The sequence below is a fragment of the Polyodon spathula genome, chromosome 1 (assembly GCF_017654505.1).
Source record: "Polyodon spathula isolate WHYD16114869_AA chromosome 1, ASM1765450v1, whole genome shotgun sequence".
In the NCBI taxonomy this organism is placed as follows: domain Eukaryota; kingdom Metazoa; phylum Chordata; class Actinopteri; order Acipenseriformes; family Polyodontidae; genus Polyodon; species Polyodon spathula.
In genome coordinates, this window is record NC_054534.1 from 74,728,452 (window position 1) to 74,800,540 (window position 72,089).

The 72,089-nt window shown below is 36.9% G+C and overlaps 2 protein-coding genes across 2 annotated transcripts; both read left to right on the top strand.

Moving 5' to 3' along the window:
- The first annotated feature begins 25,020 nt into the window (after positions 1 to 25,020).
- LOC121299412 (5,6-dihydroxyindole-2-carboxylic acid oxidase-like) lies at positions 25,021 to 38,424 on the top strand. The gene is made up of 8 exons (XM_041227139.1): positions 25,021 to 25,074; positions 25,311 to 25,675; positions 26,028 to 26,350; positions 26,851 to 27,055; positions 28,644 to 28,811; positions 29,295 to 29,474; positions 37,645 to 37,788; positions 38,126 to 38,424. The coding sequence occupies exons 2-8, from the start codon at positions 25,315 to 25,317 to the stop codon at positions 38,338 to 38,340; spliced, it is 1,596 nt and encodes a 531-aa protein (XP_041083073.1). The 5' UTR covers positions 25,021 to 25,074; positions 25,311 to 25,314; the 3' UTR covers positions 38,341 to 38,424.
- Positions 38,425 to 48,497: 10,073 nt separating this feature from the next.
- LOC121322263 (leucine rich adaptor protein 1-like) lies at positions 48,498 to 58,435 on the top strand. Its single transcript, XM_041261967.1, has 2 exons — positions 48,498 to 49,135; positions 57,920 to 58,435. Exons 1-2 carry the CDS (start codon positions 48,812 to 48,814, stop codon positions 58,304 to 58,306), a joined length of 711 nt encoding a protein of 236 aa, XP_041117901.1. The 5' UTR covers positions 48,498 to 48,811; the 3' UTR covers positions 58,307 to 58,435.
- Positions 58,436 to 72,089: the final 13,654 nt, after the last annotated feature.

Below are 72,089 nucleotides of genomic sequence, written 5' to 3' on the forward strand. Positions count from 1 at the left end.
ATAGCGCTTGTGTTGCCTAATTAGATATTGAATATTTATTAGCTACCTAAGTATTTTATTATTTGTTTACTTTCCCTATGTTTTAGGACAAAGAGTCAGTATTTAGCTGTAGTTATTATTATTATTATTATTATTATTATTATTATTATTATTATTATTATTATTATTATATTATTATAATTATAGCTATGTATTTTATTATTAGTTTACTTTTATTTAGTGTATGTGTGTAAAAGTCATTTAGCTGTAGCCAGTATTATTATTTAGCTTTGTATTTTATTATTATTATTATTATTATTATTATTATTATTATTATTATTATTATTATTATTATGTTTTATTTTAAACATTTGTGTGTGTATGCCAGGATATGGATGGAGACAAGAATCAGATCCAGCATCTGATTCAGTCACTGAAGACGAGGTGGGCCCTCCCTGTGGAAGAGATCGGTATCCTCCTTGTGGAGGACCACAAAGGCATGGATGCCATGCTGGAGGACCTCCTTGATGAAAAGCTGCAGCATATTTTTGCCTATGACTTAGTTTACCAATATTTGTAATTTGCTTATTTTTTTAAATACAAAGACATTTATTTATATCTTTTTTACTTAATATCTTGTGTGTTGTTTCTTTATTTTTACATATTTTTAAATAAATATAATTGTATAATTTGCGAGTCAGAATCGGGATACATTAGCATGTTGTTTTTATTACACTTTGCTATTCTTTTATGTTTGTTTTAAAAATAATAATGTGTTATATGACTACAAAGGAATCTTTTCTTTCTAGTATTGTCAGTTGTCTATTACAGAAGATGCTCTAATATAAAAAAAAATGAGAATATGATTTATTAGGAAACAAGATAAGTGTTAAAACTTTGCATAACCCCACACATTACCTTGTCCTACACAATACAAAAGTAATGTGATGCACTAATTAAAGCTGCTGTCAGAAATACTCAAGCTCATATTGATAAGACTTGGTTCATTTAATCTCTTGGCCTGTATTATTATTATTTTTTTTTATCTAATTATAATTTCCATAAGTATCCAGATACTGGTCTTAAAAGACGTCGCTGGAGGCTGATAATAACCTATTGCTCTGAGGGATCCCAGGGGACGAATGATAGTTAAAAAGCAATCAAGTAGCAGGAAGTGCAGTGATAGTATATCTTCTGTATTGCCAATGACTAGGTCATGGAGATATGACTGCTGAAATTATAGCTACGTAAATCACTACAGCAATAGATCTACTTATGTTTTAGAAACAAAGTTAAATAATTGAAACTTTGGGGGTAACAAAATTAGTGAAATGTTTTAAAGTTGTGACTTTTCTGCTGTAAACAATTTTATAAAACTTGAGGCAGTTCACATGAATAATGATTTTTCATCTAGGAAACTGACGAAATTTATTCAAGGGTATGACTGGAGCAGACCCTATTTACCTTGTCTAGTTCTCTCTGACAACTTCTAAATAACCAAATAATGGCAGACATTTTCCTACTACTTCTGTGTAGAATGGGGTTAATACCTCATTTTCTAAAGCTGATCTCTTCTGGTTTTAATGACGCTTCACTGAGAAGGTGCTAACAAGAGTACTAATTCAAGCACACCAGCTGTGATTTGCTGAAGAAGGATGACAGCACTGACATTAAGCCAGAAATGGTACTAACACCAACAAAAACAGTTTGTGAATCAGGCCCTTAATGTGTTGTAGTTCAAACTCACACCAATGGTTAGCTATTATTAAACTTACAGCCCATAGGCACCGACTCTGGTGCACCAGGGCTCAAGCACCCATGGGGAAAATTAAGCATGAGTCCAGCACCCATTCCACGACAGGTTTTGTTTTATGCGATAAAGGTGATTCATGAGCTGCCATGTTGAAAATGTGGCCCTGAAATCAAACTTTAAAATTAAGAAAAGTCCCCATAGTAAAAATAAATACATTTCTCAGTCCATATCAGTACAGTTCCATCAAACTGTAATGTGTATGCTTTACAATCAGAACTATGGTAGCTGTTAAAAAGTAAAACATTCACTGGAGACTACCATTAGGTGGCAGCAGTGTCATGGCAAATTTCACTCCTCCTCAGTGAACGAGTCACAGGATGATTTAGTTTCACGATTTAGAGAGAATCGAGTGAAAACTAAGAATTCACCCAGAGGGCTACTGTGAGATGTAATGTCTTTAAATTAGTACATTAGTGAAGAACGTCGTCGTAACCCCCAACTCCCAGCCACAGCACATTTCAAAGCACTGTAGTGAATTACCGTTGGTATACAGTTTATTTAAAAATAAATACGTCTCTAGTCACCCACCCAGAGATACCAAAATGTAGTTATATATATATATATATATATATATATATATATATATTATATATATATATATATATGCTGCATATATATATAACCTTATGAGTTTCGCATCCTGTAGAACCAGAATTCCCTTGACAATAATCGACAGTCACACAACATGTCAGAAATGTAAAATAAGATTTTATTTTAGAACACAACTAATCTAATATTACAGAAAAGAAAGGCGACTGCTTAGAGATATGCATGAATAGTATACAGTTCATTCATTTCTTAGTCAAACAGTTACAACGACCACAACTTTATTAGCATGTATGGTTAATATACTAATATTGAATATGGCTGATCACACAAAGTGTCTACTTTGCATTAATATTTTCAATACGCGTTTCTCATTGTAATCTATGTTTCATATCGAAATGCACAAGAATTTATTCAACTTCCCATTCAACATTCCAATAACTAATTTATCAAATGTGACCTGCTCCCACAAAATCATCCATATGTGACCCTGTGGCAAAGTGCCCGCCCCTCTGTGTATTTTGTGTTATCTGTCGTGTGTTAATGTTGGTGTATAGTCATTGGTACCCGGGATATAAACGTGTTTAGGCATGTGCAAGTAAAACGTAATAATATGTGAGCACGGGGAATTGCACTTTATTAATTCGCGTGCAGTTGTACCGCGACTCCATTTGAATGATTGATTAGCAGTCGAGTCTCGGTACAGCTGCATAAAAGCAGCATGTTTTCACTCACTCAGGGTTGTGTGTTCAGTGAACGGGATAGGAGACGGAGGTAATAATTGTAATAAATAATAATAGAAGTAAAATATCTGCTCACCGTGTTTTGTGTAGTGTTAGTCTGTTTTGTTTGTCTCTTTTATTTTGGCGAATGTGCCGTGTCCTGTGTATTTTTGTTTGTACAACCTTTTTATTTACTGCTCTGTTCACTCATTAAATGCTGAGCGAAACCATTCGCTCAGCGCCACCAAACTCCACCGCTCTTGTTGTTTAATTCCTGTTTCTGGTCTGACGTCACCCACTCCGGCCATCTTTGTGACAGACCCCATGACAAAAATTAAGTTATATGTTTCAGAAAATATTACAGATTCAGCTCTTTCAAATGACACCATATGTATTCAAAAATCTTTTAAAATGACACAGCTACAACATTTGCTATGTCCTTAGCAACACATATTCAGGTTTATGCTATTCACTTAAAATTTGGCAGGCTTTAATTGATTGGTCTCATCTAATACTTTAATGTGGAGAGTGAGACACTTCTGTATTTTTATTTTATTACCTTGCAACCTACAGGCCCTTTTAAAAAAAAAAAAAAAGTTGAGAATGGGTTGAGAATGGGATTCCATTGGATTCTAAGGGATTTTGTCAGGGCAGCTATTTGGCTGTTGGTGCAAGTGTAATACGGCTTACTCATTAAATATCTCACATGGGTCTGATTGACAAAGCAATTGTGTTTCAGAATATAAGTTACCCATTATTTTAGTGAGCAAGCCATGTCAGAGGGTTAAATAATTAAGTTAAATTAATAAACAAATGCGGGGCTAGATTAGATTTGATTTGATTTTTTTTTTGCTTCTTGTTAAACAGTTTTCTAAAATAAAACAAGAAGTTACTAAAAAAAAAAAAAAAACCGAAATGAATAATATATATATATATTCTAAATTAAGACTGGCCGGTGCACTCCTCTCACTTCATCTTCATCTTCATTACAACATCTCCCACCGTTTCACTCCCTTTATTACTTGTTCTTCCTCTGTTGACTCAGACTCGTCTAACCCCAGGTGAATTGGTAATGGTGTCCTCTGAATCAGACACAATTTTGGACACAAAAATGATCCTCAATCATATTCAGAGAATGTCACTGTCCACTTCCAGGAGCTTCAGATAAATTTGACTTTCCAAGATTTAAGATAATTACTACAACTTCACTCTCCCGATTTTACATTATTATTTACTGTGAAGTAACAGGATTATTTTTTAATACTTCACATTAAATAACAACTGTGTAAGTTACCCTGGGTAAGGGCGTCAGCTAAGAAATAAAAATAATTACAGCTCTGTAGCTAGCTAATAGTATAATAATAACAACACATTGAAAGCATAAAAACTAGTGACCTCGATTGCAAAAATATTCTCATTTAACGTAGCCTATTCTATGTTAATAATTATTAATAATAATACAAATAAAAACCTATCAAAATAGAAAGTATAAAAACTACCCCGAATAGAATTCCTCAATGTTTTTCAACTTCAAGCCTCACTGAGTCTGTTGGAAGGATGAAAGTGCGAACGTCAGAAGGGTGTGCTTAACCAATCACAGGCCACTGTTCGGTCACATGGTAGCAACAAGCTTCAAGTTGCCTTCGCAACGACAGGGCCATCCTTAGTCTGTGTGGGGCCCTAGGTGGTAACGACCCACCCCCCCCAAAAAAAAAAAAAAAAAAACCCAAACATTTTATCAATAAAAAGGTATGCTACTGCTCACCTTCAGTAATCAAGTAGACAAGCCGTACTGCATGTGTTCTGTCACTTAAGTGAAATAAAAACTGTTTGCAAACATTATCCTTTTTATATAAATCTGAAATTATATTTGACCGATCTACTTATCAAATCCACGTGTAACATTTCACATTTGGATACTGCACATTCAGCTGCAGTTGTGAGTGCTCTTTAATATTTGTTGTGTAGATTATATTAAAACAAAATGCCCAACAAAACATCATGTTTTCATCTGAATATTCTAGTCAAGATGCAGCTTTATTTTATATCACGCTGCATTTACAAGTGTACTTCCAAACATTGAATTTGTCGCAGATACCTATTCAGACCATTGGTTGGTGGTCTGTCTTACTTTAATACACACAATTTCGATTTCATTATTGATTAATAGTAGCTACTCACTTTAAGAAAAGCCTCCAGTAAAACTTTAAAAGATGATGCTGCACTGTCTTACGCGATGTCTTGGTTTTCTTCGGTGGATGAATGTCAGACAGCTAACCCTTAGATGAAATAAGTCCACTTTCAGTCAGAAAGTGCAACTGTGGTAATGTTACATTGGTAAGCACAAATCAATATTTTGAATATGATTATTGTGAAGAGTCTGAATCGGATTAGTTTGCTTCCCGAAGCAGATTTTTATTTAGCGGTTTGTCTAGATACGGCATCAGAGCTCCTTACTGCCACTTGACTTGAATTTCTTTATATTTCTGATTTTCTTTTCACAATGGACCGACTTGTACTTTCGAAGGGACAATATAATACTCGCGAGACTGTTCAACTCTGAAGACGTCATACAATTAATGACCTGCGTGGGGCCCCCTTAGGTGTGGCCACTGTAGAAAAAGGAATGTTGGTGGCATGGGACTGATTTTGTGGGAGCAAGTCACAAATTAGTTTTACAGCATCAATTTAGTTTAGACATGATCTACCAAACTGACAATATTATCAACCTCAATTGATTCAATATTCAAACTCAGAAATAGGGCAACAGTTAATTTCTCGACTGGTGATAAACACTGCAGCTTCTCCCTCAGTTTGAAGTTCCAACGAAAGAAGACTATACTTTGCTTGAGGTAATCATTGTATTGCATCGGCTCGCAATAAACAATAGTTCTTTGGAATGGGTTCCATTGATCAGACGTACTCACAGTTTAAAGAATGTGTCGACCGCAAACACGTGGGTCTTGGGAGTCTAGAATATTTCACTGAAACAACACAAGTCCTCTTAATTATGTATCCTTCTGATTACAAGTAATCTGAATTATCTCAGCGCAAGTGCACTTGAAAAGTTATTTAAATTCATTTAAACAAACGTTGGTTAGAATTATGGTATGGGATGCAGGTCTCAGCATCGGAATGGCTGTTGGTTTCTCTTCAGTTCCTTTCTGCATGTGTTGGTTCCAAGCAGTTTGCGACAGGGCTCCTCATGGGTCCTTGCAATCATCCTGTTTCCTGGTTAGAGTTTACCATGTATACCAAAATGTATTTTTGAGTCATCCCTGTCTTTAACTACAACCACTAAGCTTTAGATTCTTTATTGTATGTTTAACCACATGAAAAGACCAGGTCTTTGATCTCATACAGCTAATTGGGAATTAAGGTTGCAAGACCATTACTGACACTAACAAAGACATCTGATGGTGAACCATGTGTTACATCTTCAGTTGTTTTAAATTGAGTTATATTTCAAAAGTAATCCATGAGTCACATGTTGAAATTCTGTGGTGAAAAAGAATTTGTAAAAGCTAATTACTATGGAATTTGCGGGTCAGTGTTTGCCACAGCTTCATCGTGGTTTAGTCTCAATAAAGAAACATGCAGTGATAGTACTGTACAAATTATTAGTGGTGCCTTCAGGCAATACTATAGAAGATCCTTTTGTTTTCAGAAAGAAGAAAGGCACCCATTATATTTTAAAACCCTCCAATTGCGTTTATTACTTATTAATTTACGTTTTTTTTTTTTTTTTTTTTTTTTTTTTACTAACAGTTTAACTTAACACTGTGATTATCCAAACCCCTCCCCCTGCCCCTCCCCCTGCCCCGGGGCCCCCCCCTAATTTTCCACCCTGTCATTGATGGATGTTCTGACAGTGTTCTGCCAGGTCAGGGTTATTCTTATCCAACCCCTTTGAGTTCTTGTGATGCTTCTAACACATTACAGTTAATGTGTTGCTTCATAATTTATTTAAATTTAATCTATTTACCCAGCATTCACTGCCACTACCACACTTCCTACAGTATGCTTCACACAAAGTAACTTTCCATAGCAATTGATTTGATTTCAAAAGAGCAAGGTTTTGCTACAGGCAATAAACACAATAAACAAAAAGTAGGTCAGTGTTGAGGGAAGAGGATGCTAATGGTAAGAGATACGCTTGAGTGATCCTTATTCTTAAAAACTGCCTAAAGTTCAATGTCTAATAAATGCATCAAGGTGAATAAATTGCAAAGAAAAAATGTTGCTTTATTTGTTAGACTGAATTATTTTCATACAGTGATCACTACATTTATGTATTCCACACAGGTAGGGAAACCAGTTTGAAAAAGCAGGATTTATCACATAGAGACTATAGATTATTATTTGTGTACCAGCCAAAATAGAAGTTAATCTTGATACTTTTTCCAGGACATTAAAAAATGTTATCCTGGAGCACTGCAGATAGGGCACAATTACTGTACACAGGGCTGAAAAACCAATTCATTAGCCAGAATCAGCTGAGGAAGAGAGCTAAATCACATGATACTACAGTCTTAGCTGGCAGGGATTAACGAATCATACAAAGAAAAACAAGAACAAACGTTTTTCAGCTGCACGGTACATTTTTTAAGGTCATTGCAGCAAAGGGCATATGCACTATTTTTTATGTGAAAAATGTAACTGTTAATGTAACAAACTAGTAGCAACCAAAACAGAAGGTTAATTTAAACACCTAAAGGTGTGTGGTTGTTACTTGTTTTCTTCACATTTCTCTTTTGTTGTAAAGACTAAAAAGAAATATATAATTTTATAGCATCAAATATAATTTTGTTATTTATTCACATTTCTGTTGCCAATGTTTGTTTTCAAGTGGTTCTAGGTTCTGTTTAACCAATATACCGTTATTATTTTTCTCTTTTGGCATAGACCTCAGTTAGCACTAAACTTGAACTACCTAATGTTATCTTAGGTGAGGTAAATTAATGCTAATCAAAGGTCATTAAAAAACAACCTAAAACATTAAGTTATGGATGTAACGCTGGTTCCCTGAAAGAGAAGACGACCACCAGCTATACTTTTTATATGTCTCCCACAGGTCAGGGATTCACTGAGCAATTGATCTGAGCTAGTTGATGTAGGATAGTTGATATAATGCAAGAGATTGGGTCATGACCCCACGTCAGACCAGTCTTGAAAATACCGCCACTTGTAGGCGTATATAACTGTGATCTCTCAAAAGGTTGGAATACCCGTGCGGAACCTAAGTGTGTAACCAGTGTGTACGGTGGTGAGCACCAAAGTGTCCAAGGTGCAGTCCCGCCAGTATTTCAGCTGGTGTTGTGTAAAAGGGTGGGTCTGAGGCCGCAAGCCTTCAGGGCCTCTGCTTGGGCTGTTGAGGCTGTGGCGGAGCCTGCTGCAGGGGCTGTCTGGTGCGGTGGTGGAACTGCCTCCCAGAGCGCTCCTGCATTGGTGTCCCACATCCGGCACTCTCCTGTCCTTGTGGGTAGGTCCAGCAGCTAGCTGCCGCGGAAGCCTCTAAGCGATGCCTCAGGTCACCAAGTGGGGTGGTGGGGATTGGTATCGTCCGAGTCACCGTGCGTGCCACGGATGGACGCCAGTGTCTCTCTCTATCCTACACCAAAGCAAAGGAAGGGAGCATCGAGGCTACCTGCAGAGATGCCTCACATTCTCGGTGGGAGTGTTGTAGTATCTCCTCCACCACTGGCCCGAAGGTATGGCCAGGAGATATCGGTGCGTCCAGCAAGGCCAATTTGTCCTTATCAGGGACCTTCGCTTGGGACAGCCAAAGCTGCTTGCCAGGTTCCAGCCCAGGACCTGTCCTTGGTAGCCAGAAATCTGGAGCAGGGAGGGGAGCAGACTGTAATATGCCATTTAGGTACGCCATAAGGAGGCTTGCCGTGTTGGCCAGGCGCATGACTTGTGCTTCCGCCGCATAGGCCTTTTTTAAATGGGCCTCTGTTACTCTGCATTGGCCATTAGAGCATGCAGGGTCCTTAGGTAAAACCCCTACAGGAGGGTCTGACACCAGGGTCACGATAATTGAGTACATTGGTGGGAATTCGGCCAAGCCCAGTGCCCAGCGTCAGGGATCAGGGGCGTTAATCCGTGGAGCATCGAGGTGCTGAAGCAGCAAGGATAATTTAAGTTAGAGTCTCTAAAACACACTCATTGTTTATTTTCTTTAAAGAAATACTAACGTGTAAGTTGAAAGCATGCATTACAGAGTGGTTAATGCTGGCCCTAAAATATGCATCTAACCGGTGCACATTATAGAAACACCAATGTCCTTTTTACCGACCCTATTTGTAAACCTTTTGAAATGTAGACAGTATACACCACTTTTACTGCTTTTCCCACAGTCCTATACACAGCTTAAAACACAAGCTCTGACTCCCATTTTGCATTCAGATAGAGATGGGTGCCAGTAATAAACCTCTGTGTGCAGGCCTGTCTTTTTGATTAAATGTGTGAAGAAGTGCAACAATATACGAATCTCTTCTGCGCATTTGATGTAGAGCACACATAGAAAGACTGTACAATGCTACTATAGGCATTTTTCATTTGAGTACAGAATTGAAATCCAGGGTACAATTAACTGCATTGATTCTACAAGATTCCACATTAAATGTGGCAAATTAAATGTATTGTAAAGTGTTACAAGCCAGTCACAAGAAAGTAGGATTTAAATAACACATGGGTGTTACAGAGATAGAACTTGCATTTAAACTGTATTTAGGTAAGTCTACCAAAAAAAAGTAAGGATACAACAGTGCATGCCATTATGTCACAACCCCAGAAAACAGTAGCCGCAAAAATGAAATCTTTCAAACGTAATGTTTTATAAATAAAGGGCTGTTCAGACTAACATGAACTGTAATTAGATTAAAGTCATAAAACGTTGCTCATCTTTCATAAAAGTAGTACAATAATTTTCGTACCATGTGGGGGGTAGATTAAATCTAAAGCAAAGGCAGATGTGCGTTCAGAGAAGCAGTGCAAATTGTGCCATTTGTGGTTTCTCCTACACATCAAACAAACAATTTCCATAATTTAATTAGCCACATAATGGGAGGAGAGATTAAACGCAGGGATGATTTTCCTTTTGGGAACAAACTGTAATTTCAGTTTCCTTGAAACAGACCAACTTTTACTGAAATAAAAGAAATGTCTGAAACCACACAAACACTTGTGTTAGAGCATTAAACAACATTAGGGAAGAAAACATGTATTTTGTAATTTATTGAAGCATCTCGCCAAGATATTTACATATTTAGAAGCATGGGTAAGCTATAGGCTACATTGATTTAAGATGTTATAATAATAATAATAATAATAATAATAATAATAATAATAATAATAATAATAATAATAAATTCACAATTCACAATTATGTTGATACAGAATGCAAATATGTAGAGGGACAGTATTAGGCAGGTTTTACTGTCTATTTGATTACTGGTTACTTGGTTACTTTAAATAACTAAAATGCAATAAAAGTACAGAAATCAATGTATTTTCTTAAATGCTGTGTGCTGACTACACGTATATTGTCTATGGTTGTGTCTAACTAAGCAGATAAGCAATTGAGAGCTCGGTTAGAACGGAAACCAGAAGACACTGGGGTCCCGAGAATCGGGTTTGGGAAGCCCTACACTAGATGTTAGTTACATCTATGGGCCCTATTTTATAGCAAGAACACCACTAAACATCAAGTAAGGGGCAAAAGGTGGGTTGCTTCCCTACAAACTCATCCTACATTTCAGCCTGAACAATATCACAAGTCATTTTGATTGTTGCACACGTGACGAATTTCATTGCACACTTTGAGATGCATTCTATACCTCACAGTAGTCAGTGAAACCTCACAGCAGTCAGTTAACAGTAGTCCAAGTATTGTGCCTATCTAACAATATAGGGGGAAAAAAAGAAAAGTGAACTAAGAGTACATACATTTCACTTAAAAATACAGGAAACAGTAAAGCATTTAGCAACTAGCGTATCTTTTGGTAAATGGCCTTGGGGCACATTTTGAAAGCTTTGAATGGACCGGCTGGTTGCAGGGGGTTTGTAGAAGTAATTAGTCATCATATGAATAAGAGGAGCTGACAGGGGAATGCTGCCAGACAACAAAAGTTAGTCATGTGAACAGTTCACAGTTTGTGCTAATGGATCCCTCAGCAGGTTTTTTTTAAAGGAAAGGATTAACATAAGATGTGCTCAGTTACACTGCTTCTTTTTTAAAAAGAGAAAATAACAGCAAGGAGGGGAACTCATTCAAGCATTTCAAGTAACAAGTCTCACATTTTATGAATGAATGTGACAGAGACAGAATGATTCTTGGTGATAAATCTCTCTCCCGACCTGTGAGGGCACTGTGTAAAAAACAAAGTGCCCAGGACTGGATGGCCAGACAATTCATTCCCAAGACAGAAGTTGGTCATCTAGAAGGGGTGGAGCTACGATACACTAAATCATCGACCCGGAAGGGAAACGATGTGGCAGCCGCTGATTGGAGGAGCGGTTGCACTAGTTAACTGAGGGGTTATGACAGTACAAGGAGGCGTTGCAAAGTGATTTGTTCCTTGTAATGGTTAAATGTTAAACCAGAAGGATGAGTAAATAAAGAAATCAGTGATATGGGGAAACATAATATTTAATAATTCAAACCAAATTCAAAATACAATGACAGTAATTTATTATTATTATTATTATTATTATTATTATTATTATTATTATTATTATTATTATTATTATTAATTAGTCATTTAGCAGACGCTTTTATCCAAAGTGACTTACAGAAACTGCATTGTCTGCAGGTACTGTACTGTAACTTCTGTAAACAGTATTTCATTTTTTGGTTTTCAAAACATGCATATAGTTGTTGGACATGGAGGAACTTCTCCAAGGCAGGTTTTGGGAATTTTAATGGAGCAATGAGGTGGAACCTACACATACTGACTGTTACTGTAGAACCACTTACTGTTAAAAAAAAGTTATTTTTTTATCATATTTGTCATATTTTTACATTTTTTAGACAAAGGTCTTACTGGTATCTGCTGATTTGCCAAAGACAATCGCCTAATTTAACCATACTATCAAGATAAGATCTAAACAACTTTAATATTTTGTGCATCATATTATTGTAACTATTTCAGTCTATTTAGGTAAGCAATAAATACTTACCCAAAATGCATTTATTTTCTGAACTGCAGAAAAGGTTGATGTAGCTCAGTGTTTCTGCAGCAGCAAGAACCCCATAACTGTGGGTTTAGTTTTGGCATTTTCTAGATGTTGGCGTTTTGCCCTTGGCACTCCCTTTACCTGGCAAACTAACAGAAATGTATTGAAATGCAAAGCAACGCAGTTAATGTTCTACGTATACAGTACTAGCCCAGACTGGCTTAAGATGCTTCCAATTGAACGTCTTACAGAAGCAGAAGTTTTACATGTTGTCACATGACTGGAGGAAAGAAATGTAATACTTTCACTGTGCTCCACTCACAGACTAGCACCTCGGGACTGGGAGAGCAGTTTCATGCACCAGAATAATAAATGTCAATTGTGTATATTTGGGACTGTAACCCACGTGTACCCCCGATACCATCACTGGTAAAAGAGTGGATTCATTATTTCTGTTTTATAAATAAATACGGATGTTTTCAAAAGGTCAACTGTCACACAGTAGAGCCATCATCGAGAGGTCACTTAAAAAAGAAAACTTAAAACCTAGATTACCTTGAACTTGTATTGATTCATCGGGTATCTTTATACAGAGTAAAGCCATTCTAAGAAAATAGTCCCAAATATATTTTTTTTAAATAAAAAAAAAAAACAGGGATGACATATATTTAAAGAGAAAAACACTTTTTTATTTAGTAAATGATTTAGATTTTTTTTATTAATTTATTATGGTTAGCCTATTTATAATCTCGACATTGCCTAAGGAATGAACAGAGCAATTAAGGAACAGTCCATGCACGATGGAGTCTGAACTACCTACACAAACTCATTAAATACCACTCTAAACCTTTCTCTCCTGAACCTGTATATGAATGGAGCAATATTACTGAACTGTCCGCATCTCACTTTGTTGCTATTGAAAGATGCAGTGTCTGTTCTCCAGTCGAACTGACAGTCTGTGATTGGCTCTCGGCATTTACAGGTACAGGGTTGGTTGCTTTCGTTGATGCAAAGTATTGATTGGCTGGTTTTGGTGGATAATAAAATTAATTTGGACCAATTGTGTCTTTGTTTAGAATTTACTGTCCAATAGCTGTGAGCTACATTTAAAAATACAGCAAGTCAAAAAGAAAAAATGCAGCACTTGCGCAGATTGATTTTAAATTTGATTCACAGTTGGTGCTGAGACGTTCCAGCGGGCATCGTCTATTAGAGGCCGCTAGAACTAGAAGCTGATTGGCTGACGGAACTGAATTGTTTTCTAATGTCTATTAGAAGCCTGCTAGAAAGATAAAGAGTACATACTAAAATAAGTATTTAATGTGATTTAAGCAAAATGCATGTAAAGTAAAAACAAATCTATCTCCTTATGAGATGCAATAAATAAAACTTTAATACAAAAAAATCCATGTTTCTTGTACTGAGGTCCACTTCTATACTACATATCCGGAATATTATGAGGATAACAAAACGTAATCTCAAAACAAAACTGATATTTGACAATAAAAAAGGGTGCTGTGTGTGAGTTTTTGAAAACTTTAAAGCTTTATTCAAGAGTAATATGTTATGTTAATAAAAAAATTTAAAATATAAACGTATTATAATTTTGTAGCAATTATCTGGTTTATTGTTTATTCTTAAATAAATGTTATACACCTGAGCTACTCTAGACCACACTAGCTTTTTTGTTCATGAGAATGATCAACTTAACTGCATCTGATGGATGTATCTGATTATCCTGCAATAAAGTACATGTAATTAAGCATGATAATAAAATATGTGAAAAATAATTAATCCAGCCCAATATAATCAATTAGTTTTTGTGACAGTAATATAATGTAGGAGGGAGTCTTTTTTTACATTTCAATTAACAGAGTAAAAACATAACATATGCTAAAATTACAATACAATATAATCTATAATGAACATGTAACAATGGCTACGTTTACAACAAAAACAGAGGTAGTACGCTATGATCGTAGTGCTGCTATTCTTGAAAAAATCCTGTTGACCCTGTCCTTTTTTATTATGATATGGGTTTACAGCAAACTTCTAAGTGTGTGCCAGTGGGTGTCGTTCTAAGGTAGTTAATGAGGGGCTATGCTAATATTCCGGATGTTAGTCATGAGAATGGTACGATGAATTAACCTTGCACTGAATTAATAAAGGGTGTTTACAACAACTTTGTAGGATTTTAGAATGCTATCACAGAACTCTTTCAATTACTTACCTAACCGTGGCCATTCAGGTTTACAGCAGATTTGATTATTTTATTATTTGTTAAATCTTTCCATTAAGATTACATCCTAGAACAAAATAGATTTGTTAATGTGCTGTACAAAAGTTATGCCAAGATTGAAATGTATTTTTTTTTTTACCTACTGTGTGCTCTATTAATATGTGTTTCATGTAGTTACCTTTCCTCACTACCAATAGCTTCACTTTATCAATAGCTTCACCGATATGTCTGGTAAAATGTACAGTTCTTAACTACAGTACCATAATGTTGCTAAGAAAAGTGCCTGTGAATTAAAATTCGTTTCAAGCACACTGTAATTACAATGATTGGAGTAAAGTCATAGATGGAGAGCATTGCAAGATCCATCAATAGACAATTCAGTACTATTTGTTTTGTTGGTTCAGTACTTTTGAATATTGATTTTTGACTTTTGTATTTTTATTTGTTATAATGGTTCTAAATAAGTTTAAAACTGTCTTCTTGGTTTTGTCATCTCACCGTGCACCTTCAGCATTGACATACACCCATTGGGAAAAATCTTACTCTTTGAGATCATCCACCTATTGGATGTGATGACTGAAACAGAAGATGATACAAGCTGATCCCACTTTTCTCAAAACATTTAAAAAGAAATGTCTCCTCCACCACCCCACCAATTTCATTGCAACTGTACTTCTATTTTAATACTTCAAATTATGTTGATATTTGCTCCTAAAAACAAAACAAAAAGATCTTCTAGGTGAAGCTTTTTACTATGAGCATTTTTCCTCTCTCCAGAAACCTTGTGCCATTCTCAAAGCAATTCAACAAACAAGCACATAATTGTGCTACAGGAGATGGGAACATGTATTTATCACTTTCGTTCATTGTTGTTAATTGCCTAATCAGTAAGGTCAATGTTATCACAAGCCCCAATTTTCACATGAATTCACATGAATGTCTTCTAGGCATAAACATGTATGTCCATATTGATGCATAATTTATAACAGATCTCATATTTTAAAACCTAAGTTACAGATTTATATCACATCTACATATACCTTTTTTTCAATAAATGTGTTTTATCTTTATAAAACCTGCAAAAAACTGACTATAAACTTATATGAGGAGAAATACAGTTGGTGACAAAAGATTCAAGAATGCATATTAAATACAAAAATTTAATGAACATTAAACACTAATTAATATGACAAAGACCACAGTATGCAATCTTTGGCAGTTTAACAAAAATCTTTATTAAAAAAAACACGTATTTTAAATCAAATAGTTGTTCATCACAAAGTATTGGCATCTTTACATTAAAAGTCTGGAAACATTTTCTAGAATTATATATATATATATATATATATATATATATATATATATATATATATATATATATATATATATATATATTTTGACTAACTTAAAACATTGCACAGTAATTAAGCTGTATCAGCTCCGGATTTGTGCGTTTAGCTGTCTAGTGGTGAAAACACAGACAGTTATTTACACAGACACAAACAACACACAACACTCTTTCTTTTCTTTTAATGAGAGCTCCTCTCTCGATCCTTCTGTCTCTCCAGCGTTTTACCCAAACAAAGGAAAAGATCAGCATTACCCTGGCCCCTATATGTAATCCCGCATGATATCTAGGTAAACGGTTTCAGCTGCCTTATTACTTGCAGCTGCCTCTCGTTTACCTTTCAAATCAATACGGTCTTACAACAGAGTCTCGCTTCTTTCCAGGCTAACCCACTTCCCTGACCCGGAAATGAACTGTCAGGCCAGCCCTTCCAGATACTTCTCCTCTCGTTCTTTTGCGCCCTCACAGGTCGGGAGGAAGATTCATCACCAGAACTCATGTTTCCGTCACATATCCCACCACTCAGAGTGGAGACGAAGGAACACTCGGCTAAATCTACCTTCCCCATTACTCCCCCCTCCCAGGAAAAATAATCCGCATTTTGGTGGTCTTTCCCCACACTGTGTACCATATGGTACATGAAGGGCTGCAATGCCAGATACCACCGAGTTATTCGGGCATTGCTGTCCTTCATTGTGCTTAACCACTTGAGTGGGGTGTGGTCTGTGACCAGATCAAATGAGCGTCCCAACAGGTAGTATCGTAAGAACGGCTGCAACCCTAGCCAAATGCTCTCGCCAGGTGGAGCTGTATATCACCACGTCATCAATATACGCTGCTGCATATTCATGATGTGGGCGTAAAACCTGGTCCATCAGTCTCAGAAAGGCAGCAGGCGCACCATGTAGCCCAAATGGCATGGTTTTAAAGTGGAACAGCCCTTCTGGTGTTGAAAATGTGGTTTTCTCTCTGGAGCTGCTTGTTAAAGGGATTTGCCAGTATCCCTTCGTCAGGTCCAGAGTGGAAATAAACCTCGCTTTTCCCAGTCTGTCTAAAAGTTTGTTGATCCAAGGCATGGGATATGCATCGAACTTAGCAATAGCGTTCACCTTTCTGAAATCCACGCAGAAGCGGTTGGTGCCGTCTTTCTTAGCCACTGTGACGATCAGACTGCACCACTCGCTCCTGGAAGGCTCAATCACCCCGAGCTCGAGCATATCCCATACCTCTTTGCAAACACCACTTCACCGACTTTCCGGGATCTGGTACGGTCTCTCTTGCACTCTGACACCTGGTGGAGAGATAATGTCTTATTCAACTAAGTTTGTCCTACCGGGCACATCAGAAAAAACATCGCTGAACTCCTCAATAAGCTTACGCAGCTCTCTTTGCTGATCCGGAACCAATTGTTCCCCCATAGAAATCGCTCTTGTGCTCGGGGTCTCTGGATAGGGACCTAAATCATCCTCCATATTGCCTGGGGCTATAAATAAGACCTCCCTTGCCTGCCAGGGCTTTAACAAATTGACATGATAATTTCACGTTCATTTCGGTGATCGGGCTGTCTAATTTCATAATTTACTTTCCCTATAGCCCGAATCACCTCATATGGCCCCTGCCATTTAGCACACAGTTTTGATTCGGATGAGGGAAGTAGCAGCATTACCTTGTCCCCTGGTCAAAAGGTTTGAATCCGTGCATTTTTGTTGTAATGCTGCTGTTGTCGGTGCTGAGCCGATCTGAGGTTGTCTTGGGCCAAACGACCGACCAAATCCAGGCAATCTCTGAGTAGGAGCACATACTTCACTACATTTTTAGACGAGCCTTTGTGCTCCTCCCACCCCTCCCTCAGCAGGTTGAGAATGCCTCGAGGCTGCCGGCCATACAGGACCTCAAAGGGGAAGAACCCCATTGAACTCTGCGGCAATTCTCTCACCGCAAAAAGGAGGTAGGGAAGAAGCGATGCCCAATGTTTCTGCTCCTGTGTTACAAATCGCCTCAGCATTGACTTTAAGGTCTGATTAAAACATTCAACCAAACCGTCCGATTGTGGATGATAAACGGACGTCCTGATGGGACGTATTTTTAATATTTTGCACACCTGCTGTAACGTATTGGACAAAAAATTGGTCCCGTGATCAGTCAAAATCTCCTTGGGGATCCCTACTCTGACCATAATCTGTGCTAACTAGGTGGCTATTGCAGCTGCACTAGTGGACCTCGATGGAACTACATCTGGGTATCGCGTTGCATAATCCACCACTACTAATATATGCGTATACACAGAGTCAGAAGGTAGCAAAGGGCCCATTATGTCCATTGCAATGCGCCATCGAACGGAGTGGAAATAATCAGCAATGGGATCAAAGGGGCGGGGCGCACTCAACCCGGTGCTACTCGTTGACAGTCTGGGCATGTGGCTACATATCTCGACACATCAGTATGAAGACCGAGCCAATAGAATCGAGCCAATATTCGTTCCCTCGTCTTCTCGGCTCCGAGGTGCCCTGCAAAAGGGATATCATGCGCCAGCCTCATGACCTCGGTCCGACAAGACGGGGGAACCAATAATTGTGTTACAGGCTGTCCTGTGCCCGCGGCTAGGTTTACCCTATATAGTAATTGCCCCTTTATACTGAAATGTGGATATACTAGCGGCCCAGCGCCATCAACATCCTTACCTTCAATGGACCGGACCTGCCCCCAAGCGTGCACCAGTGACGGGTTGTTCTTTTGGCCCCACACTAGGTCCACGCTTGAGTACCACGGGTCCGGTATATTGAGAGGGGCCATTTGGTTATCAGGGTTGGAAAAACTGAAACTCCACAACCAGGGTACATAAACCCTACAAGGTTATTCTCAAGTTTTGTTAGTGATGCATTTAAAATGGTTGTATGGTATGACAAAATCATTCTTCTGTTTATTTGTCTAAATTCTGCCATTGTCTAATACATGAGAAGGGAAACAGAAACATAGATTTAAAAGCATTGTTTATTATACAGCTCCTCCAATAAATCTCTATGGTAACTCCTTCCTTTTATAATGTAGCTTATTTTTGCACCCTTTTTTTGACGTGTAATGTTTAAAGCAATTTGGCAGGAAGTGCCTCTTGTTCCTGCTGCTCTTAATTTTAAGCAACCTGTTTGAGTGTTTTAAAAGGGATTAAGTAGTATGGTATTTTTATTTTTTTATATTTTTTTTTTTTACATTTTTTTATATTCTTAAACAAAAAATCTTTTTGATTTGCATGTCATTGAAGAACCTTTGAATGCCTCTGTAATTTTCACAGCAGTCCTAAATGTCTGACCTCTCTCACAAGCCCTCTCAGGCACAAGCTCCTGTGATCCTAACTTCAAATGAAGAAAGCAACATCATGGGGTAGACAAAAATTGAGGAGTAAAATGACTTCAATGAGATTATTACACTTGAACATGAACTTTTGAACCCGACCATGAAACGGCAGCTCCTACTGACAACTTTGTTGATGAAGTCCAAGCTACTGCCCCTGTTCTACCCCTTTTACATGGGGATGCAACACACATGTACAATGTAAAGACTGGATGGATCTACACTGAGTGTACAAAACATTAGGAACACCTTCCTAATATTGAGTTGCACCCCCTTTTGCCCTCAGAACAGCCTAAATTCATCGGGTCATGGACTCTACAAGGTGTCGAAAGCGTTCCACAGGGATGCTGGCCCATGTTCACTCCAATGCTTCCCACAGTTATGTCAAGTTGGCTGGTAGTGGATCTCTACTCTGAATAGCTTGTTCCATCTCATCCCACAGATGCTCAATAGGATTGATACCTGTTGACTGGGCAGGCCACTTAGGTAAGCTGAATTCACTGTCATGTTTGTGGAACCATTTCTGGACAATCCTAACCTTGTGGCATGATCCTGCTGAAAAAATCCATTAGCAGATGGATACACTGCTTCCATGAAGGGATGCCCCTGATTGGCAATGATGTTCAGATATACTGTGGCATTCAAACGATTGAGGCGACGGGGCTGGCGGTGGCAAGAATAGATGGGTCGGTGGCATGGCGGGATTTTTTGAGTTGAAGGCTGTCCAGAAGGAGAAGCAGTCACCATTCAGATTTAGCATTAAAGAATTCATATTCCAAAAAAAAAGAAGAAATGGTGAGTGAGTAGCCATTTTTATATTTAAATTGATACTCTTGGATTTAAATGATTGAGTCAATCTGCAGGGCTGCAGGCACAGTGGGATTAACGGATGTTGAGGCGGCAGGTTCAGCTGTATCGAGGGTAGATGGGTAGCAGTTTGCCAGCTGTGTAGCGATACACAAATAGAGATACACAGATTAAAAGCAAGGCGGAGAATAAGGGCATACATTGGCGTTTAAATAGGAAGATTGACAGATATGCAAACATTTTGATCCAATGATGGAAGCGGTCCACGGGTAAAGGTTTAGATCCACTTACCCTAGGATTTAATTTTAATATTTGTGTTAATATCCTTTTAGCTGTTTTAAAAATAAGAACCTAATAACAAAAACTATGTTTATACTACAATTGTGTGCATTCATTTAATTATAATCTCTGGGCATGCAGAGTCATATTCCCGGTACCTCTAGTTAAAAATCTCATAAAATGCTTTATTCTTAAATTCTCAACACAGTTGTATCAAGTTCTTGCCTGTGCGCTAAAGAGAGCCACTGCCACTTGTGTAGCCTACTTTAAATTATGATTTCAGCTTGAGTGCCTTTAACCTTAGTGGTCCATTTATTCAGCGCTTGTCAGGTGCGTCAGGTCCAATTTATTTTCACATGCGCTTTTTATTTTACATGCAGTGTTTAATTTTTTTTTTTTTTTCAGAGTAAAACAGGTTTAAAAAGCAGTGTATGGCAAAAGGACATCAGTACTGCATCTCCAGCCAAGCCCCACCCCTTGTTCGCCGTATTTTTCATATGCCTCTTTGTAGACATGCAAACTGATAAATCCTCTCCTGATCACTCGTTTTATCACCAAACTCCTCAATAATGCGATCCAAGTCATTATTTTATTACTATAACATCTCAAAAAGCTCTGCAAATGTTCGTGATAGTCTTTGAGCACTGGATGCGGAAGCAGCTATCTCCTTTGTTTGTGTCCGTGTTATCTTTGTGGTGCAGGGGCTATCTGTATTGTTCAGATATGCCCCCTTTTTTGTCAGCAAACGGCCTGACAGTGCCATGGCTGACTTCTTCAGCCAGGGCAATTTTCGGCAGCAGAGATGCTGCCAGTGGTATTGTTATCAGCGGAAATGTTGACAACAATACTACTACAGTCAGCAGACTTGATGACAGCCCTAAGGCTGGTTCCTCCAACCCCAGCAAATCCCCAGAGGTGAGCAGCAGACGATCTCCAGGGCAAGGATCTCCCAGCAATAACGCACGGGCATCCCCAGGCAATGGCAAACCGGCATCCCCAGACAATGGCGAACAAGCATCCCCAGGCGATTGCAAGTTGGCCTCCCCAGGTGATAATGAGCTGGCCTCCCCAGGCGTTGCAGGCTCGCCAGCCCTAGGCATTGCAGGTATAAATCAGAGGGAGAGCAAACTGAACAAACAAACAAAACAAAAATCCCTCCAAACTATTTTCTTATTCGTCATTGTGTTGTTCTGCTTAGCATTTATTATGGCTTTATAATTTGCAGTTAAACATAAATGCTCCATTAACAATTATTTTCTCAGCTTTGACTGTCTCGCAGGACACTGTGAGCCCTCCTCCTACGGAGAGCGTTTATGTTGTCCTTAATGTTTCATTGAAGTTAATGTTCTCGCTGATTCAACAGAAAAAAGCCTTTCATAATTCCCCACCACGTCTACTGATAAAAATTGAGCTCCTGGTCTGTAAACTTTAGATTCCTCACTCTGTCCTCCTTGGTCGCTGTCATTGTGACAAGCTTAAAACCGTTCTTACCTTTTCTTTCGAAAAGGTAAGTACTATAAAGGTATACACTATAATACGGTGTGTGTAGACCTCATGCATAATTCAGCGTGTTGTAACAACCTGTAAATTAATCATTTAGTGCACTTTATTCGTGCATATCCTTAGCTTATAGAGCTACCGCTGGTTTATTTTTGTGCAGGGTGTGGCTTCCCCATGCCACATGGTAATTCTGGTCATTTACCGCCATTTAGTGAATGAGGCCCTGTCTGTAATATTCGCAACACTGAAAGCTGGAGGTAATAACTAATAACAGTATACATTTGTTTTGACCTTCATTACACTTCATTAGTAAAGGGGCCATTTTCATGTTCTAACAAGCAGTATTCACAGAGTTGTGGTTTATGTTGTCCTACCCCATTATTAAATTGCTGAAATTCTGGAAATAGCAGCCATATCATGCTTCTACAAATCATGTCATGTCTTAGCCCCATCTCTGATCTGCCATTGCAACCTTACCTCATGATCCCTGGTGCACCACAATCAAAGCAACATGAGGACAAATGTATTCCTTATGAGGTCAGAAAAAAGCTGAAATCTGGCCTTGGGCCCTGGACTATGTGGCTTCCTTTGATCAGTGACATTCCTCTCAGTGGAGACCTCCAGGCATCTGACTGTTTGTGATGTTTTTTTGGTCTTTTTAAAATGGTATTACAGTCTGACCAACATGGGTTTAACATTTGTGAGGACTTTTTAAAAAAAAAAAAAAAGCTGTCTTCCCATTTAAAAAAATTAAGAAACACATGATTTGCTTATGGCAATCAAAACCTCTTGGTTACCAAACGATATTCAAAGAATCATATGGCTTTTTAGACTGTATTATTTTATATATTAAGCTATGATGTTTACAAGCAGCTCTACGCAAGTGTTCCCAGGGTCAATGATTCTGTTTTTCACCATTACCTTTGGTTTCAAATTGAAAGAAAACTACATGGTTGTTTAAAAAATAGAAGCTGTCTTTTAAAATAATATCTTAAAGCTGAGCTACTTCCCCATTGTTGTTTTTTGTATTTCTAAAGGTTTCAATGATAAACGAGGGATGGTCATGTGTACAGCCCTTTTTCAAATTTTACAGTTTTAATGATTGTGAAGATGTATTTAAAAAAAAAAAAAAAAAAAGGTCAACACTATGAACAATGAGATCATTTATTATTTCTTGGTTCATACCTAAATAAAGACGTCATGAGATGTTGTCAGTCATAAAAATTGAGATTCAGATTTAAGAAAAAAAAAGCATATTTGGAAAATCCAGGGTCTGTGGATCTCTCATGTTTATCATTTTACAGACATTTCGTATAATTAGGACAAGAAAGACAAGTAATCTCTCAAATGATAATTTATATTACAATGTGTAGTAATTCAGAGGAAAATGGGAGGATAACTGAATGAAATAAAATAGAAACCAATTCAATTTTGTTTTTCTTTTTTTTTAATAAATGTATACTACACTAAATGTGTTCAGCAATATGCAGATATGTTAATAGAAGGTTAACTGAAAGGGACTTTTTAATTAAACAGTCATGAGTTAGAGTAATGGCCTTGGTTTACAAAATTACACCTCAAAATGCCATCTGAATGCAAAAGACAAATCACTTCATATTTAGCATTTCCAAACAAAGCGTTCTTTGAGAAAACAAACAACACATTGTTTGGCATTTAAACTTATGTAAAACAAAATTGTATAATATCAAATAATGTGATTAGTCCTGATAGGAGTAGCATACAGATATTTTGAGTTGTGGGAGGCTGTGTTGTCTCAGATAGTGTCTCAGAATGTTCCACAAGCCTACAAACATAAAATTAAAAACTTCCAAGTTCACATTGTGAATGAGACTCAGTAGGGGAGAACACCATGTAACAATTTTTTTTTTTTTTTGTTCCTGGGTAGTAAGTGTTATTTCCTAATTGCTTATGCCTCAAAAGTATAGAAAATGGCTATTATTCCCCACAGACTTTGCTTTTGTGACCAGGACAGTGATATTTCAAAATATCACTATTTCCAATGGGAGAACAGGCAAATGTGTGTCTTTTCGTTCACATAAAGTCAGAAAAAAACAACATATGAATCCAAATTAACATGTATTTATACTAAAGTAATACAAAAATGACTACAAAAGATTTAGAAGTGAGTAGTTTTTTGAGGTTTACGATTATACTGTAAATACAGTATAATCGTAAATCTCGAAAAACTACTTTAGTATAAATACATGTTAATTTGGCTAATTTTGTGGCTTTCCTTAGGTATGTAATAGGTTCACAGTATGTTGTTTTTGTTTATTTTAAAATTTAAGAATGGCACATTTTGTATTCACTTGTATATTAGGTAGTCACTCAGAATCACTTCAATACTCAGCCTCCATATAGTTTCCCTAACTAGATACCAATATGGTAATTACCTGCATTAAATAGTATAAAAAAAGATCATGTTTGCATTGCAGGTGGCCATCCTTGTGTGTGCTGTGCAGAAGAGGGAAACGGTCAGGTACTGTATGGTAAGATGTTTGTAGAGCTGTGTACAGTAATATTACAGAATTGCAGTATCCATAATCATGTATGAACCACCTGCCATATCCTGATTTATAGTTGTTACAGACACCCTGTTTTTTTCCAAAACACAAATAAGTGTTATGACAGACACGTCAAGCTGGGAATCCGACTTAAAAATACTATGGTACTGTTCAAAACACAAAAACAATAGCTAGTATAGTATTGTATATAATAGGACACTAGTGTTTTTTGGAAAGTATTACATTGTGTATATACTGTATATACATATTTTTTATAATATTTTCTTATTAGAATGTAGACTGTACTCCTTATCCATGTCACCAATGTTTATATTATATAAAACATGTCATCCATGCTTTATATAACACAAAAGACAAATAAACAAATGAAATAAAATAAAATTGAAGATAGGAACACAACATCCACGTGTCATCACGCTCACGATTAATGCATATGTCCAGCTATCAACAATCTTGAACTTCGGTCCAGACAAGCCAGAGCAGTATATATATATATATATATATATATATATATATATATATATATATATATATATATATATATATATATAACTTGCAATATTGTGTGTTACAGTTTCAATTGTTACCTTGTTTCCCCCTTTGCAGAAAATGTGATGTGATCACAAGGAGATCACCAATCAAGGCAGTCATGCGCTAATTGGGTATTTAAAGTCAGGAATTCCTTAATCTTAAGAAAGAAAAAAGAAGGGATTATTACTAGTGAGTCAGCATTTAGCTCAGAGGACAGACGCAGTTCATGCAGCTGGGTGAGACAACTTTTTTTGTTTCGGTTTAATATAAAAAAAAGTATTAGTTTAATTATACAACGAAATGAACAACGTTTTATTATGAAAAGGGAATGCACAGAGCTTCTGTTTCTATTTTATCCACAGTAGTCCTTAAAAGTATGTGTATAGAATTTACAAAATCCAAATCGTCTGTTTTCTCATCCTAGATTTAGGTCTTTTGAAAAGTACCCTACCTTTCCCCCTTTTTTTTTTAGAACAATGTCACTGCGGAGGTGTGTATTGTTGATTACTTTATGTGCCACGGTGGTGCACTCACAGTTTCCAAGAGAATGCATCTCAGTACAAGGTCTCCAAAGCAGGGAGTGCTGTCCATCATTGAGTGGAGTCCCAGGAGACCTCTGCGGCTCCAGCGCTGGACGGGGCCAGTGTGTGCAGGTGAATGCAGATGGGCGGCCCCATGGACCGCAGTACATGCACGATGGACAGGATGACCGTGAGCGGTGGCCACTTGCTTTCTTCAACCGCACCTGTCAATGCAATGGGAACTTCTCCGGGTATAACTGTGGTCGGTGTAAGCATGGGTATGGTGGTGAGAACTGTGACCAACTTCTTGTTGCAGGTAAGGAAATGTTCTGATGGGAGTAGGACTGTCAAAATACAAAAATACATGTCACAGATAAATGCATGGGAGAGGACCACTTTTTATTATTATTACTAAACTGGAGATAAATTTGTTACTGTAACTTGCAAATAAACTAGCCTTACATTTTTAGAAAATGACCAGCTTTGCATGATGTTCAAATAATTGACTTAATGTCAACATGTCATTACAATTCATTCACTAAAAATAAAAATAATACATTCACAAACAATGGATACTTGTGTGTGCAAAGTATAATGATGCTATATACTCAAAAGAGCAAGTTGATAGGGTAACTGCATGCTCACATCCATCTCCGTCTTTATTACAGTAAGGAGAAATGTTATGGAACTTAGCGTGGACGAGAAACGACGTTTTGTGAATGCATTAGACCGGGCCAAGCGCACTGTGCAACCTGACTTTGTCATTGCGAGTAGACGTTATCCTGAGATCTTCGGACCAGATGGCAACACTCCACAGTTTGAAAATATTTCCATTTACAATTTCTTTGTGTGGTCTCATTATTACTCTGTCAGCAAAACATTCCTTGGAGCAGGGCAACAGAGTTTTGGAGGTGTGGATTTTTCACATGAGGGGCCAGGCTTTCTCACCTGGCACAGATATCACCTGCTGCAGCTTGAAAGGGATATGCAGGTAAGGTGAAGGCATTCATTCTTCTTTACATTAAATCAAGACACAGTAGAAAATAAAATCATCTTCACATTTCCAGTAAAAGCACATGCATCCAATTTAAAACAAATAAAAAAACACAATTACATATATGACATCAAGGTAATGTACTGTATATATGGTCATTTGTGTAGAAGCATCCCTGGTGCTTATAGAATTCAACAATTAAAATAAGTTTGCTGGTGGGTGGGTGGGTGGGTGGGTTAGGATTATTTTTGTTTTAATTATTTTCCAATAAAATCACAAATGTTGTTGCTGAAAGTGTCGGGGGGGGAATTCTGCTTGTCGCACAATATTTTAGCATGCATTTCTAGTGGGTTGTTGGTTAGTTTTGATACTGAAAACAGTGTAACGTCATGGAGCAAATCAGATAGCTGAATAGCTGAGACAGCGCTTGATACAGACTGGCTTGTGTATGTACATGTGCACTCTTATTAATCCTACTCCATGTTTGAACCATACAGGACATGCTGCAGGACCCATCCTTTGGTCTCCCCTATTGGAACTTTGCCATTGGCGGGAACACTTGTGATATCTGCACTGATGACTTGCTTGGGGCCAGAAGCAACTTTGTGGTTAACACAATCAGTTCAAACTCTGTCTTCTCTCAGTGGCGAAATCTTTGTGAAAGTGTTGAAGACTATGATACTCTTGGGACTATATGTAACAGTAAGTACTTTTAGTGATGTCTTTACCTTGAATGTTGGAAAACTGCATTGCATGTGAAAAGCCTTATTAGGAGTGGACTGTCACTTGATATGACGTCTGGTTTACACTGGCACTGTCAGTTTTCAAGTGTCGTTTTTAATGTGTTAAGTGCCTCGTACTAAAACATGATTGATTTTGTACTTCCATAGCCAAGGTGCCTTTTCTCTCTTGAAAGATTCAACAAAGATTGTTTAAGATTCACCCCTTTTTTAAACCTGTTTTTACAGTGTTTTACAGGCATGCACTGTTATTTGTGCTACCAGATTTATAAATTATCTCTTCAAGCACCGTTTATAGCTTAAGAATCGGGATGGTTGCTTGAACTCATTCCTCTGTTTCTTGGTCAAGTCAGTGTGACCTTTTGGATATTTAAACACATTGCACACAAGGTCTGACTAATCCTTTTTGTTTTGTTTTTTAACCCAGTTAATCCTCTTATGGTATGCTATACGTGATTTTGATAGAAATATTCATGTGCAGTCCTATTTGTACAAGCTTTGCTGCAGCTGTAATCCTGCTGGGTACTCGGATTAATTTGAATTGAAGTATTTGTTGCACAGTGGAATCACACGCACATTAGTGCAGATAAAAGAAGGACACTCCTAAGGTATACTACTGCTGACGACTTTATATATATATATATATATATATATATATATATATATATATATATATATATATATATACACACACACACATACACACACACACACACACACACTAGCTGAAGTACCTGGCATTGCCCAGGGAAATTCAACATTTCAATATTTTATGCATGACAAATTGTGGAACAGTAGCCTTATGGTTTCCTATAAGTTACTGATCTTGGGTGTCACACAATGCACTTGGACTCTGTTCCCTTTTTGGCCATTTTTTACATTTTATTTTTAAATGTGTTATTTAATTTGAGATGCATGGCTATTGTAGTGATCCAGCAATGGGGTTACTAAATAAAGTACAACTTTGTACAAAACACTTTGGATCGAAACATAGCTCCCAACCTTCCAGGATGCAACTTGACCGAGCACTGGCTCCTGTATTATGAAAACAGTGTGTGTTTTTCACACAGTATTAAAAACATATCCTATCCTTAATATATATATATATATATATATATATATATAATAGATATATATATATATATATATATATATATATATTCTATAGAAGAATGTCTGTTTACAGACAAACACGTTTTATACTGACTGTGAGATTCTGTAGAATATATATATATATATATATATATATATATATATATATATATATATATATATATATATATATAGATAATAATACATATATCTTACTGTATTTTAGATAAATGACATATTTTGATTTTAGTCCACAATGTAGTCAATTTAAATCCTCTTTCCATGGATCAATATCCAATATTATTAGTGTCTTAAATACACATTGAACAGAACTGTCGTGTACATTTTGACCTCCTATGTTATCTATTTTAAGTATATTACTGTATGTTTTGTTTTTAGTTTTTGTTTCTTTTAAGGCAGTTGTCTGGGTGTAAAATAACAAATTTTTGCTCCAACAGACACAGAGGGAGGTCCTATTGAAAGAAATCCAGGTGGGAATGTTGCCAGGCCCATGGTGCAGCGCCTCCCTGAACCACAAGATGTCTCTGCAGCTTTAGAAGTGGGCCTGTTTGACACATCGCCTTTCTATTCTACTTCATCAGAGAGCTTCCGAAACACTGTAGAGGGTGAGTGAATTGTGCAATACCACATAATTGAGACTGATTGACTTATTTGTTTTGTCTTATTATGTTTCCTAATACTACACAAGTTACACAAACTTTTTTTCAGCATGCAGCTAACTAACTCCATTAACAACACCTGAGCGTTGCACTGCCTAGTGTCCATGTTAAGTGTGTGATCAGGAATATTCGTGTTTATAAAACAATATTAAATGGTGTCTTTTTTGTGCAAAAAGGATTGTGAAACACTGAATAAAATACCTCTTTTAGTGTATATAAAAATAATCTTAAAAGGCTTGAACTATCATTCTGTACTATAGTTTCAAATATTCAGCTTTAACACCAACCTATCATAAAGAGAATACTTTTTGATGGATGAATACTTAGAAATACATCTATATATATATAATATATATATATATATATATATATATATATATATATATATATATATATATATATATATATATATATTTTTTTTTTTTTTAGGATACAGTACACCTTCAGGGAATTATGATCCACTGGTCCGCAGCTTGCATAACCTGGCTCACCTGTTTCTGAATGGAACCGGAGGACAAACCCATGTGTCTCCCAATGATCCCATCTTTGTCTTGTTGCATACTTTCACTGATGCAATTTTCGATGAATGGTTGAGGAGGCATAATCCTGGTATTGTAATCTCCTTTTGAAATCTATATTAAGCAAATTATCTTGTGAAATACTTTAACACTAACTGTAGAACTACCGGGCGTACATCAGGGGCGACGCCACGCTTGGGCCTGAGGGGCCTGGGCCCACCCATTTTGCTCATAGGACCACCCAGTTATGGAGCGATTGACAATTAAAAACATTTCATGCCAAACCGTATCAGACTGTAATCTGCTGCGGCGAGTCTAGCTCATCCTCGTGATTCAAAAAATGCATTCGTCCCACCCACCACAGTACCTTTGTCATGATAAAAAGATTGGTGATTGGACGGCTAAGATATGAGATATTGCGTCTTCGATAGTATAGTATCGATATTAAGCGCGTCTGCAGCAAACATACAGTAACTTTTCATTCATTGCAAGGCACGCAAGCAACCAGCTTGTGCAGCTGCTGTTTAGATATTTATACTGTATAAATGGGTAACTGAATGTACAAGATAATGTGATAAATTGTAACAATTGTAAGTCACCCTGGATAAGGGTGTCTGCTAAGAAATATAATAAGACAGAACGTTTGGCCAACTTTGCAGCAAACTGGAGCTATATTTGTGTCTTACACATTAGCTATGTCCCGACATATTTTGTAAAAAGAAAACGAACCGATGATCAACAAATACGCCAACAATGTAAGTGCCTACATTTAATTTGATCAATTTTAATTCAGTTGACTGATGCAGGTGAGATGTATGTTATGCTCAACTCATGCCTCTATTCCTGTTTTGTTTTTGTTCCTATACACTTTTCTAAAACTCAAAGGGAAGTATTGACATCCAATTTTAAATTTAAGCTCACTTTGGGCAGTCGATTACACGTTTGAGAGCTTTTCGCAGATCACTTTCTTTATGTATGGTAGTGACTTGTAGCTCGCTAAAGTTAAGGAATTTGTGCTGCTATGCCTGTTGTTGGTAAAAGCGGATGTCCGACTGTCAAAATGTTTTGGTAGAGTGTGCGTTCTTGGAGAATATGGTGCTATTTCTGACAGTTTAGGCAGTGATCCTCAAAGTGGTGCATGCAGGCAAATTCGTGCCCGCGAAGCCAGTCCATCGTGCCTGCGGCAGGTGTTAAGAACATAAGAAAGAACATAAGAAAGTTTACAAACGAGTGGAGGCCATTCGGCCCATCTTGCTCGTTTGGTTGTTAGTAGCTTATTGATCCCAAAATCTCATCAAGCAGCTTCTTGAAGGATCCCAGGGTGTCAGCTTCAACAACATTACTGGGGAGTTGATTCCAGACCCTCACAATTCTCTGTGTAAAAAAGTGTCTCCTATTTTCTGTTCTGAATGCCCCTTTTTCTAAACTCCATTTGTGACCCCTGGTCCTTGTTTCTTTTTTCAGGCTGAAAAAGTCCCTTGGGTCGACACTGTCAATACCTTTTAGAATTTTGAATGCTTGAATTAGGTCGCCACGTAGTCTTCTTTGTTCAAGACTGAACAGATTCAATTCTTTTAGCCTGTCTGCATATGACATGCCTTTTAAACCCGGAATAATTCTGGTCGCTCTTCTTTGCACTCTTTCTAGAGCAGCAATATTTTTTTTATAGCGAGGTGACCAGAACTGAACACAATATTCAAGATGAGGTCTTACTAGTGCATTGTACAGTTTTAACATTACTTCCCTTGATTTAAATTCAACACTTTTCACAATGTATCCGAGCATCTTGTTAGCCTTTTTTATAGCTTCCCCACATTGTCTAGATGAATACATTTCTGAGTCAACAAAAACTCCTAGGTCTTTTTCATAGATTCCTTCTCCAATTTCAATATCTCCCATATGATATTTATAATGTACATTTTTATTTCCTGCGTGCAGTACCTTACACTTTTCTCTATTAAATGTCATTTGCCATGTGTCTGCCCAGTTCTGAATCTTGTCTAGATCATTTTGAATGACCTTTGCTGCTGCAACAGTGTTTGCCACTCCTCCTACTTTTGTGTCGTCTGCAAATTTAACAAGTTTGCTTACTATACCAGAATCTAAATCATTAATGTAGATTAGGAATAGCAGAGGACCTAATACTGATCCCTGTGGTACACCGCTGGTTACCACACTCCATTCTGAGGTTTTTCCTCTAATCAGTACTTTCTGTTTTCTACATGTTAATCACTCCCTAATCCATGTACATGTGTTTCCTTGAATCCCAACTGCGTTCAGTTTGAGAATTAATCTTTTGTGCGGGACTTTGTCAAAAGCTTTCTGGAAATCTAAATAAACCATGTCATATGCTTTGCAATTATCCATTATCGATGTTGCATCCTCAAAAAAATCAAGCAAGTTAGTTAGGCACGATCTCCCTTTCCTAAAACCATGTTGACTGTCTCCCAGTACCCTGTTACCATATAGGTAATTTTCCATTTTGGATCTTATTATAGTTTCCATAAGTTTGCATATAATAGAAGTCAGGCTTACTGGTCTGTAGTTACCTGGTTCAGTTTTGTTTCCCTTTTTGTGGATCGGTATTACGTTTGCAATTTTCCAGTCTGTTGGTACCACCCCTGTGTCAAGAGACTGCTGCATGATCTTGGTTAGCGGTTTGTAAATTACTTCTTTCATTTCTTTGAGTACTACTGGGAGGATCTCATCCGGCCCAGGGGATTTGTTTATTTTAAGAGCTCCTAGTCCCTTTAACACTTCTGCCTCAGTTATGCTAAAGTTATTTAAAACTGGATAGGAACTGGATGACATGTGGGGCATGTTGTCAGTATCTTCCTTTGTAAAAACTTGTGAAAAGTAATCATTTAACATATTTGCTATTTTTTTTTCTTCCTCTACGATTTTGCCATTTGTATCTCTTAAACATTTAATCTCCTCTTTGAATGTTCTCTTGCTGTTGTAATATTGGAAAAACATTTTGGAATTGGTTTTAGCTCCCTTAGCAATGTTCATTTCTATTTCTCTCTTGGCCTTTCTAACTTCCTTTTTGACTTGCGTTTGCAGTTCTGTGTACTCTTTCTGCGTACTTTCTTTTTGGTCCTTTTTTAATGCTCTGTAAAGTGCCTTTTTTCGCTGAATATTTTTTTTAATTGATCTATTAAACCATTTTGGCAATTTAGTTTTACATTTAGATTTGTCTACTTTAGGGATATAATTGTTTTGCGCCTCTAGTACTACATTTTTGAAGAACAACCATCCTTCTTCTGTGGGTGTTTTCTCTATTTTACTCCAATCTACTTCTGTTAGTCTCTGTTTCATACCTTCATAGTTTGCTTTTCTAAAATTGTAAACCTTAGCTTTAGTCTTTACTTTTGGGGATTTAAAAAACACTTCAAATGAGACCATGTTGTGGTCTGAGTTTGCCAGTGGTTCTCTGACCTCTGTTTTAGTTATTCTATCTTCGTTATTTGAAAAGACTAAATCAAGGCATGCCTCCCCTCTAGTGGGTGCCTTCACAAATTGTGTTAGGAAGCAGTCATTTGTCATTTCCACCATTTCTATTTCATCCTTCGCGCTACCCACCGGGTTTTCCCATTTTATTTGGGGGAAGTTGAAATCCCCCATTAGTATGGCTTCTCCTTTGCTACACACATTTCTAATGTCATTGTATAACAGATTATTGTGCTCACCGTCTGAATCTGGCGGTCTATAGCATGCTCCTATTATTATGCCTTTTGAATTTTTGTCCGTTATTCTGACCCATATTGATTCGGTTTTATTTTCTTTGTCCAGGTTTAACACCTGGGCTTCAAGACTGTTTCTTATGTATAGCGCTACCCCTCCTCCTCTTCTGTCCTGCCTGTCTTTCCTATACAGTGTATACCCACAAATATTATATTCGTCCCCATCACTCTCAGATAACCACGTTTCTGTAACACCTATCACATCATAGTTACCTGTTAGTGCAGTAGCTTCAAGTTCTAGAATTTTGTTTCTGATACTTCTAGCATTTAGATAAATACATTTAATGGTTGTCTTACCTGAGTTGTTGTTCTTGTTTTGATGCGGTCTCCCTTCTGTTTTTTTGTTGATTTCTCCCCCCTTCCTTTCTAGTTTAAATGCTTCCGAACCTGCTCGAGGATCTTTTCTCCGAGTAGACTAGTTCCCTTGTTATTTAAATGCAGTCCATCCCGTCTATACAGATAGTCCTCGTTGTAGAATGTGGTCCAATGATCAAGATAGGTGAAGCCTTCCCGTGTGCACCACGTCTTCAGCCATTCGTTTTGATTAATTATTTCCAGCTGTCCATATGGTCCTTTGCAAGGTGCGGGTAGTATACCAGAAAATACCACAGTTTTGGTTTTCTCTTTTAATTTCCTTCCTAGCTCTCTGAATTTGTTTTGCAGGGATTTTGGTCTGTCTCTTCCAATGTTGTTTGTACCGATGTGGACGACTACTACCGGGTCGTCTCCTGTTCGTTCTAGGAGCCTGTCCACGTTTTCAGTGATGTGCTTGACCGAGGCTCCCGGAAGGCAGCACACTGTTGTAGTAAGGGGGTCCAAACTGCGAATTGAACTTGCTGTGTTTCTCAATATGGAGTACCCAACAATCATGACCTCCCTTCTTTTTGCTGTCTGGTCACCACTGTCAATAGGGTCCTGGATGTTGTTCCTTTCATTCTCTTGTTGTTGGTTCTGCTCATCAAAATTCTGAAGTGACTCAAATCTGTTGGTTGTTTTGATTTCTGGTGGTTGTGTTTGACGAAGTTTCTTTTTTTCCCTGCTTCTGCCTACCTGAACCCAGCTGTTCTGACCTTCTATCTCCCTGGTGGCTTTCAGTCTGTTAGGGGTGATGCAGACTTCCATGAATTGTGGGTGTGCCAGTTCCTCAAGATCCTGTTGCTGTCTCACTTCTTCCAGCTCCATTTCTAGCATACTTACTAGTTTATGCAAATCCTGGATCGCGCGGCACTTTACGCACACTTGGTTTAGCTCCGCTGGGTTTTCTCGGATTTCCCACATCAAGCAGGTGTCACAGATTACTGGCTTGAATACCATGTTGAGGTTTTTTTTTTTTTTTTGAAGTTTAGTTTCTTCTGCAGCCGTCAACCTGCTTTCAAACTGCTTCGAAACTGCTCTGTACTTTTCCATGCCTGTACTTCTCCCACTCGCTGTCACTGGGAAGACTGCCTCGTTTAACTGCGTTGTTCTGCTGTGCTGTTGGCTCCTCCCCTCGCCCGTGTCTCAAAACGGCGCTGAATTTGAATCAGCTGCTCCGAGTTTCAGCTTATTTGTTATCAGAAAAACACACGCGGCTGTTTGACTTTGAGCTGCTGCTGTGTTTCCCCAATGTCCTCTGTTTTCTGATTAAAGCAATTCAAGATGCAATTTCTCCTCAATGCTTCGAAACTGCTCTGTACTTTTCCACGCCTGTACTTCTCCCACTCGCTGTCGCTTCCACTGGGTGGGACATAAACTGTGTCTTGTTCAGTTAGAGGTACTGACAATAAGTTTAACTAAAAAGTTTAACTAATAAGTTTAACTAATAAGAAAGTCATATCTGCCAAGTTTTATGCAGCTGGCCAATCATAAGCAAGCAAAGGCCGTTCACGGTATTCTGCATGAAAATTGAAGGCGAGTGAGTAGCCAATGGGAAAGTGAAAGATCTGACAGCTGTCCAATCATTCGTGAGCAGTTAATATGCCGGTTAAGCACTGAATTTCGCCAACTGTTATTAAGAAAAATAATACATTTCAGTATGTAGAATTTAATTTTCTATCTCTGTATTTTTTTATTTCACCAGACAAGGAAAACACTATAGTATATTTAGTTATGAATCCACTTTTTTTTTTTTAATAACACTATGTAACACAATTTTTGTTCCTGGGTAGTAAGTGTTATTTCCTAATTGCTTATGCCTCAAAAGTATAGAAAATGGCTATTATTCCCCACAAACTTTGCTTTTGTGACCAGGACAGTGATATTTCAAAATATCACTATTTCCAAAGAGAAAACGGGCAAATGTGTCTTTTCGTTCACATAAAGTCAGAAAAAAACAACATATGAATCCAAATTAACATGTATTTACAGTATAATCGTAAATCTCGAAAAACTACTCACTTCTAAATCTTTTGTACTCATTTTTGTATTACTTTAGTATAAATACATGTTAATTTGGATTCATATGTTGTTTTTTTCTGACTTTATGTGAACTAAAAGACACACATTTGCCCGTTGTCCCATTAGAAATAGTGATATGTTGAAATATCACTGTCCTGGTCACAAAAGCAAAGTTTGTGGGGAATAATAGCCATTTTCTATACTTTTGAGGCATAAGCAATTAGGAAATAACACTTACTACCCAGGAACAAAAAAAAAAAAAAAATTGTTACACGGTGTAATTGTGCTGGAGATGAGCGATCTTTAAAACAGTAGTTTTGACAAATTTGTCAAATTGAAACAAAGCGAGATGCTATCTATTCTCTTATTTTAGTTTATTCATGGTTATCTGTGTAAACACGTTATTTAAAAAATATCTGCATTGCATATTTTATGTAAATTATTTAACGAATAAGCGCAGCATGCACAATAACTGCCTGAGACTTGGCTTTATCAGAGTGAGCTAAGAAACTCCCGCTAAAACTCTTAAATACACACACACACACACACACACACTTTTATGTCTCGAGAAAACAGTGCACTCAAAAACCCAAGTAAGATCAATTTATGCCAGTGCCAAAATTACTTTGAGCACCACTGGTATAGTGTCCTCAGTACAGTACGCATATTGGTAATTACGTCATTACGTTTACGTCATTAAGTTATAAACGGCCCATCCGTGAAAACTTGGGGCGTACAGAGATACCTAGAACAATCGCTGCGGTATTTTTTACGTTATATTAAATGCGTATAAAACTACTGTTGCGTCGCACGCTATGAAACTGTTCTGTGTTAAATGTAGTCAAAACAGCGTGTTTATTTTAACATACCAAGCATGGTGCTTACCTTTAATTCCGATTTTCTCAGAATTTCTTTGTAAATCAGACGTTCCCCCATTATCCTGATGATATTTGGAGCGTTAAAACTTTGGTTTGCGAAAAAAATTGCGTTTTTAATGTTATTGTTTCTTTTCCTTCAGGATTTTGCAGTTTTTGCAGCCTGCTTGTTAAACATGAGGGAAACCTGTTACAACACGAGAACTGACACGAGACTTGGGGGTGGTGTTGGAAAGGGACTATGATTACAAATTGTAAAACAGTGGTTTCAGCAGCTCAGAGACAACTTATGACATGCAGCGGGAACTTACGACACTGAAGCAATAGAGAATAGTGCCTGAGATGTGTTTGTTTGACTGTTTTATACAAGTGTTTTCTATTTACTCTTTTTTGCCTGAGTTTGACTCTGTTAGCTATTCAACGGTAATTTCCGTCTTTTTTTTCAATATAATTACACCTGACGCTGTGCAGTCCGGCCATAACCAGATAAGTAAAATTGATCTTTTATTCATAAAGCAATGTCGACAACTATCTAATTTAGTGTAAACTTTGACAAGGACATCGATAAGTTTTGTTCGTCATTCGAGAGTTCAAGTCGTCGTGATTTGGTTTGGGTGACAAAAATGATACTGATTACTGTCGACGTCATCATCAAATCCATATTGCATAAATATAGTGGTATCAAAGACGTTGGGATCCAGATGAGTACTCATGGTTTACAAATCTATATATATATATATATATAGTATATAGATATATATAAATATATATATAGATATATATATATATATATATATTATCCTTTTCATAAAAAGCCTAGCTGCCAAATCAATGGAGAAAAATGCATTTAAAAAATGTGCCTAAAAGACCGCTCCGGCAGTTCTAGTGTTGATTAAAATAATCAGCGAGCAGTTTATCTTTAGCTGCATTCAGATGCAGTCTTTCCTTTTATTAATCTCCCAGTACAATGTTATAGTCTTTCCTGTAATAAACGATGCAGGGCTCAGTTTGGATGCCATTTCCTTTTCTACCCCTGCCTACACAAACAGCTGGCAAGATGTTCAGTTTTGGTGCTAAAATTAGATTTTACATGGATTTTCACACGCAAAAGAGAGATGGGGCCCAATTTGATGTCTTGGAACCTTTTTGAAAACTGAGCCTCCACTGTTTTTAATTAGCCAGGAATCTGCTCAATCTGAAAGATAATTTGTGTTCTGTTACAGTAACCCACAGTAATTTCAGTAACTAAATGCTGGCTTGGTTTCAGATGTGACTGTTTACCCTTTGGAAAATGCTCCAATTGGTCACAACAGGCAGTATAACATGGTTCCGTTTTGGCCTCCAGTAACCAATGTTGAGATGTTTGTAACTTCTGATAACCTCGGGTACTTGTATGAGGTTCAGTGGCCAGGTAAGTCTATTGGAGAGACTGGCAATAACTTACTTTAATTGAATTACTTTAAAATTTTCAGCTATATAATATATATATATAATATATATATATATATATATAATATATATATATATAATATATATAATATATATAATATTTTATTTTATTAAAATTTAAAAAATAAATTGGTATTTTTCAAGAATGTAATCCTTTTCACATTGTATGCTGCCCCTCCCAACATTTTAGCCGAGTGTTAGAAAATCGTCCATAACCTAAACTGTCTGAATAAGTATACATTCTCCATGGAACAGTTTTGAGAGGCTACTCGTTGATTTCTTTAACCCTTTGTCTACAGGTCGTCCTTATACCATGACTGAGATAATAACCATCGCAATTGTAGCAGCGCTGATTTTGGTTGCAATCATTTTTGCTGCTACCACATGTGCTGTGCGTGCAAGATCGTACAGCCATGATAAAAATGAGGCTCGCCAACCCCTACTGGCAGAACACTATCGACGCTACTCTGAGGATCATGAAAAAATTCAAGAAAAAACACAGTCTGTTGTGTAAATGAGGGGCAAAACACTGTAAAAGGATGTTTTTTCTCTCTCTCTCTCTCTCTCTCTCTCTCTCTCTCTCTCTCTCTCTCTCTCTCTCTCTCTCTCTCTCTCTCTCTCTCTCTCTATATATATATATATATATATATATATATATATATATATATATATATATAATGTGTGTGTATGTTCTTGACTCTTCTTCCAATAACCTTACTAGCTTTGTAATATGAATCTATTTTGCATTCTTTTTGTGTGTTCCAAATACAGTCTCATATTAAAGGTAAGCATTTCACAAAGTGATTTCATATATATGTTTTGTGTAAAATAATTGTCAGTTTATTTACAGCATCCATCAAAGCTTTTTATAAACCAGACTCTATAGAGCAAGGATAGTTTACATGTTTTCAGGGTATTTGCGCAGCAGAAGTAAATCTGTTAAAAGCATCATTTCACTTTTAATTTGTAGTTCCCACACTCTTAGGTAAAATGTAAATACCTGTCATACAGTAAAAGAAATAAGTTGCCAAAGTAAGGTAAAAAAAATATATATTCTCCCACAGTATTTTTTTTTGCAGACCCCAGGCGTGTTTATCCATGCATGTGTATAGTACAGGACATCCAAGTTTAATGACAATTAACTTTTTTGTCAACATGGAATATACTATGGAATTTATTTTGACATCTTTATCATCTATAGTAAATGATTTGTTGTTATTTTAAAATGGACTAGTCTTTTTTGAAGACCCCAGGGAGTTTTATGCATGCATATGTATATCTGAAAAACATTGGAAATGTGAAAAAAACACCAAGTTATCAAAAGTGCCCAGCCATTTAAAGTGGAGATATCAAAAACACAAGCCAAGTTTCAAGAAACCATTGGAAACCTTGGCCAGCACCAAGCAAAAAGGCACAACTGTCAAAGTGGTGGGGGTCAAGTTTGCCTCAATTGTTTCTGCAAACTTGGATTGTGTTTCAGGCACAGTAAATGCGAATCAAACTTGCTTTTACAGTTGTGCCTATTTGCTTTGTGCTGGGCAAGGTTGCCCCAATGGTTACTTAAAACTTTACTTGTATATTTTTTTTATATCTCCACTTTAAATGACTGGGCACTTTTGATAACTTGGCGTTTTTTCACATTTCAAATGTGTTCTTGTTTCAGTTCTTTTCACTTTTAAATGGATTTGGATGGCTTCTTAAGTACTTCTAAAGAAGTGCCTGTGTGTGAGAGAGAGCTATTTACTAAAAACAAATGACCAGCCGGACGTCGTTTACCTTTTCATGTACATTATGCAATTAACTGAGACAAGAACATCATGTATCAATTACTCAGGTAAGCACGTATGTGGGCTTAACTTGTAATTTAAACAAATTCAACTTTAAGTGGAAATCCTGTAGGTAGCCTTCATCTCTGAAGTTTCTGAATTACAGTATTGTGCGAAGCCCATCTAAACCACATTCTAGAAACTGATAGTCCTGAATTTCGTTACATGTGACTCCTTTACCTCTAGTAAAGCATACATACACATGTTAAATCCATGTGGTTTTTAACCACTATTTATAAACACAGGTAGCAAAATGTCATAGTTGAGCATGTGAAGCCCATACTGCCTGCAAGACAAATCATGGTATAGCAAAATTAAGATACTATGAAAGGAACAAAATAAATGTCAGTAAAACTGAATGATGAAAATAATGTATTTTGACTACTAAATGTTGCCTTATCTCATTTCAAGCTTTAGGAAAAGAATGACAACACAAAACCATTCATCTTTATCTGTGTGGTGGCAACTTGTCCATTCATATCCCAGCTTTCTCAGTTCCACAGCTGAGTCATATTCAAATAAGCACCCACAAAAAAAGTGATATCATCCAAAATACCCAAAATACAGATATCAACCACCTGCATTATGGAGCATGTGATATTTCACCTTTTATACAAGGTTGCGTAAATGGGCATTCTGGGCAACACGAGCCAACGTACAGCACATGCTATGCATAGGCTGGGCTGCAACACGGGAGCGACCCCACGAAAAGCCCTGCTCACCCAGCAGATGTTAGACAGACCACTCAGATGAGTCCCACTTCCAACAATTCAATTCAAACAGGTACATTTGGGGTTGCAGGAGGCTGGAGATGAATTGTGGAATGATTGTTTAAAGGCAACAGTAAAACATGGTTGCTGCAGCTTCATGGTCTGGAGTCCAATTTAGTTCAGTGGAAAGACTGAGTTGGTGTTCAGTTGAGGGACGTCTCAGTTCAGCAGAATATTCTTTAGAACCATCTCATGCCATCAAGGGGCTTTGCAATTTACATCGCACCTCCTGCAGGGCGATGGCACAACATGCCATACATCCACAGAGGTGCCAAGTTCTGAAAGTGGAAAATAGTAGCACTTGCCGTAAAAAATAATAGCACCTGACCAGTAAAAAAATTACTTGTTGAGCACAGTGAGGCGCTATTTATTTATTTATTTTCTTCATGATCTGGTGCTGGTAGCACCTTCAAATTAAAATGAAATCACCTAAGGAAGAATCAAATCTGGACTGAAATATTCAACCTCCAAATACTGATAATTGAACATTTACAAAAAAAAAAAGGCAAATTCAATCAGGGATCAAATTACAGGTGTTACTGTGAACCTGAATGGGAACTGCATTTTACACTTTCTTTGCTGATGGCAGACAGTGGAAGGTTTTGTCCTTGATCAGGTACTTTTCTACAATTTAGCTAACAGTCCTTTAAAATAAGCATATTTATTACAGCATGTAAAATGCAATTTTTCATATTGTCAGAACAGACTGGAATGTTATACTTGGATAAATGAATAAATAACAATACACAGAAAATAGATTTTCTTTAAAAAGCGGGGCACTTGACAATCATTCAAATAATACATATTATTTAGTAATTTGGTTAAGGCTTACATTTAAAAAATACACAATGTACTAAAATTATATAAGCAACACAACAAATTCAGCCACACACAGTTAGTCAACAACCATAAAAGTAATTTTTTTGTTGAATCATTAATAATAATGATTTAAAAAATTGATTGATTGCTATGGTAGTGTTATCAAGAATGACTGATTCTGATTAATACAAAGTGGTTTATGGCAGTGGTTTTTGTGCAATTGGAAGATTGTGCTCAACAATAAAGTTTGCAAAAAGTGTCTCTGCCTTTATCACTGCATTATCTTCGCCTGTACTCACCACAAATTCACACACAGATTTATGATTTCCAATAGATTTAGCAAAGTGTTGTTTTGTTTTTTTTGTACCAAAATGAACGATGCAATCGTGACGTCCACCGTGTTTCACTGAGAGGCCAGTCCAGCAATATTCACTATAGGCATGTGAGTCAGAGATGTTACTTGTTTTAATAAAAGGCCATTCTCTAGCGTATTCCTCTCTATATTTCTGGCAGGATAGTCGACTTCTTTTAGACAGAGGAGAGTAGGATTTTTTTTTTATATCTGGCTGGTGATGAAACCTGAACGATTGTATAAGGCAACTGCTAAGCAGCCCGGCTCAAGCTATCAAATACTGATGTGTTTGTTTCTGCTCAGTTTTGTGCTTATGTTGTGTTGCATTTTGATAAATGTCACCTCTGTTTCAAGACTTCTCATTTTTAATATGGCAGGTGACTGTAAGTATTAAAAACAATGTTTGAGAAGCAGTCACCTAATTAAAACTGAAACTTTGAAGGCTCTTCCAATCACATCATATTTTAAGTTTAACCAATGACCAATTTGGATCAAAATAATATTATGAAAACTGCCAACAGGAAAAAATATAATTGCAATTCTGGTCCTGTATTTATGGAATTAGAACATATAGGTGCTAATGTAAAGATAGGCATAGTGAAAACAATTGCGGCTACAAAATCCAAATTACCTAGTTGGCGGGCAATTATTTTGCACACTGCGACCTATGTAAGCTTAAGAGCAATGCAAATTACTCAACACACAGAAATAATGAGCTGCAATCATGTTAATGAGGATCACCTGTGCATCGGGCTATTTACTGGCCACAGGCCAGAGGTGAGGTGAGTTAGGAATACAGAGAGCAGTAGGTACTATATGAGATTTGTGGAGCACAGAAATCAAACCAAACAAAAAATATGTTAGAGGAATGGCAGCAAAGTCCTCTTGGCGCACAGAAAATAAAAGATTTCTGAGGATCTTGAGAGTCCTTATGGCTAAGGTCACTCAGCATTAAAATTATTTGGAAAAGCCACAGCCATCAACAGTTATGTTTCCAAAAATGCCATATGATCCTCTATAGTGGAGAAAGTCAATGGTGTGTGGTTTTATACAGCTCTTCACAATGGTTTGCACTTTGTAAGAGGAGGTGCAAAGTTTTTGGGTCAACAATTGTTCAAGTGCAAGGCAAATTCCTGACATCTCATTATAATATTTGCGCCTCCTTAGTATTCCAGATCCCTGCCCAATTCCTGTTTTTTTCTTCTTTTGATATATTTCCATTGAATACAAAGCCTGGAAATAAGATAGGAAACAAAACTGCAGTCAGGAGGTTTTGGAGATCCTCGGATAAAACAGGGATGTTGATGGGGGTAGCTGTGAAGAGGAGGGTTGATTGTCATTTATGGTGAGGTGGGCAAATAGAAAGAGAATAGGCGTCACCAGAGAGACATATGGAAAAAACGGCATAGTTTGTATGAGTCAAATGAAGAGATAAAATTGTTGCACAGCTGTCTGCCACCAGAGAATTTGATGCATCTGCCATGTGAATCTTTGAGAGCTGAGAAATTCGGCGGGGCTGAAGAATGGACAAGCGTAACTGCTGGGAGGCAGTTCCTGAAGGGAGGGTAGTTAAGCGCAGGGGTGGGGTGAGATGAAGCCAATGAGGCAGCTTTAGGGCAGAGAAGAGTGGAGTGGGCAGTGGAAGCTACAGAAAACCCCATTGAAGAGGTTAGGATCAGGTTAGGACCAGTCTATGAGGGTGTTATCTAAAGCAAAACGGGATGCTGCTTTGGTAGAAAACGCTTTGTGGTACTCAAAAAATACGGTGCCTGGGGCTTCCAAGTGGCTCATCCAGTAAAGGCACTCCACATGGAGTGCAGAATGGTCCTATAGCCTGGAGGTCACTGGTACAAGTCCAGGCTATTCCACCGCCAACCATGGACGGGAGTTCCCAGGGGGTGGCGCACAATTGGCCTAGTGCCGCTCGGGGGGGGAGGTGCTTAGGTCAGCCAAGGGTGTCCTCGGCTCACGGCCCACCAGCAACCCCTGTAGATTGTCCGGGTGCCTGTAGGCTTGCCTGTAAGCTGTCCAGAGTTGCGTTGTCCTCCGACACAGTAGCTTTGGGTTTGCTGCATGGCAGGCCTGCAGAGTGAAAAGAGGCGGTCAGCTGACGGCACACATTTCAGAGGACAGCATGTTGGTCTTCGCCACTACCAAGTCAGCGCAGGGGTGGTAGCAGTGAGCTGAGCCTAAAAAAAATATAATTGGAAAATTTTAATTGGGTGAAAACAGGGTAAAATCGATTGACGACTACTAAATTGAAAAATATATACAGTGGTTTGCAGAATTATTCACCCCCTTGCCAAGGTCTCACATTTTGTTGAATTACAAATAATGTAATCAAAGCTGTGGTGGTTAAACTGAACACTGTTATATGAAGAGGAGGTTAAATGTCAGCAAAACTTGCAAAGAAAATGTAAAGAAAATTAAATTTACTGGTTGCATAAGTATTCAGCCCCTTAAGTAAGTACTTCGTAGAAGCACCTTTTGCAGAAATTACAGCTTTGAGTCTCTACTGTCTTTGCACAGTAGGATGGTGACATTTTTGCCCATTCTTCATTGGAAAATTGCTCCAGTTCTGATAAGTTTATTGATGATCGTTGATGGACTGCAATCTTCAAGTCTCGCCATAAATTTTCGATTGGATTCAAGTCAAGACTTTGACTGGGCCACTTAAGAACATTAATTCTCATTGTTCAGCCACTACATTGAGGCTTTGGCTTTGTGTGTCGGGTCATTGTCCTGCTGAAATGTGAATTTCCTATCCAGTTTCAGAGTCTCAGCTCTCAAACAGGTTTTCCTCAATGATTTGCCTGTACTTTGCACCATCCATTCTCTACCCTGACAAGTTTCCCAGACCCTGCTGAAGAGAAGCACCCCCATAACATGATGCTGCCACCACCATGCTTGACAGTTGGGATGGTGCTAACTGGGTGATGTGCAGTGTTGGGCTTGCGCCAGACATAAAACTTGGAATTTAGACCAAAAGTTCAATTTTGGTCTCGTCTGACCACAAAAATTTTTTCCACATGTCTGCAGTATCATCAACATGCTTTTCCCAAACTCCATACATGTTTTAAGTTGAGGCTTTTTGACTATCGGCTTATTGTTGATGTGTGAACACTGACTCTCATCTCAGAAACAAAACTTTGCAGATTTCTCAAGGTCATTGTTGGCTTCAGAGTGACATCCCGAACCAGTTTCCTGCCTGCCTGGCTGATCAGTTTGGGAGGGCAACCTGATCTGGGTAGTATCTAGGTAGTATGATGCATCTTCCTCTTCTTAATGATGGACTTCACTGTGCTGAGAGGGGTAATCAGTGCCTTTGAAATTTTCTTGTACCCTTCAACCGCTCTGTGCCTCTCTATCACTTTATCCCCGACTTGTTTCGAAAGCTCCTTGGTCTTCATGGTTACTTTATTGGATCACTATGTGAGTTGTAGCTTAATCTTTTTTATATACCTGAGAGAAATTATCTACAAATTAAACCACTTTGAGTACACCCAGGCTGAAACCATTTCACCAATTTTGTGACCTTAAAAACAAATCACCCGAGCTGATTTTGTAGTTACATTCTTTACATAGCGTTTGTCCTACTGTACATGATTAAAGTTTTACCACATGAAGCAGAGACATACAGTCTTATGTTCGCACAGAATATACCCTCCTACATGTGACCAACTGTAAATTCCAGACCGGAACATTTCACAAAGGCAATACATTTTTATTCCATTAGGTCATGAATGCTATTTCCTTCAAATTACTGTGGCTTGTTGACATATTTATATTTAAAACAAACACAACATGTATGAATGCAATTCAGAGCATTTTTACTTACTGGATCATGGCAAATATAGTACAATAGTTCAACATGCATAGTGTACCTTACAATACATTGTAAAGATTAACAAATCTATCAAATAATTAAGAGCTACAACCTACTCTCAACCATTTAGGCACATGTGCTAACACAGACCACATTCTTAGTGAATTTACATATCTTTTGTATGGTGACAGAATTTTGGCGTGAAATTAAATGTCATGTTACAACAGGTATCTTAAGTGCTTCCAAAAGTTACTGGTACCAGCTGCAACTTTGCTTATGTATGTTGATGTGATAATTGTACAAATGCCACCCTAAACTTGCACACAAATTGCCCATCTAAATCCCAAACCCTGAGTAAAAATAATGCTTAAAGCTATATCATTTTGTACAAATTGTCAAACAATTTTAGAACAAATTTGAAAAAAGTTTTTTTTTTTTTTTGATGATAACTTTTAGTTGAAAATGTAAAATACACAATGAAATCTGAAGGAAAAGAAAGTTCCTCTTACAGGTCAGCCTCAGAAAATAAAAGTAAAAACCATAAATACAGTACTTTACACATACACATATATTCAGCTGATCCTTATTAAAAGGCACGACCAAAAAAAACTTTTGTTGAACATTTTGTATGTGTACCAGTTTTGAATGATAGCGTTTTATAATTTTTTATCCTGGTTTTATGTATCAATCTATTAATATTCTAATTTTACTCTTCTCTTTTTATTAATTGTATGTTTTTCTTTCACTGTATTTTTGTTGCTTTTAATTATTAAATTGTTTCTTAATAACTGTTATTTTACTCTCAATCTTACATGTTTTTCTGTACTCTGTATTTCATTTTACTGTATTCTTGCTGTTGATTTTATTGTATTGTAAAGCACTTTGGGACACTTTGTGTGAAAGGTGCTATATAATTAAATAAACTTTAAACTTTCGAAACCAGGACGGTAACCAGTGAGAACGTTCAAGCTCTTTTTATCCTATAGCAAGGTGGCAAAAGTTTTCAACAGGGTTCAAACTGTAAAGCAAAACCTTTTTGCACCAAGCCTTTTCTCCATTAGGGTGCATTAGGACCTGTCAGATTCTGGGGTTCTGCTGGTATTACAGGGAACATGTATTATCATATTGCCAAGGGTTTTATGAATAATACAGATATTATACAGGGGAATGCATGTACATAGTTTTGGCTGTAACTGGGTCCCCCCGTCCCTCCCGGATAGAAGTGGTTCAGTCAGGAGAGACCGGGTTCGGATATAAAAAGGGCGAGGGGGGGGGGGCAATGTGAGACAGTGTGGGTTTGCGGAGTAATTAGCAGAATTACAGATAACTTGCCGAGTCGAAAAGCCGGAGAGAGAGAGAGAGAGAGAGAGAGAGAGAGAGAGAGAGAGAGAGAGAGAGAGAGAGAGAGAGAGAGAGAGAAAAGGGGTTTGTTTATTTGAGAGGCTTTGTCCTCAGTCAATAGACCGCACCTCTGTGTTACTTCTGAGACACAATAATTAAAAAGAACATTATTAATTTTTCTTTTTAGCCTCTCACAATTTGACGTTCATCAGTCCATTAGTAACATAACAAATAATTTATTAGAGGCATACCGCGATGCGCTGCGACGAGATATATATATAATATATATATATATATATATATATATATATAATAATATATATATATATATATCAAAGTATTTTAACACGGTAACAAAAACAGTTATTTGACGTGCTGATTTTGTGTATGTACATTTACGCCGGTCGCGCACAGAGACATAGGAACAAAGTTAATTTAAACAACGTCTGTTTGCGTATACGCGTCCAGTGTGAAAGCCTGCATCGTGCGGTACTCTTAAAAAAAGAAAAGAATAAAGAATGTTACGTTGGTGTGAATATTATATATCAAATGAAAGCTCTTGATGAGCTCTATCTAGTGGCAAAAGGACCTAACTGAAATCACAAACTACATTGAATAAATTGAGAAAGTAATAAAGAGTGCCAGGTAAGTGCCAGGAGGACAAAACTAGCACACTTACTCCATCCTGGCACTGAGTGTTGCATTGTGGGGTTGCTGAGTAACAGCAGATGAGTCAAAATGGATGAAAAAAGCTGTAAAATAATGTCTAACTTTTGTGGATATTTTACTCATTTAAATTGAGGATTCAAGCAATGAATTCACTACAGAATAAGAACCAGGCCATGTCAATTTTGTAACATATTTTACAGTAGTATTTTTAAGTATAATTTATGAAATATGACTGTATATGTGAACATTAAGATTTTAAAGATACATTGATTTATTAATTTATTAAATTTAATTTAAAAAAAGTCTGGGATAGAACTAGTGAAGAAAACCACATTTTTATCTGCGATGGGTATTCATTTCAGTGTGTTATTATAGAAAATCTAACTTATAAGCAAAAATTATGGTGCTATTCTTACTTTTTGAAGTTTCAAATGAAAAAAAGTAAAACTTTAATTTTCTTCACAATGATATTGATACTATGCATGTACTGATCAATGGCAATTGAACACAAACAATTAAAATCGTATTTTTGTTTTCCTATAAAGTTATGAAAATGTCAGTTATGCTCTGGTTCTAAGTCCTGGAATATGTGTATCTTAAATGTCAGTACATTTCTCTTTTTTGCATGCAATATCTCCTTTTTCCAACAGGTGGCACTGCACTCTTGTGCTATTGTGCTCACTGAATGACAACTGGACTATTCTTTACAGTCATTTTGACCATCAGGATTTTCCACTTTTCCATATTAAATAAATTGTGTTGAAAATCCCCCTTTGTTTAAGTTATACAGTATGGACCCCCTATTGTAACAGTATAAATAAATACATGTTTTGGATAATAAAAATACAAGTGTATCAATGTTGTTTGGAGTATTGATTACAATACGATTTTATAAATTACATTAACTGTTCGTTTTCTTTTTTTTTCTTTCTCTTTTTATGCGACAGGAACCATGATGGAAAATTTGGGTTTACTCTTAGTTGAATTACGGTAAATGGGCGTGTCCTGCTGGTCCACCTGCTTGTCGGGTTTAAAGTTTCAACAGATCAGGAAGGGCAATGAATTGTCTAATGCTGCTGCTGCATATCGAAGCAACTAACCTCTGTCCCCAAACAAAGGTGATTTCTTACCAACAAAAGCTCAGTCGAGGGACAAACAGCTGGTGCTCTCCGGGGTCGCCAGCAAGATGTAGCAGCCAGATTTCAAATTGTATGCCTTTGTTTTGTTGCTCGTATTGTTGATCTATTTTAAATCCAGCTGGATACAAAACATGGTATCTTCCTTTAGGCTGTCGTTAAATGTTTTGTTTTTACTGTTGGAATAAAGTATTGATTTTGAACAAGTACTTGCTATAATTTTAAGCTGCTCTGTACAATTTCTGAATGAAGGTATTGCAACAATTGCATTTATTGGAGGCACAACTCAACATTTTTTTTTCAATTATTTTTGAAAGAGTTGGTGTTTTTTTTAATTTTTTATTTATTTATTTATTTTCAACAATGGAAGATACCGTTTTACCAGATTTTAAGGACATCGAGACAAAGCTGGGGCGCAAAGTTCCTGAAAGTCTTGTCAGATCATTCAAAGAAGAGCGTCAGGAGACAAGGGAGGAAATACCTGCTTTATCAACTACCTTAGTTAACGTGTCTGAGTCAAGTACATTGAAAAGGCTGGAAGTCAAGATGCAAGTTTTAAAACAAGAGATGGTAAGTAATAATAATTATCCTTCGTACTGAAGTCAGTGCGTTTCCTTTGCAAAAACCAGCAGTTTACAGTAGCAGAAAGTTACTTTGTCCTGCACTTTGAACAGACTTGCCCTCTTGTAGTATATAATATCAGTGTTGTCGCAGCCTAACAGTACCATTTATCTTTTTTTAATTCCTGTGGTACTGTAGTCTAGTTTTGGTAAAATTAAATGTTAAATTAATCAGTACTACAATAGGGTCTGGGTTGATGAAGTTTTTATAAATGATCTAGGTGGGGATAGTTATCTGTTAAATAAATAAATAAATAAATAAATCAGGATAAGATGTAAATGTCCTGAGCACTTAACTTGCTTTGAGATGAGATATGAGATGAAGGACTGCTTATATTCGCAGGCAAGAGAAAGTTAACACAAACATATAAACTGTGACACATTAACAAGAACAGTAAACATGCTTCAAGGTTAGATTGCAGCCTTTTCTGTTGGCTTTGTAGTCAATTAAAAGTGTAGTGACCTGTGACATCATTGACAGATTATGTAAGTGTTATGTGAGACGTGGTTAAATATGGTAACCCAAGTTGACTCAATATGTGAATGAGGATTTTCTTTAGAGAGCCTTGCGATTTGAAGTGATGGTAATATCCCGTGTGTCTGTTAAGAACTAAAGGCCTAGCAAAGGAGTCTCTTTAAGTTTCTGTTTTGTTCAAAATGTTATCTGTTGTTTTTTTTTTTTTTTTTGTAGAAATGAAGAAATGGATTGTCCAAGCATGTCTGTTCATTTGAATCAAACTGTTGGTTTAGCAGCTATTCGCTGACAATAATTGAGGGTTGGGTTACTCAGTGGGTTGGCAGTGACATTATGAATATGGTGTTTTGCACTGTTCAGTTATGGATTTGATTCCTGCTGTCAGGTGTCATTATTTGAAATAAGTTCTTGTGTAGTAAATTTTATAAAAGCAATATAAAGTACATAATACAGTACGTAAGGTTGGTAAATAGCAGACACACTTGGTAAAGTGAAGAAACTTTTTTGTAAAGGTAGCTGTGTGAAAAACTCTGTGAAAAATTAAGGTAATGTATGGTTGTAGTTTGGGGATGGATGCCTGTGCAGTATCCACTCTAGTTATTTGGTCTCCTTTACTGTTGGCCAAATTTGTCCGTTTAACATTGCAGAAGCAAAGGATGCAGAAGAAAACACATAATTTCCCCTTGTAACCTCTTTGCTTTCTTTAATTTTCACACAATAGTAGTATTCTAATTAGATTGAATGTCAGTCATTTTAAGCATGTTAATCAGCAAACATGCAACAAATACTTCTAACAACATACAGGTGTTTCATGCAATTGGTACTGATATCAGCTAACTTAAATTAGTTGAATTAAAAAAAAAAAAAAAACTCCTGCAAGGCAAGTGATTCAAGTTTGTTGCTCTACCATTGTAGAATTAAGATATTCATAGTAACAATATTTCTATTGTAACTCTATCTGTAACACAAAAGGGACGAGAGAAGGTCAGATTATTAAACTATGTTGTACTTTGGTTTGCAACTCAAGCAGCAGGCCTAGGCTGTGGCCTTACCCATTTGTAGTTAGATTGGTCCTGTCTTTTTATGGTGTACAGAAATTCAGCAAATTAGTAATGCCTTTGCATGAAGAAATGCAATTTTGTTCTTAATTGCTTTTGGCAAACCTTATCATTACGCCTGTAGAACAGAAAGTGCTACAATCGTAAAACGTAAAGCTGTGATAACGTTTTATTACACAAGTACTGACAGCTATGTAGTAGTCCACAATATGTTTTTTTTTTTTATGTCTTCTCATGACTGGTTATGTAAAATGAATTAGACATCACTCATTTTTTTATGCAGACATCTGCAAACACAACAGTTGTTTTAAAATGTCTCCTCATTAGCAAAATGACCAAGGTTGTAACAATGTTTTGAGTATATGTTTTTGTAGAGTCTAATGCGCCTGCCAAAGAAACTGATCTGCCCTAAAAATAAGATAAATAAAGGAATAGTAGAAAAGCAAACTTTTGCAAAATTCTGATGATACAGTGCTTTTGAAGATTTCAAATGTATTTTCAAGGACTGAAAACTTGAGCTGATGCACATTCACTGCCTCAATATTGACTATTCATTGTGGGCACCCGGATGATTGATTCTGTACTCATTCTGTTCACCCTATGCCACCCTATTATAATATTGAAAATCCAACTTGCATTGTGTAATGCAATCCCTAGTGCTCCTGGGTTCATTTTACTCAATGAAATTGATTTCATCTAATTCGAACACCATCGGTAATGCATTTCCTGAACTGTATAACCTGAAATGTTTTCTTCAGTGGGATTACACAAAGGTTGTTCAAAGTTAGAAACAGCTGTGGTAATAAAATAGACAAAACATATACAATAAGAGGGCTGATAGTAGGTGTTCAGTTGCCAGGTGTGACAGCACATCGTGACTTTTGTGTCAGATTAAAGAATGGGCACTTATCTCTCCAAAACAAAATAAAGATGTTGCAAAGTCCTGTTGAATCGGTAACAGTGGCAGCTATTTGTCATGATTATTCCAATATAGGAAGTGTAATAAGATCTGGGCAATTTATTCAGGTTATCAAATGTATTACATTATTAAGACTGGACCTTTTTTCATTGTCATGCATGACTTATTCCAATATAACTTTCTACCTATAATGTCTCTTTAGTATGTTTCTATTTAAACATGCTGTCATAATGCTACTGTACAGTAACATCAAAGCCTGGATGCTACCTGGTCGCTTTTGTAAAGAGTCAGGCGGATGTTGTTTGGCTCCCATCCTCTTTTGATTTTGTGTCTTAGACTCAGTCTAAATTGTTGTTTAGGAACACTGAAAGGCCTTGGATTTTCTCGTTTAATGTGTCAGGCCCATTCCTTTGTCTCATTACAGCAGTTTTGCCTAGGGCTGTTTCTGAAGTTAGTTTCTTTCTGTTGCAGCTTGTTCAGAACTGTTAATGTCAGTGCATTACCCCAGTTTAACCTAAACCCTACTGTAGGTTAACAGTCAGATTGGAACATCTTTTTGAATTCTATAACTTGCCTAAAAACAACAGAACAAATAACAGCTGTTCATGGCCTTTGGGTCTGCTTACTGTATGACCTATTGTTAGTTCTACAGAACATATTGCTGCCTTGAATAATATGTTGCCAATACAGCATAAGCTAAGTGGAGCATAAGTTATCACATGTGTCTGAATTTATGTCTCTGTTACATCCTTGTTACTGTTTGGACTTCAAACAAGAATGAATAAAGGCTATTTATTAGCATGTATTCAGTGAAATGAATGAAATGAGGCAGTGATCAGATTCAGCACGTGTGCAAATACTGACTTGGGCTGTATTCATAAGAGAACACTAAACACGTTATAAGCTGAACTGGCATATTAGCTGTGTCACTAAGCCAGATGTCCGGAACACATCGTATTGAGCACGTCAGCCAGCATCTGCGCTAATGATGTTTGACACAAGCAGCCGGCCATTTGTCTAAATGTTGTCCATGTATTGGCAAGTCAGCTCTGTTGGGGATGTTACTGTGTGTGTTAACAGAATGTAAAAACTTGAGTAGAAAAACCACAAATTCCAGGTTGAGTCAGTAGGAAGACATCTAACACGCAATAGCATGCTTGTAATATTTAGCAAATAGTTAATGTCAGACCTCCATTTAGAATATTGGAGCCAAAAAACAAATGATTAATTCAGTTTATATTGGGTCAAAAGTGAAATTGGCACAGGTGATGCAAATTTATTGTAAAACCACACATGAGTATATAGTAACCCCCCCCTGTGCCTGTGTGTAATAATATTCAAGAGTTCCTTCAAAAAATGCTTGTATGAAATTAATAACTATCCTTCCTCAATGGTCTGCTCTGAAGGTTAGTTTTATAGTTATTGAATGGATTTGTGTATCCTAATGTACTGCTGGGTTTTATTCCAGTCAATGTGATGGAGCTCCGCAGTGTCAGATCAAAATACCGCTATCATTTACATTAGAATTAAAATTTACCCTTTTATGGGGTCCCTGAGTAGATCACCTTGTAAAAGCACGACCGCATGGGTTGCTGGCTAATTAACCCTTTCCGGTCCTATGTCGGACCAGGTCAGACATTACAATTCTCCCTTTCCAGTCTGACATCATCAAAAAGATGTAAAGCACAGGTCTCTAGTCATTTTTTCTCCGAAAAAAAGCAGAGAAAACCTTTCAATGGCCGAGTGAGACCGATATATAATGACTTGGATCGCATTATTGAGGAGCTTGGTGACATGGTGATAAAACAAGTGATCGGGATAGGATTTATCAGTATGCATGGCTATAAAGAGGTATGTGAAAAATACAGCGAACAAGGGGTGGGGCTTGGCTGGAGATGCTGTACTAAGTGTCCTTTTGTGATTCAGTGCCTTTTAAACCTGTTTTACTCTGAAAAAAAAAAATTTAAACAGCGCTTGTGAAAATAAATTGGACCTGACATGCCTGACAAGTGCTGAATAAATGGACCGTTAACAGTTAATATAACCAGGGGAGCACAGGTTTGTGTCCTGACTGTGCAAAGTCACTGGTCTTTGCTGGGATTCCGGAGGAAGAGCCACATTGGCCTTTGACGCTCCTACAGGTTAGGGAGACAAAACCAGAAGGGACTGTTTCTCCTCATTACTCTACAGCTCAGGTGGACACTCGGCAGGATAACTATACGGAACCCTTCAACCAGGACCGTTGCAGTGACACAGATTTGCTTAGAGGCCAGGACTTCGAGAGCAACAGTAGTAGGTTAGTTTAAGAGATGTCGATCCCATCCAGTACTCTGTAGAGAGGGTAACGTAATGTAGTAGGTTCCTGGAGCGGGACTTGTTTAGCCTTCTTTCTTTATTAAATATGACACTAGGACTACCATTGCTGGTACCCTAGTGGCAGCACATGTTTGTGTTAATAAAATCTGCAAGCCTGTGCAGTGTGTCAACACCCAATGCTCTGTGTCTGCCTCATTATTATTCAGGGATGACCCACACACGTAACACGAGCCCCTGTTAAAGGCACTAAAATAAAAAAAAATACATATATAAATATATATATATATATATATATATATATATATATATATATATATATATATATATATATATATATATATATATAATTTTGAGTCGGTATACCAGTTTTGTGGTTTACCACAGTTTAGGTACATTACGGTATTGATACTGTTCCTGTTATGCTACGCCGCAAGTATCATAAATATGGTATACAACTTAATGCTATGTTCGTGTTCCTGTGAACAAAGTGAAGGAAATGGTCATTTTCATAATATGATCATCTTTTTATTCAACGGCCTGTACAAAACAAGTCTCAGTACTACTCAGCTTTCTCTCCATGCCGCACACTTGAACATTCCATCCACTTGTGTTTTTAATTAGAATTGGACAACTGATTATCCAATTCTGAAAAAAAAAAACCTTGGTTAAGTTAGTCTGTAGCAATATTAATCTATCATAATCTGTGGGATACGTGGAGATGCCTGTGATATTTTATATGAGATTTCATACATGTATTGTAAGAAAGTTGTTGCTGCTGTCCTGGACACCTTTTGAAATGAAGGTTTTTCATCGCAATTGGGTTTTTCTGGTTAAATATTTTACAAATAAACCAGTACTTCAATGTAAATCCAATACATTGAAATTTTTAATAACTGCAAAGCAGATAAGACCTATATGTTGACACAGTTACTGCTGCAGTAAGATGGTTGAAACAACCATGCTAGTTTTGAGTGCTGGCCTTGTGGGAAGAGGACCCCCTGCTGTGTCACGAAGACCACTTTAGATGTCCCATTCAAGTAATGAGAAAACCCAACCCCTTTTAGGCTCTGATATTTAAAGAGATCGAAACTTAGGGTGGTACAGCTGCAGGCTAAAAGACCCTCCCTCCCCCAGAGCAATTCAGAAACATCTGTGTCTCCCATCCCACAGATTCGCAGCAAGGGATTAAAATCAACCAATACAGTAGCACACAGTCTCCAGTAGCTGTGAGCATGTTTTCTTTGTAAACAATTTTGAAAATGCATATGATTATAGTAATTGTATTGTATCCTTATTTAATTTACAGAGCAATCTAAAGTGTTTTCAAAGTAAATAAAATAATTACAAACTAAGGGATTTTAATGTCTTAAGGTTGTTGAAAATGGCAAGGTCAATAGTGCAACTTTTAATAAATGTTGTGCTTTGATTTTGATGAGAGCATCATGTTCAGTGAATACAAATGTGTATCTGGAGTCAAACATATGATTCATCTCCAATAAAATCGAATTAACTGCATTCAGTTTTAAACTGACTGTGGGCATATGCCAACTAAGATGAAATATCTCAAATCTAACTGACTGCTAGTCTTGTATTTTACTAGTGGAACTCTGTAACGGAAGAGCCTGGAGTATTACTCGCAAGGGGTCATATTAACTTTTTCTAAAAAATAAATAAATAAATAAAATGTTAAAAGCCTTGAAAGATTAATTGATTCATTTAGTAATTGATAATGCACCATATTTGTTTCTTGCTAATTCTGTAACATAAGCAGTTGTCCAAAAAAAAAATCGCCTCAGTGGTCAGTGCTTCAGAATATGGCTTAAGGGCTTTGTACATTTTGGTGAAAGTTTGATGTTAGAAAAATATTTAATCAAAATTTATGAGGTGTGAAAAGAACAGGCAATAATTCTGTGGAGTAAAACTGTCAAAAACACTTCTGTGCATAAAAAAAAAGATGTGTACCTGTATAAACATTCCGTGTAGTCATAAAATAAAATGTGTAAGTTCAAAAAAATACATTTGTATCCAAATGTACAATCACCACCCCTCCTTGGATTCTTAACCAGTTCAGCCCAAAAATCTAAGGGAGCAGAGGTCATGTTCCATTAGGTTAAAATGTCTTTCTACTGATGATCTAGGGTCACAATTCCTTATAGCACGTTTGAGTTCACAAATTCGCTTTTTGTTTTAGCCAAGTAATACAATCAGCATGGGTGTCATGGTGCTGAACAAATTGAATTGACCCAAAATGCCACTTAGTGAAGATAGAGTACAGGTTACAATCCACAATACAGTCCTCCCCCTTTATACTGCGGAACAGGTTATAAGCCGGTACAGTCATGGCTTCCATTTGTCTCATAATGCCATTACACTAACACTAGTATTCTCTTTTTATAAGGTGGAACACAAACAGCATGCTCTTAACTATGGCTCCCGACTACAGTGTTATAAAGGGGGACCACTGTATGTGCCGTGAGATGTCCAACAAATAGGAACAGCACTCGTTGGACAGGTTCTTCTACCTAAATAGTTTGCCAGTATCAGAATGATCCCAGGTGGTATATTAAAAGGAAATGGTTTAGGTGGTTGAAAGACATCTGATTTGACTAAAAATGCTCCCTAGATTTGTAGCCCTTCTATAGGCAAACCTATGAGACTCTTGAAAGATGTTGCCCAGTCTTAAGTAGTTGAACAAAATGTGCCAATAAGAATTGCCAATCGATTGAAAGTTTTAGGTAGAATAACTTGACAAATTAGTGTTGTTCTAGTAAATAATAATAATAATAATAATAATAATAATAATTGGTGTTTTACAAAAAACATGTCGGCCTGCTCAGTGCAATAATTCAAATGCAATATTCACGATAGTGATCTTTTGCTTAGCTTGCGTTATTTTACTTCATAACACATTTGAGTAAAACGTGTTGCATGCACAGAGGAAATTAAAAACAACAGATATAAAACTATTAATATACATTATAATAATGAAATGATGGAACACTACATGTCCTGCTTAGCTGAAATACAGCTGTACTAGACTGCAAGCGACAACCTGCACATGTTTAAATACTCATCAATTGCATCGGCATTCGGCTGTGTCTGCCTGAGATTCGCATACAAGGTTTTTTTTTTTTGTGAGCATAAAAGAACTTCAAAAAATAAGTTGTAGTTGTACTTGTGTATTTGGATACAATTTTATTTTTTACGAACTTACAAATGTATTTTATGACTACATGGAATGTTTTTACAGGTACAAATCTTTTTTTGTATTTTTGACAGTTATTTCACTCCATATAATTCCTACCCCCTATTTATGGTGGTAATCTCTTGCATGCTAAACTTACTCCACTGTTTCCCAGATCCTGATTAGCACTTACCTTCCACAACCTTCGCTGAAGTAAGATCAAGTCAGGATCTGTGAAACCAGTATATGGATTGTCAACAGGTGTAATCAGAACCACCACTAGGAAGAGCTTTCCCTTTTGTTGTGATCTTGTGAACCAGGAATGTGTCCGTGCTCACAGTCTTGTCTCACATTTGTCAGTGAAGGACTATGGCAGTAGCCAGTTTGCCCATGTAAATTGATATTTACATAATTGTTCACTTTAAAAAAACAAAACAAAAAAAAAACAAATTTAGAGTACTACTAAATCTGGAGTTGAGCCAAAAGAAATGTTAAGGTTTTAATGCAGAAAGGAGATATAAAATGATAATAGTGATTTAACCTAAGAGGGTTAAAAACAAGCAATCAAAGTATAATATTCCTGACAAGGCAGTTGTGCCGCACAGGTGGTGGAGTCAAGACAAAATATGTGCGTGCTCTGGTTTAATCGTCTTGATTTTTTATTGTTTCCAGTACAATAACTGGGTGACGTACCAAACTGGGGTACCCTTTGAAATATTAAGAATTAAATATTTAAGTTTTGGGCCTTGCTGACCATGTATCTATTCTCATTCAAATGACAGGCTCATCTCAGGGCGATAGACATCAAGCTGATGCACCAGTTGCTCTCTATTAACGAAGGAATCGAGTCAATCAAGTGGGTGATGGAAGAGAAGGCTGCCATAGCAAGCAGAGAGAGCAGCTTAGCCGGCAGTCTGTACAGTCTGTCAGAGAGCCAGGACACGTCCCTCCGAGGGAGCTGCAACAGCTTACAGGACGGCAGTGACGGACTCGATGGCATCTCGGTCGGAAGCTATCTTGACACCTTGGAGGACGATGTTCCAGGCCACACTTCCCCATCAGACCTAGAACGCTTCTCAGACGGACCAGTAAAAGATTCTGTTGATAGGCCTTCTTTGTATAAAGACACTAAAATCGATTCTGATGAGTACTACTGTTTTGGGTTGTGAAGGAGTTGAAATAAAGGGAACCAAAGACTGACAAACTTATGCTAAGTCTCATCAGATCCATTTTTTTTATGTTACTGTTCTTGCTGCTCTTTTTGTTTTATTTTTATTTCCAGTCTGTAAGAGGGACTAGCCATTACACCATGTAACACAATTTTTGTTCCTGGGTAGTAAGTGTTATTTCCTAATTGCTTATGCCTGAAAAGTATAGAAAATGGCTATTATTCCCCACAAACTTTGCTTTTGTGACCAGGACAGTGATATTTTCAAATATCACTGTCCTGGTCACAGAAGCAAAATTTGTGGGGAATAATAGCCATTTTCTATACTTTTGAGGCATAGGCAATTAGGAAATAACACTTACTACCCAGGAACAAAAATTGTGTTACATGGTGTTATCATATACATATGTATTTTTTTAATTCTGGGAAGCTAAATGGGGAGCAGAGTGCAAAAATAAAATCTTAACCGTTGTCTGCGAAGACTCCTGTTATAGTGTACATTTATTTTTGTTAATCCGATATTTAATTTATTGTTTTGATTTAGTATATAATAGCTTGTAATGGATAACTTTTTTTTTTTTTTTTTTTACATAAACAATAAATAATATATTGGTGATTTTTGTGAAACGACTTGATTTTGTATATTTAAAAAAATATATGTATATTGACAGAATTATGTTGAAAAATGTTTTTTAAAAAAAGACACAGACAGATAAACAACTGATTTCCATGTGGTAACCAAGACACACATGGAAAGTACTGGTTCATTACATCTTAATACAGTAAAGTGTCTCTTATGAATACATGCTTTGAGTAGGGTGCAAAACACATAATCAGTATTGTAACTATAGAAACAGGTGGCTGTTTATGTCTGTAGCAACTGGAGATAGTTTTTCTTAAACTTGCTGTCAACAATACTTTACCACACTTCTGTACTGACTGGAATTTGATTTAATTATTCCATTACGGTGTATTGTTTTCGTTGTCAGTATGTGTGGATAAAGGAGTTGAGGATTTTTAATTGGTAAACAGAAATTTGGTCTCTAGGCCACACAGTAGAGAAATTAATGCAATGTGTAAATATTATTCAATGTTTATAAAAGGATTTATTTACCGGTAAATTGTTGTCCAGGCAGTACTGTTGCTTGAGGCCAGATAAACTACAAGTGTACGCCAGTTGATTGTGTTAATTACCATTACATTATTTAACTGTTCCTTTGATGGCCACAGGTGAGGCACTGAAAATGTCTAAGTAGAGTGGTTTTAGCAACTAGAAATGGTGACCCAGTTGCTAAAAAGGTTAATGAAATAGAAGCATACTGTACTGTTAAGATATTACTCTGTTGCTGTGCTGTTAACACACAGGTTAGTTTTTACTGAATATTCTGTTCTTAAGTGCTTGCAAAAAAATAATAAAAATGACTTTATCTGTCCATTTTAATCAAAGTCAATAGAAAAGTGATACAGATTTTTTTTCAGATTTACCTAAATACAACAGACAGAGTCATCTTGCTTCCCCGCTTGTGAATTAATGAAGCTTGAATTTATTTGAAGCAGTAAAGACCTTGCACTGAGGCGTGTTGTTTTACCTCCTAATCCAAAGTGCACTAGGTATGTTATAAATATTAGAGATGTGTCCAGATATGTAGGTATTCAATTTGATGCCATGGAGCCTACAAATGGAAGCTGCTCATTGTAAGATTAAATAAAGAAAGATACACTTACTGTAAATTTCTTCACACATTTTTATTACAATATTAAGTAATTGATAGTATACTCTAACTGCCAGGGAATTAATGGAGTTTCAAGTTTATAATCACAGTAAATGTTCCTAGAGAGCTGCACAGAGATCCTGTCCAATGCCAACAAATTAAAGCTGAGTAACAATCGCGTTCCTGAATCCAGGTGCTCAAGGCAGCCAGACGGTGATGGCACGGTTTGCTGTACAGTCAGGGTCCCTTGTTTACAATGTTGTTCACTTTTAGAACATAATGGTTCATGAACCTTCCTTTTCAATAAGTTGCCAAGAGTCCAGTTTTTCTGCTTCATATATTTTTAAATGTATCCTACTTTAAATAAATTATTGCAACCAAACATAACATTCAATAGTCATGATTGTGTAATTTTCCCCAAAAAAACTAAGTTCAGCTGAAGATACCACAATCATTTGTGGTTGAAAAGGAGTAATCTAAAGGCTATACCAATCACAAATACATTTTCACTTTGAAATACGCAAACACATTACATGCAAACAAACCAAACCGCACTTGAATGTCTGTTCCCATCCCTTTTCACAACACCTCCTTGTGGTGCATGATTTAGTAGTTGTGTTCTAATGTAAATTTTCATCTGTCCTAACAACTGATATTTTTATTCAAACCAAACATTACACAATTATACATCTGCTAAACATAACGAGAAGCCTGGCTGCTAAATATGTCTGTCCTGTAGACTTGCAAAATGCAAATTCCATCAAACCTAATTGATCCTAATAATTCATATATACTGTACTGGTTTGCCTAGCTAGAGGCTCAAGGCAGCACCTGTATTTCACCTGTTAAGGGACTGCTGAAAGGGGGAGCTGGGGTGTAGCTGAAATCTAGTCTTATGCAAATCCATCAATGTGATTATTCTCTCCATTTACTTATGTATTATTAACATGAGTACTTTTATGTTTGGTATTTGAATCAAGTGAAACAAAAAAAGTTAATGAATAAAAGATTGATTTTCATTAAAACATGTCTGAAGATGGAAATTCCTTGCTTCAGAGAAATCCAATGCAAATTTTCTATCAGACAGTGCATTCACATTCAAGTGTTTTAAATCTTTCCAATATTATTTGCTCTATGTTAGTTGCCCCAATTGAATACTCATGTCTTTATTTACTGACTCAATATTTTGGAATAAAATATGTATTGGAAAAATAATAGCTTTAGACAAGCCATCTACGTGATTCAGTATACGGTCTGTCACTATTGACTATTGCCGTGATTTACTTGTTTACAAAACAATATAATATAGAAACAGTAAGATAATGGTGCAAGGTTTTCATGCTCATTATAACCACAGCGAGATGCATTTCTGCTTTTCATTATAAGAAACCTTTTAACTCAATCAAGCTAGCCCAATTGCTCACAAGGGCATTGTGGTACATAGCAACAGTGACACTTCAGTCATTGTGAATATATTAGTTTCATCCCTAGGAAAGGTATTATTTGTTAACATTTTTTTAAAATCTCCAAGCAGTTAAAATACCCTGGTAGTTTAAAAGTAACTTCGCTCAGGGCGCTGCAGGCATATTTGTTATCTTTTAATCAGGGTTCAATAGGTAATTTGGAATTGGAGATACTTTTTTTTAGAACTGAATCTATAGGTCCAGGTAGTAGGTATACATATACCAAAAAAACACAAATATGTTGACTATTGATTGTATTTAATTACTGTACGTATTATTTTAACTAGTGATCTCAGCATTAGGAAATATTACTTTTATTGAACCACACAGACCGTTGTTCATCATTCCAGCAAGCTTAGCGGAAACTGCTTGCCATCGGTACCAGAGAGATGACCTTTTGACTTTACATTTTTGTTCAATTCATCCTGTCAGATGGGATCATATCATTGCAGGGCTGTTGTCCAAACAGCTCTGCTTCAGGCCTATCGTATTCTCTGAATATCCTTTCTGGAAGATAAAAGAGAAAGAACATACCAAGTAAACAAGGAGAATGTGCTTAATGAATGACATCGGAGCTGAAAAGAACCAGGCTGTGGACCTGAAGGGATAGTGGAATTCACATCACACAGAAACTGTTTCTGGAGCTCCGAGGCAATGAACAATGAATTCTTCATTCAATAATGCCTCAATTATTTCTCTCGGGGAAAATTATTTCACTGGCTTGGAATAATAATAAAAAAAAGCTTTCAGTTAGATTCTCCAACAAATTAGACACATTGCTGGGCTGGTGCCATTGACTTGGAAACCAATACTATGCTTTGTATGTAGTGTCACTATGCAACTAGGAGTGGGTACACACACTTCAGAATAGGTGAGAATAGAAGGGAATACTATCCACATGTAACAAGAGTTTTCAAAGGTGAAAAGAATTTGAGCTGGGGTTCTGCATGTATAGGTATTATATTTAAAAGTTTAATATACTGCACCCACACCAGAACAGGCAGACAAGAAATACTGCACCCCCAGAGCCAGACTGCCAGCACATAGCGATCTGGGGGTACAGATTTTCCTGGTCCTGGTGTAGATTATTATTATTATTATTATTATTATTATTATTATTATTATTATTATATATTTCTTAGCAGATGCCCTTACCCAGGGCGACTTACAGTTGTATACAAAAAATACATATCAAGAAGAACAGTGCAGTTAAGAGCAAGATACAAAATACAATGAATTCAGTCCTAATACAAAACACAGTATGATCTGATATCGGGGCAGTTCAAGAGCAGATAACAGTGTTGATAGTTACATCAGGGTTAGATACGAGTGCAAGTGAAAGATACTACAGATTGGGTTAAGTGCAGGATTAAATACAGTAAAATAGGGAGCTGATAAATGCAAGCCAATGCGCTATATTGTCCAGAAGGGGAGAGTTGAGTTTTACAGGTGTTGTCTGAAGAGGTGTGTCTTGAGGAGGCGCGGAAAGGTGGTCAGGGTCTGGGCAGTCCTGACATCCGTACGAAGGTCATTCCATCACTGCGGGGAGAGGGTGGAGAAGGAGAGGGCTCTGGAGGCAGGGGAGCGTAGAGGAGGTACAGCCAGTCTTCTGGTGCAGGCAGCGTGGAGAAGTTGGGTAGGGGTGTAGGGAGAGATGAGGGTCTGGAGGTAGCTGGATGCAGTCTGGTCAAGGCATCGGTAGACAAGTACAAGAGTCTTGAACTGGATGCGAGCGGTGATCGGGAGCCAATGGAGTAGTGTAGGAAAAGTGAGGCAGAGAGAACACTAGGCGAGCAGCAGAGTTCTGGAACAGTTCTGAGCTGGAAAGGACAAGTTATGGACGCAGGGAGGCTGGCCAGGAGGGAGTTGCAGTAGTCTAGACGGGAGAGTACCAGGGCCTGGACCAGGAGTTCAATGGAGTAGTTGGTGAGGAAGGGTCGGATGCTTCGTATGGAAGAAACAGCAGGTGTGCATGCTAGAGTGGAGATGTGCTGGGAGTAGGAGATGCAGTGGTCCAGGGTTACTCTGAGGTTCTTGGCTGAGGACGATGGAGAGAGTGTGGTAGATTCCAGAGGAATGGAGATAGAGGGATCAGAGGATGGGGAAGATGAGGAGGGGAAGAAAAGGTCAGATTTAGAGAGGTTGAATTTGAGGTGAAACTGCATTAATGTATTAATGAAAAAGAGTATTTTTCATATACAACACAGCATGGGAAAAAAGAAGAAAAACATAGACATATGCTGCCACATTAAAAAACATGACCTTAAATTTGAATATTAAACATTACTTCACATTTACTACTGTACTAAGCAGTACACAAGACAATTGATACTGCATTCATAGGTGAATACAGAACATTCACATTAGTTATATAACATAATTTGAAACAAGAACTTAATTGAACTTCGCCTACATTTTTGTATACTGTCTCCTGTTTCAAATAGAGAGAAACATTTATTTTTAAATGTTGATTCTGCATCATGATAAACAAGCAAGGCAATTTACACTCCACAAGCCAGCCTTTCAGTGTTCGTTTTGCAGGAAGTTGAGTCCAGTCATGTGCATTGTGAGCTCTGTAGTTCCTTAGCAAGCGCTTATACAGCAGTGCTGGCACACAAGTATGTAAAGAAAAATACATCAACAGCCAGTCTGTGCACGGAAAAAAAGATAGGTTGTTTAAAAATGAACCAGAATGCCAATATGCAATTGAAAAGTTATACAAAAATACATCAGGGATAAAATGATACAGTCCACTGTGCTGCTTAATGTTAGTTTATATTTTCTAGATTTTCTTAACATTTTTTACTAGTAAACTAAACTGAGGAGTCTACACGTTTAAGGTGGGCATCTTACTTAAACAATATTTTCCAGGTCCATTTGATAGGTTGCAGAGGCCTTGTGCAGTGATGCCCTTGGGTTACTTTCAGTGTGGCCACCTGAAGTCAGTTATGCACATTGCAAAAACCATGAACATTGACGCATTTGATGAAAAAATTAAAACACATTGTACAAACATTGCACTCAACATTCTCAACAGTTTCCAAGCTAACTGGAATCAAAGAATCAGGTGGCGGACCAGTGGTGGAGCTCCGTTCAAATGTTATATTTAAACAAAAAAAAATAAGTATACCACACAAAGAAAGAGCAAAATCTTTATATATATATATATATGTATATATATATATATATATATATTATATATATAGATATATATTATATGATATTATTATATATATTATATATATCACCACCTATTTTTTCTAATCATTATGTCGATGTAATAAATATTTTCTACTTGATTTGACAACAAAGCACGAATAATCTAACCACTGTATTGCTGATGTTATAATATGACTTTGACAGAACCCTTTCCTGTGGTATAAACAAATGTTAGTTGCCTCACCAGGCACCGGGCATCTGAAATGCACCCTAAAGAGCTTATATTTCATGTAACAGGAGACTTTCTTTTTTTTTTTCCAGCACCAACACAGTACATTGTCAGTAACAGTCTGTCACACTAATTAGTCAAAATTTAAAGATAGAGAAGATTCTTCTATGATCCAGTTTTGCTCAAACACATACGGACTATTTTTAAAGTTTCAAATATATATATATATATATATATATATATATATATATATATAATATATATATATATATATATATATATATTTTAAACTATTTGTAACTTTTGATAACATTAATTAACAATAACTACTCACTGTAAAAAAGTGACTATTAAATATACAGTAATGCTGAAGCTGTCCTAATGTAAATATAAACCTGTGTAAAATCACTGATTTAATTATTTGCTTATTACATGTCTAAATGACTCTGTAGTGAAAGAGCCTTGATGTGATGGACCTGAGGTAGCACTTGAGCTCTTGTGAAAAGCCTCTTTTCATCAAGAAACTAATAACAGAAGAATTCCAACAGAAGAATTATAAATGATATTCACCTGTTATGTACTGACCAAGCTGCTTACAAAATCACCTTCATTGAATCATAATTGAGATTTTTTTTTAATGTGCAGTATACCTTTATGCACGTTTTTGTAGATTTTAAGTACGTGGAGTATGTTCAAATGCTGTTAAAATCTTTAAATGATAAAAATAGCTGGAACCCTTTCATTCATTATTAACCACTTCTTGTTTTCTTAGTAAGGCAACATTTTAGCCATGCATTCTTTTTTATTTAGTTAGTGGATAAATATCCTTGTTACAATGGCAACTACTGTACTGTAACCCTCTATCTTTCACTATATCTTAAGCAAATTTTAAACATTACTTCATGAACAAACACCTGATAGTTGAGTGAGATAATTATTCTTCTGAAGACAAATTGACTCCATATTACTGCTAACTTAAAGGGCATAAAATATTGAAGGGCCTTGATAATTTGTAATAGTACTAATGAACAGAGCTGTCATGAAGCATATTTTTAGCAATTGACACTTTAATAGTTTTTATGTGTTTGCTTCAATAATCTTCTGCAATTTATAGAGAATCACTCTCTGAAATGGATACAAACTATTCCTCAAGTAAAGGTATCGAGCTAGACACATACAGTCAAACCATTTTAAAATGAAAGGCAAAAGGGTTTTGTGGCGAGGTTCAACACAGCTCTGCTCTCTCTGCTCTCCAGATGGAGTTTGTTTTAGCACGCCAGATAGCACATTAGGCTCTGGACCAGGAGAGCCTAGTGCAATCCTCCTTCATGACTTTGTGTATTAGGTTAAGGATGGTGGCACATACCCAACAGTTTCTATAGCATTCACGAATCACTGGAAGGATTCAGATTTCTTGTTACTTACATACTTACTTATTTTCTTTCAAATACGTTTATTTTGTGCTCTGAACCATAGGAAAAAAAAAATGGTCTGGTTCTATGATAAAACAAAAACCAAACAAAATAGATGAATCTGTATGACTTGGATTAGTAAAAGATCATTAGGGACATTACTCAGAATTAGGGTGTCTGTGATCCCTGAAAATTATTTTACATCAGGAAACTTAGGGCCACATTCACTAAGCAGTGGCAGGCAACCTAGCGTGTGGAAAAAGTAGCATGTTCGAGTGCTTTAAATATAATGAATAATGTTAATGTGTGAAAATGTATGCAAATTACGTCACAAAATACAGCGAGGGAGGTATTTGATATACAAACCATTTTCACTTAAGATTGCTCACATTACTAGGTGCCTCAGCGTGTGTTAAAAGTACAGCTTATTGAAACCAGGCGGTGTCACAGAACCAGCAGAAGAGCTGCACAGGAGAGCGAGAAGAAAAGTCAGGGAGAGAATATCAAACCAGGCAGACATTACTAGGGTTGTGTGAGGAGGAGACAATAACTAGTTACAGATTGAGCACAGATCATACTAGCCTTATATGTAGGGCCCCCGGAAAATTCACTATATCATGAATTTCACAGAAATCGTGTATTTGACTGCCTACTGTGAAAAATATTTATTTTATTTTATTATCCAGTATTTTACACTACTCTGCGCCTCCCCTGTTTATTTCATACTTTTATAGTAGAAGCAGCACTAAAGTAGTTGTATACCAGGGCTTCTCAAACTCAGTCCTGGGGACCCCCTGTGGCTGCTGGTTTTCCTTCCAACTGAGCTCTCAATTACTTAACTAGACCCTTAGTTGAATGGATATTTTGCTTAATTAGGCCTTTTTACTTGTTTCCAGCTCTTAAACAGTTGCAGTTCAAGTTACTTATCAAATGTTATAGATAACTTGAAATATGCAATTGTAATTGAGAGCTTGGTTGGAATGAAAACCAGCAGCCACAGGGGGTCCCCAGGACCGAGTTTTGCCGTGCATTTGGTTATTACGGCAGTGAGGTCAAACAAATACCAGCTTCATGATTGGTGAATTCCTCATACTGTACAATGATGTAACATGCGAGTCAGAGGAAGGAAATGGTTGCTTAATGTTGAATTACTAGCTTGCACTTTAAGATTAACATTAAAAATGCATGCAGCTGACAAATCAAAAAAAGCTAAATTAATTTCAACAGAAGATCGCATTCAGACCTACGAAAAGGGACGTTGCATGCACATTTTTGTTTTGTAATTTGTCTTTGGATCATCTAAGAAAAGGTACTATTGACAAGCATCTTGACAGTGCAGTACACAAAAACAAGAAAATCAAACTTGAAGTTCAGGCTGAACAATTACCGAACAAGCAGGTCACAGTCACAGGACTGTTTAAAAAGAAACTGGAGAAACAAGTAATGTCAACACGTTTGAATTAGTGGAAGCCTTTGTGCAGCGAACATACCGATTCAACGGCTGGTCAATAAAATATTATTAGGTTTTCTTATGAAAACAATCCTGAATTGTGGAGCCATGCCTAACAGTGACACACTCAGATGAAAATATCTCCCACAAAGAATATTTGAATGGAAAAATGAACAATTCTGAGTCTGTTTGCATTGTATACGACTGATGATCAAGGCAACTGTGTTTTGTACATTATTTTCAGCCCACAGAGCTTTACAACTGCTAATTCAGAGGAAATTACTGTCTGCTAAGTAGATACACTGCATCTTGACTCTAACCACACAACTGCAGTCGGTCATGATATCATTAGGATGCTTGTGGAGAATGGCACTGATTTCAATTGTGTGTCTGCCTTTGTAATGGACAATGTAACTGAGGGAGAAACGTTAGCTGTTTGCGTCTATGCTTAGTTGTATTTTATTATTTTTAGGTTGCTGGGATTCAGTGACATATATGATGTTACATTATTTACTAATAATTTGAAGTTATCTGTGGTTTTAAATCTTTGTTTTTGTCATTTCAGGTCTGCAGTTAACGTTTCTCCAGTGTTTAATATTTTGGGATTAAAGGCAGCAAAATAGGCTATGGGAATTACACAGTTATTTTAATGAATGCATCAACATTCTGAATATGTCATTCAAGGTTGTTTTTTTTTTTTTTTAATTTCTGCTTATTACTTCTTTTTTGCAGCCAACAAAGACCATTTTAAACGACTCCTGTTTCCAGCAAAAGTTTTTTTTCATTTCCAATGTTACATTGTACTCGTACATCTACAGACAGTCAAAGATATATAAAGATTCCAAGGTAGGTGTACATGTAACACTTTCAGCTATGTTAATATATTTATATAGTCACCAAGTACTTGTGATATTTAAGTAGGCTATGCTTAAAATACCTTTAAAATGTACAAAATAAACTATAAATGAATGTACACAGAGTGCGAGTTGAGGTGCAGTCACAAATACAAGCAATCAAACTGCATATTTATGGATAATTGCAAAGCAAATGACATGGTTTATTTAGATTTCCATAAAGATTTTGACAAAGTCTCGAATAAAAGATTAATTCTCAAACTGACCGCAGTAGGGATTCAAGGAAATGCAAGTACATGGTTTAGGGAGTGGTTAACATGTAGAAAACAGAAAGTACTGATTAGAGGAGAAACCTCAAAATGGGAGCGAGGTAACCAGTGGTGTAACACAGGGATCTGTATTATGTCCTCTGCTATTCCTAATCTACATTAATGACTTAATGATATAGTAAGCAAACTATATAGTAACTATATAGTCTGATATAGTAAGCAAACCAGTTAAATCTGCCGATGATACAAAAATATTAGTGGCAAACACTGTTGCAGCAGCAAAGGTCATTCAAAATGGTCTAGACAAGATTCAGAAATGGGCAGACACATGGCAAATTACATTTAATAGAGAAAAGTGTAAGGTACTGCATGCAGGCAATAAAAATGTGCATTATAAATATAATATGGAAGATACTGAAATTGAAGAACGAGTCTCTGAAAAAGACCAAGGAGTTTATGTTAACTCCGAAATGTCTTCATCTAGACAACGTGGGGAAGCTATAAAAAAAAAAAAAAAAAAGGCCAAGAAGATGCTCAGATATATTGTGAAAAGTATTGAATTTAAATCAAGAGAAGTGATGTTAAAACTGTACAATGTATTAGTAATACCTCATCTTGAATATTGTGTTCAGTTCTGGTCACCTGGCTACAAAAAGGATGTTGCTGCTATAGAAGAGTGCAAAGAAGAGCGACCAAAATGTATTCAGAATTTAAAGGGCATGTCATATACAGACAGGCTAAAAGAATTGAATCTGTTCATTCTTGAACAAAGAAGACTTAGCCGGCGACCTGATTCAAGCATTCAAAATTCTAACAATGTCGACCCAAGGGACTTTTTGACCTGATAAAAGAAACAATGACCAGGGGTCACAAATGGAGATTAGACAAAAGGGCATTCAGAACAGAAAATAGGAGTCACTTTTTTACGCAGAGAATTGTGAGGGTATGGAACCAATTCCCCAGTAATGGGATCCTTCAAAAAGCTGCTTGATGAGATTTTGGGATCAATAGGCTACTAACAACCAAATAAGCAAAGTTCATGTTCTTATGTTAAAAAAGTGATGTTTTATTCAGCACCAAAAAGCCTTTCATAATTTTCCCCCACTTCTTCTGCTAATACATTTAGCTCCTTGTCTGTAAACTTTAGATTCCTCACTCTGTCTTCCTTGGTCGCTGTCATTGTGACAAGCTTAGAACCGTACTTACCTTTTTTCTTTATATATATATATATATATATATATATATATATATATATATATATATATATATATATATATACACACACACACACACACACACACACACACACACACACACAAGTACCTCATGCACATTCCTGTGCATTGTGACAACTTGCAAACGAATAATTTAGTTTGCTTTATGTCTGCTTATAATTAGCCTAGTGAATAGAGCTACCATTGGTTCATTTTTACACACAGTGTGGCTTCCCCCTGTCATGTGGTAATTATGGTCATTTTCAGCTGTTTAGTGAGTAAGGCCTTTACTCTTGTGTTCGTGTTTCGAACTGACTGATATGACTTTAAATTAGAATATGATCAAACATAAATCAAATAAGAGACTACTGAATAATGACAAAGTGCTTGTGACCTAGTAATAGAATAGGGGTGTCCCCTTGACTACTCAGAGAACCGCCCTCGCTGAGGTGAGGCTGAACAGATCGACCTCCAATTCCGGGAAGCGAGGACTTCCCCCAAGGGGTAGCTAAGGAAGGATAGGAGGACGAATCAATGTCTCCCTGGCTTATTGAGTCGTCTAGTTGAGAGAAGTCAGAGTCGGCTGATGCTCTGAGGCCATCTGGAGAGCTTTGTGGTCCACACAGGGAAAACAAAAGCACTGGAAAAGAGAATAAGAAATAAACACATAAAGAGGGCCAGGGGTCTCTCCCTCCCACCACCTATAAAAGCCACCTTCGATAAATGACTAGCTTGAAGGTTGTGGGAGGAAACCTCTGGTGGTCCTGGCAAAGAGATGGCCCTCGCTCCGGGCATGCTAGCAATATTTTGTTTAGTGGAATAATATCTAGGAGAGAAGAGTGAATGTAAGATTCCACCAGATTGAAAAGAAAGACAAGAATTGGGAAGCTGGCTATGGTTTAAATAGAGTGACTTACAGGTAATTAAAAGTTGACTGACAGATATTTTAGCGGGATGACTCAGGGGAGGAGTCCCAGCTCCAGCCCCGTAAAATATACAAAGGTTCTACATGTGGAGTTCTTTGGTGAAGCACTGGTTCGAGTATCTCAAAAATTATATAAAAATGGCAACCCTGACAGACCCCAACCTATCGGACGCAACCTGGAATTACCTGGTCAAATGTTTTAGGGATAGAATAAAGACCAGGACAGACCCAAACAATGTTCATTGTAAAAATGGATATTGTGTGGCCACTTCACTTTTACCTATTTTACGTGTGTGTTTGTGGTTGGTCGCAACCTTTTTTCTTTGAATAGCCCATTTAAGTCTGTTAGAGGATACTTGAGTGAAACATTTTTCACTGTTAAAAACCACCAAAGAAAACAGTCCTTCACAGCCACTTAAGGCTAATTTTATGTTTGTATGGCAGAAACATTAGTAGGAATAATCTTGGACTGAAATACATTGAATCCCTTTTATCTTTTCCCAAAAAACAACTTGATGAACAAGGGCAGCTTCAGCAGTTACTGTCTCTTTCATCTAGTTGGCTTGGTGATGATAGTGTCATCAATGGTACAGTTGTGCAAATCCATGTTTTGAACTTGGTGGATTGTATTCTGAGGCAGTAAAGCAGGGAGGTTTGACCTTTTTAAAATGACTTTTTGATATTTTCTGCAGTACTGTAGTTATTTCTTTAAAGAGCAAGTAGCTTCAAATGACAACCACTCTGAACTTTCTCCAACATTTCTGTATTTTGCAATTGTTCTGCGTAGTTCTGAGTGCTGTTGCTCAAATAGAGTTTTACTTTTATTTGCATTGCACTTGTCAGGTTAGTCACAACAGTAACTGATGGAATTTGCATTGGATTTGTAGAGCAACATCAGTGAGGGACTAATTGAAATGAGAAACTTTCAGTGACCTCGACAAGGAGCTGGTCACTTTTCAAAACACTTGCAAAAAAATGAATTGTACCTTTCGATATGTAAGTGATTCAAATACAAATACAAATTTTAATGTTTAACTAAATGTGTGACTTTAGTGAATGTTCATTTGTTTGTGATTGTTCCTGAGATAAGTGGAGCA

What these genes read in the sequence shown, in the direction of transcription:
- LOC121299412 (XM_041227139.1), top strand. Translation starts at nt 25,315, where the DNA reads ATGTCACTGCGGAGGTGTGTATTGTTGATTACTTTATGTGCCACGGTG. An exon ending in CTTCCGAAACACTGTAGAGG is followed by an intron (nt 28,812 to 29,294) that starts GTGAGTGAATTG and finishes TTTTTTTTTTAG; the next exon opens with GATACAGTACACCTTCAGGG. An exon ending in GTATGAGGTTCAGTGGCCAG is followed by an intron (nt 37,789 to 38,125) that starts GTAAGTCTATTG and finishes CTTTGTCTACAG; the next exon opens with GTCGTCCTTATACCATGACT.
- LOC121322263 (XM_041261967.1), top strand. Translation starts at nt 48,812, where the DNA reads ATGAAGGTATTGCAACAATTGCATTTATTGGAGGCACAACTCAACATT. An exon ending in AAGTTTTAAAACAAGAGATG is followed by an intron (nt 49,136 to 57,919) that starts GTAAGTAATAAT and finishes TTCAAATGACAG; the next exon opens with GCTCATCTCAGGGCGATAGA.